This window comes from Rutidosis leptorrhynchoides, chromosome 4 (assembly GCF_046630445.1).
Source record: "Rutidosis leptorrhynchoides isolate AG116_Rl617_1_P2 chromosome 4, CSIRO_AGI_Rlap_v1, whole genome shotgun sequence".
In the NCBI taxonomy this organism is placed as follows: Eukaryota; Viridiplantae; Streptophyta; class Magnoliopsida; order Asterales; family Asteraceae; genus Rutidosis; species Rutidosis leptorrhynchoides.
In genome coordinates this window covers 470,807,687-470,879,775 of record NC_092336.1, presented here as the reverse complement: position 1 = coordinate 470,879,775, position 72,089 = coordinate 470,807,687, and the positions used below count along the sequence as shown (strand labels likewise).

Sequence of the window (72,089 nt, the reverse complement as noted above, 5' to 3'; positions counted from 1 at the left end):
AAGAATAGAAGGTGATGAAACATGACTAGGAACTTAGAAATCAACAGATTTAACTCACACAATGGCGGAATAAGTGAATCAAACCCTCTAGTGAATAGGTTAAGTTTTTTTTATTAATTTAGTCAAACCACAACTAAATCAAGTGTGATTAGATCAACACCTAGAGCTATTATTCACCACCTGGGTGATTTGGACTGTGAGAGAATCGGAGGAGCTCACTAGATCTGAGTGTGTGTAACAAATGAGAGGCTTAACCTAAAATAAAGAACATAAGACTTTATATACCCCTGCTGTTGACTCACCCATACGATTCATTCATCACACTTACGAGTTGGCTTCATCAGCCATACGGGTGATCACTCACTCGTGTCTTCTCATTTAGGTTGTAATTATGACTTAGCTCAGCATCAACCGTGCGTATGAGCCTGTCAGCTGCACTAGTGAGGCTTCACTCGTACGTCTGACTAAGTCTAACATAGTCAAACATCTAAACCTCATTCCTGCAGTTCCTGTAACCACATACAAACACGGATATGATAATAACGAGCAATCATGGAGGCCTGTAAACTATTGTACCTGCAATGGACGTGGGTAGATGTCTAGGGACTTGCATAAAATGCATCAACAGAAGGTGTGAGTTGTAAGGAAACGAAGGAGGTGAATTTATAAGAAAATCTCTGACAGAACAATTAAAATGGACGATCGCATTTAAAGCGGATCCTAATTCCCTTGATTACCGGAGAGTCAAATCTTATTAAGAAAATTTTCTTCAAATCCCTTGAAATCTGGGAATCAATCATATCTACGTTAAATGATAAGATGAATCTACACTTACTCATTTCACTCTTCTATGTTAGCTTAATTCGTACTCTTCATATAAATGGATTGTTTATCTAAATTATTCGCTGATGATAAAACTCTAATTTTCAGCCCGTATGCATCATGAAAACATACATATTATCATTCACGACCTTTCCACTCAAATTTCGGGACGAAATTTCTTTAACGGGTAGGTACTGTGACAACCCGAAAATTTCCAACCAAATTTAAACTTTAATCTTTATATGTTTCCGACACGATAAGCAATATTTGTTAAGTTAAATTGCAAGAATTTTAAACTATGTTCATACATTCATTCAACCTCGACCAAGTTCCAACGATTCACGAACCATTAAATGAATATGATTATATATGTATATGTGTATATATATTATAACTTGAAACGTAAACAAAATATTAGATTAAATACTTTATATGATTGTATCTGTTTCAAAATGTTTATCAATAGAATTAGAAGATAAGATCAAATGATTGAATTATCAGATATATTGAATTATGATTACAAGTCTCTGTTGAAAGGCCCACGTTGATTTGAGAAATATTTCCATTTTAACAATATTCGGAAAATGGTAAAGTGATTTATAAATAAGAACAAATTGTCAATCATTGAGAACTAGACAAAGGATAGTGAAAGATTGAATCTCATAAAGACTCGATTGATCTATTTAGTTTCAAACGTACAAAAACGTTTTCAGTTTAAAAAGAACTTTATTATTAAAACGTATATAACTTTTATAAATATCTAGAACCACTTTTGACAACTCATTACTTAACTAGTATGATAAAGATAACGATATTTATATTTTATTTTATTAAACATATATAACGATTTAAATTAATATTATATATATTTATACGCGTATTATACGTACATAGTTTTATACTTTTACTATACTTAAACTTTACATTTACTTTATTTTTACTTTACTTTAACTTTAATAATTCACTTTAATAATTCATACTTTAATAATTCACTTTAATAATTCATACTTTAATAATTCACTTTAATAATTCATACTTTAATAATTCACTTTAATCATACTTTAATAATTCACTTTAATAATTCATACTTTAATAATTCACTTTAATAATTCAAAAATCTATTATAAATAGAATTCAATAGGTTTCATTATTTCATAGAAACTTGAAAATATTTTTCTGTAAACTCTCTCAATCGATTTACATATATATATTTACTCCGTATTATTTCAAGATATTATTAGTATACATAAAATATTACGATGGAGTGCTGTCCGAGTGATTTCGAAATTGTTTTTCGAGTAGGATAGGATTAAGGAAATTATGGGTTATAGCTATGGAGGTGATTGAGTATGGTTCATGGGTATGCTCGTGAGGTCAATATAGTGTTTATCATTTCCGTTGCGTCTACGTACCTTTCCTGCAATATTGAATCTCAATATTGATACGTGAGTACTCATAATTTAACTTTTACATACTAATAGTGTATCCCTGACTAGTGCTCGAGTATTTAGGATTATGCATGCTTGTACTTTTGATATTGCCCTTAGACAGGTTAGGTTGAATATTGAATTAGTTACACTTGCGGTTGAGATAAGGTATAAGATATGCATATCCTTGGAAAGCTAGCGAAAAATTAAGGACTTTTCCTTTAGATATCGAATGGTTTCGATGAACGAATTAGAAATTATAATCAATTAAATTTTCGATATTTTTATTAAAAATGATTATTATTATCGTCGTTTTTATCGTCGTTCTAGTTTTATCTTATTATTATCATTATTATTATCTTTATCAATAAAAGGGATTTATCATTAAAAATTGTTATTATTACTATCGTTATTATCGTTAAAGTTATAATTAGTATTATTATTATTATCCAATTATTATTATTATTATTATTATTATTAGTGTTATTATTATTATTATTATCATTATTAATATATATATCATTATTTAAAAATGGTTATTGTTATTGTTATTATTATTATTACTATATTATCATTAAGATAATTATTAGTATTATCGTTAATAATGTTATAGTAACTATCATTATTAATATTAGTGTAATTAAAACAAATATTTGTAACACCTAATTATTTTGATTACTATTATTATCATTATTATGAACACGATATAAAATACGATTAAAAGCTATTAAACGAAACGATTATGAAATAATGAGTAAGAGTATCATGATGAAATTAAAATATTATAAGATATTGATTTAGATAAAATTATCGTTATTATTATTTTTATCATTACTATTATTATTAAAAGTATCGTTAGTATTAAAACTATCATTTTAACAAAAATTATCATTTTAATAGAAATGTCATTGTTACTATAAAATATCATTATTATTATTATTTTAAATAGAATTATTATTTTAAAGATAATATTAAAAATTATCGTAAATATTAAAGTTATCATAATTAGAATTATCGTTTTATCATAATGTCATCTTAGTAATTATAAATATTGATATTTTTATAATAATTATTATTATTACAAAATAATACAACTTTTACTTACTATCATTATAGATATTATTTTATCAAATAAATATGTGATACAAACATATTTTACTACGTGTAATAACTTACTTTAATAATACCTATCATATTATCTTTATGATATTAAATGAACCCTATAAATTTTATTACTTAATATATATAAAAGTATATTTTATTATATAAATTTAATATAAAATTTTATTTATTAATATATAAATTATATTATTTACTCTAATAAATCTTTTAAAAATATTTAAAAATATAAAACGACGATATTTAAACTATATATTAATCATGTATAGATTTTTGGAAATTATTTTGAGTCAAATTTACTTTTGTTGACTTTTGCATATTACTCTCGAGCATTAGGATTGTGGTACACTATGACTTGACATAATTTGTTAGACAGATATTGACCAACACATAAATATATATAATTAATTTAGGTTCGTGAATCCGAGGCCAACCTTGCACTTGTTCAATGACGTTATATGTATTTTTACTACGAAATACAGTATGGTGAGTTTCATTTGCCTTTTTACCCTTTATATTTTTGGGACTGAGAATACATGCGCTTTTATAAATGTTTGACGAAATAGACACAAGTAATTGAAACTACATTCTATGGTTGAATTATCGAAATCGAATATGCCCCTTTTTATTAAAGTCTGGTAATCTAAGAATTAGGGAACAGACACCCTAATTGACGCGAATCCTAAAGATAGATCTATTGGGCCTAACAAACCCCATCCAAAGTACCGGATGCTTTAGTACTTCGAAATTTATATCATGTCCGAAGGAGGATCCCGGAATGATAGGGGATATTCTTATATGTATCTAGTTAATGTCGGTTACCAGGTGTTCACCATATGAATGATTATTTTTGTCTCTATGCATGGGACGTATATTTATGAGAACTGGAAATGAAATTCTTGTGGTCTATTAAAATAATGGAAATAAATGATTATGATAAACTAATGAACTCACCAACCTTTTGGTTGACACTTTAAAGCATGTTTATTCTTAGGTGTTAAAGAAATCTTCCGCTGTGCATTTGATCATTTTAAAGATATTACTTGGAGTCTTTCATAGCATATTTCGAAGAACGTTGCATTCGAGTCATTGAGTTCATCAAAGATTATTATTAAATCAATTTATAGTTGGATAGTGGATATTATGAAATGGTATGCATGCCTGTCAATTTTCGATGTAAAGAAAGTTTTTCTTTTAAAAACGAATGCAATGTTTGTAAAATGTATCATATAGAGGTCAAATACCTCGTAATGTAATCAACTATTGTGAATCATTTATAATGTATATGAACGAGTCCTTTCAGTAACATTCAACATTTCACTGAACTCCTTCAAGGTGAGTTTATACCAGCGATTCCCTAGATGAAATTTTACTATACCATCTTCAAAACTGTAGTTGGCATAAAATTCTTTCACAAGCTCTGGATAGACCAATGCATCAAGGAAGAGAAATACCGTTAGAGACAGATGTGAGAATTTTTCAACACCATCAGGAAAGGCTTTACAATTGACCACTCTTCCTTCTATGATTTTCCTTTTGCTAATTCATTTCTTGTTGTAGGCAATTTTTGCCGTTCCATTTTTAGGTGGATCATAGATTCCTTGATCTCTTGATTGGGCATCTTTGGTTCTTGCCATTTCCTATTCAAAAACACTTCAATTTAAATCAAAGTAAACGTACAAATGACACAATTGTGTAATCAATTTTTTTCACACTTAGCGAACACAAGTATACTTAAGTACTAGTGTTAACTTTTCTTCACATTCTAACCCTCTTTTGGTTAGAATATGTTTGCAAATATATGAACATATGTTTTCTCAATATTCATACAAAACAATGATTTGCAAACTTAGTTATCATTAATACTTAGTGTTTTGATGTTAACATTCTTCACATTCTCACCCTCTTTTGGTGACAATGCGTTTGCACTTTAGATTATTAGTGGTTTTCATAATGTTCACATGGATTCGTAATTTGTAAAAGTAAGCTTCATCAATACAATTGTAAACTTGATTTACATCAACACAAGTGTTCTGATGTTACCAATTTCTACATTATTACTTCTTCCTTAGTGACAATGTGTTCGAATCATGTGAACAATTAACTTATGAAAACCTAATCTAGTTGTATGATGAACCCTAGAATTCATGATCTTGAATTGATGCAATGTTAATCATGATTTCAAAGGATTTTGATGTTTTCATGAACACAATTGATTGTTAGCATCAATTTGATTAGCAATCTCGATTTAGGGTTTCTTCAAGCAATGTTTCAAGAATTCATCATACTAACACAATTGAATGAGAAGAATTCATAGATTAATCTTACCGAGATTGAAGATTAGAGATGAGAAGGAGTAGATTCATTGATGTGCGGTCGAAGATCTTGAGCCGTGGAGGAGAGGGAAATAAAAATGATTTTTGGATGAAAATACAGAATGAGTAATGAAGGAGGTTTAAACACCCGTCTGTACCTGTGCGGTCGAATTGCGGTCGACCGTGGGGTAGACCGTGTTGATTTTCTGCAGTTTGCTCTGCGGTCTACCGTGGGTTGATCGTGCATCAGGGAATAGTGGATTCTTGTCCGTTCTTCACATCTATCGCGTTTTGACGATTTTGTCGATTTCAAAGAATACTTGAGGACAAGTTTTCTTTGCTTAACATTGTATGATCACATCCAACCGATGTTTCATCATCAATGACACGTATGTAGGCATGTATATATATATATATATATATATATATATATATATATACATACATACATACATATATTATACAAATAAGGCACATTGTCCTACAACTAGAATGCAATCCATTCAAGTAAGCATATATTACTGAGTTAAGCATAATCTTACTAAGAAATCCTTTTAACTATTTAGAGAATGTGCAATTTTGAAATTGTGACACATTGACTTAAAACATGTTATGTTTTAAATGCACAATCCTCTTTTCTTATTTTTGATTAATGATTCTCATTTATCCTAAGATTACCCAACCCTTGATTTAATCCTCCTATAGACTTGCTAGATTTGTTTACCCTTCCTATGTTTTCAACCTTTTTGATAATTGACCTTAGACTTAGAGTACATTGCTTGTGTTTACTAGAATTGTGATTATTTTTCAAAACAATTTTATCTTTAAAACCATGTTTGTAATGATGCGGAAAGTAAAGTAAAGAACATAAACACAGGGATTTATAGTGGTTCGGGTGGATGTTAACTAATCCACCTTAATCCACTCCCCGATTCACTAATTGGGATTTGTTGCTTCACTAAGCACTTTTCTCCAAATCCGGTTACAAGCCTTGTACTTCTCCTTAGACAACAAACCTAATCCCTCTATCCTTTTGAAGAATTACCTCCAACTTAGATCAACTTGTCTTCAACTTGGACAAGTATTAATCTCCAATGATATTAATCAACTCCCTAGTTCCCTTTAAGGAAGATGATAGCTAAGATAGCATATGCCTCTAATTACAAAGTACAAAGACTCTCCCTTTTTCAGTGATGACAATCCTAAGACAAATCTAAGGGTTAATGCAACACTATGTAAACTCACAAAGATAAGAATTTGAAAGTAAGTTTACAATGACCCCTTTTATAATCTATGTGATTATAAAACTTCTCTTGCTTTAATCACAAACATATGTAGAAGTATTATGTTCTTGTGATTCTCTGATGAATTTGAGTTGTAGCATGCAAGAGGTCCAAGTCTCCAAAGTTTTCCAAGTCTTGCTATTTATATGGAGAGATAAAAAGGTCAGCCCTGTCTACGGCTTAGCTCACGATCGATCGCGGGTCGATCACACGTGCTTCAGTCCAAAATATATATCCGTTGTATAACCGTTTGAATCAGTTTTGGATATCACTCTTTGGACACTTTACTTCATTTAATACCTGCAAAATATAACCAACATCCTATAGAAGTACTATATGCATTAAATGTCCATTTTCCTTGGATAGATTGCTTTGATAGTGACTTATCATGTCCAAAGTGGAAAGTCTGACATTCTTGGATACAAGACATGATAATCATTTGAGGCAATCTCAGTTTTTGTCATAATTCTTTATTTGTATTTAACACATTTGCTAAATCTCTATTGGTTGGTCAACATGTCATTGATGACACAAACCCACTTTAATCACAAAGCATGCTAGTATTCAAATTTGAACTTGTTTGTAATTAATTAAGTGTGTTAATGATGTATTGACAAATTAAGTTTGTAGTAACAATTAAGCATGTTGCAAGACATCAAGTTAATCAAGTTTAAACTTATTCATAAACTTAATTTTACACTTAAGCAAACCTATGTGTGTTAATATTTCATTGTCTTTTTAAGTTTACTAGATTATGACATTTATCCAAGTAACACATACATATATTGAAGTAGTCCAAATACTAGTTCCAACTAGTAACAAATTGCAAGACAAGTTTGATACATATGCATATTAACTTACTACTTATCATTTAGCATTTTAGCACTTAGTCAAATAGTATACATGTACTAATAACAAGTAGTCAAGTAATATTCATGTAAGGACAAGCAAGAGATTATTAAAGTTATCTTTGATTTAAGCATAACATAGCATTAAACTAAGACAAGTGAGTTTTACTTGCAAAGTGGCATTTGCAAGTTAATGTATAAGTACACATTAATATCCAACACATGTATAACGAAAGAGCAATTCTTGATTGGGACTTGGTGACCATTATAAGAATGTCTAAATATATTTTAGATGTACATGTTTTCCTATAACATTTAGTGTTTGTGACAACCCGGAAATTTCCAACCAAATTTAAACTTTAATCTTTATATGTTTCCGACACGATAAGCAATATTTGTTAAGTTAAATTTCAAGAACTTTAAACTATGTTCATACATTCATTCAACCTCGACCAAGTTCCAACGATTCACGAACCATTAAACGAATATGATTATATATGTATATGTGTATATATATTATAACTTGAAACGTAAACAAAATATTAGATTAAATACTTTATATGATTGTATCTGTTTCAAAATATTTATCAATGGAATTAGAAGATAAGATCAAATGATTGAATTATCAGATATATTGAATTATGATTACAAGTCTCTGTTGAAAGGCCCACGTTGATTTGAGAAATCTTTCCATTTTAACAATATTTGGAAAATGGTAAAGTGATTTATAAATAAGAACAAATTGTCAATCATTAAGAACTAGACAAAGGATAGTGGAAGATTGAATCTCATAAAGACTCGATTGATCTATTTAATTTTAAACGTACAAAAACGTTTTCAGTTTAAAAAGAACTTTATTATTAAAACGTATATAACTTTTATAAATATCTAGAACTACTTTTGACAACTCATTACTTAACTAGTATGATAAAGATAACGATATTTATATTTTATTTTATTAAATATATATAACGATTTAAATTAATATTATATATATTTATACGCGTATTATACGTACATAGTTTTATACTTTTAATATACTTAAACTTTACCTTTAATTTATTTTTACTTTACTTTAACTTTAATAATTCACTTTAATAATTCATACTTTAATAATTCACTTTAATAATTCATACTTTAATAATTCACTTTAATAATTCATACTTTAATAAGTCACTTTAATAATTCATACTTTAATAATTCATACTTTAATAATTCACTTTAATAATTCAAAAATCTATTGTAAATAGAATTCAATAGGTTTCATTATTTCATAGAAACTTGAAAATATTTTTCTATAAACTCTCTCAATCGATTTACATATATATATTTACTCCGTATTATTTCAAGATATTATTAGTATACATAAAATATTACGACGGAGTGGGTCCGAGTGATTTCAAAATTGTTTTTCGAGTAGGATAGGATTAAGGAAATTATGGGTTATAGCTATGGGGGTGATTGAGTATGGTTCATGGGTATGCTCGTGAGGTCAATATAGTGTTTATCATTTCCGTTGCGTCTACGTACCTTTCCTGCAATATTGAATCTCAATATTGATACGTGAGTACTCATAATTTAACTTTTACATACTAATAGTGTATCCCTGACTAGTGCTCGAGTATTTAGGATTATGCATGCTTGTACTTTTGATATTGCCCTTAGACAGGTTAGGTTGAATCTTGAATTAGTTACACTTGCGGTTGAGATAAGGTATAAGATATGCATATCCTTGGAAAGCTAGCGAAAAATTAAGAACTTTTCCTTTAGATATCGAATGGTTTCGATGAACGGATTAGAAGTTATAATCAATTGAATTTTTGATATTTTTATTAAAAATGATTATTATTATTATCGTCGTTTTTATCGTCGTTCTAGTTTTATCTTATTATTATCATTATTATTATCTTTATCAATAAAATGGATTTATCATTAAAAATTGTTATTTTTTTTATTATTACTATCGTTATTATCGTTAAAGTTATAATTAGTATTATTATTATTATTAGTATTATTATTATTATTATTATTATTATTATTATTATTAGTATTATTATTATTATTATTATTATCATTATTAATATATATATCATTATTTAAAAATGGTTATTGTTATTGTTATTATTATTATTATTACTATATTATCATTAAGATAATTATTAGTATTATCGTTAATAATGTTATAGTAACTATCATTATTAATATTAGTGTAATTAAAATAAATATTTGTAACACCTAATTATTTTGATTACTATTATTATCATTATTATGAACACGATATAAAAGACGATTAAAAGCTATTAAACGAAATGATTAGGAAATAATGAGTAAGAGTATCATGATGAAATTAAAATATTATAAGATATTGATTTAGATAAAATTATCGTTCTTATTATTTTTATCATTACTATTATTATTAAAAGTATCGTTAGTATTAAAACTATCATTTTAACAAAAATTATCATTTTAATAGAAATGTCATTATTACTATAAAATATCATTATTATTATTATTTTAAATAGAATTATTATTTTAAAGATAATATTAAAAATTATCGTAAATATTAAAGTTATCATAATTAGAATTATCGTTTTATCATAATGTCATCTTAGTAATTATAAATATTGATATTTTTATAATAATAATTATTATTACAAAATAATACAACTTTTACTTACTATCATTATAGATATTATTTTATCAAATAAATATGTGATACAAACATATTTTACTACGTGTAATAACTTACTTTAATAATACCTATCATATTATTTTTATGATATTAAATGAACCCTATAAATTTTATTACTTAATATATATAAAAGTATATTTTATTATATAAATAAAGTATATTTTATTATATAAATTTAATATAAAATTTTATTTATTAATAAATAAATTATATTATTTACTCTAATAAATCTTTTAAAAATATTTAAAAATATAAAACGACGATATTTAAACTATATATTAATCATGTATAGATTTTTGGAAATTATTTTGAGTCAAATTTACTTTTGTTGACTTTTGCATATTAGTCTCGAGCATTAGGATTGTGATACACTATGACTTGACATAATTTGTTAGACAAATATTGACCAACACATAAATATATATAATTAATTTAGGTTCGTGAATCCGAGGCCAACCTTGCACTTGTTCAATGACGTTATATGTATTTTTACTACGAAATACAGTATGGTGAGTTTCATTTGCCTTTTTACCCTTTATATTTTTGGGACTGAGAATACATGCGCTTTTATAAATGTTTGACGAAATAGACACAAGTAATTGAAACTACATTCTATGGTTGAATTATCGAAATCGAATATGCCCCTTTTTATTAAAGTCTGGTAATCTAAGAATTAGGGAACATACACCCTAATTGACGCGAATCCTAAAGATAGATCTATTGGGCCTAACAAACCCCATCCAAAGTACCGAATGCTTTAGTACTTCGAAATTTATATCATGTCCGAAGGAGGATCCCGGAATGATAGGGGATATTCTTATATGTATCTAGTTAATGTCGGTTACCAGGTGTTCACCATATGAATGATTATTTTTGTCTCTATGCATGAGACGTATATTTATGAGAACTGAAAATGAAATTCTTGTGGTCTATTAAAATGATGAAAATAAATGATTATGATAAACTAATGAACTCACCAACCTTTTGGTTGACACTTTAAAGCATGTTTATTCTCAGGTGTTAAAGAAATCTTCCGCTGTGCATTTGCTCATTTTAAAGATATTACTTGGAGTCTTTCATAACATATTTCGAAGAACGTTGCATTCGAGTCATTGATTTCATCAAAGATTATTATTAAATCAATTTATAGTTAGATAGTGGATATTATGAAATGGTATGCATGCCTGTCAATTTTCGATGTAAAGAAAGTTTTTCTTTTAAAAACGAATGCAATGTTTGTAAAATGTATCATATAGAGGTCAAATACCTCGCAATGTAATCAACTATTGTGAATCGTTTATAATGTATTTGAACGGGTCCTTTTAGTGTTATCCTTAATCTAGGCTTAATCATCATTAAGGTGTCATTAGGCGTGATTAACCAAGATTAGTGTTCTAGTGATCAAAACTCCTTTGAGAATGAAGGAGGCAACTATCCTAAGCATGTTTGAACAGGTTTTATAAATTATAGATGCCCGGAAGTGGTCAAACATTTTTCGATCAAAAATCGGACAGAAGGTTTCTGCGGTCAACCCACGGTCAGCCGTGGAGTCGACCGCGCATCCCCTGATTTCACAAATCTGGGTGCAGGTCTCCACGGTCTGACCTGCTGTCGACCGTGGTTCAGCCATGTTCCTAGTTTCTCTTTTTAGGCTTTCTTTGGTTTTTGGTCTTTTGCTAGATCAAGTGTGGATTAGTGAACTTGATGATTTATGTCAAGATGTCTACCATCACTTTTAGCTATGTGTATATGTCATCATCAAAACACTTATCGTTATGGGTTAATATTAGTAGAGTCATTAAGCATAATCCCATGTTAACCCACATTCTCCCCCAACATATGCATTATATGCGCCGCATATGGTCCTCAAGAAAGATATGCGCCGCATATATTGGCCTCATGCGCTGCATATTGTCGTCTGACTTCAAGTGACTCAAAATTACACTACATATGCGCTGCATTTGGTCAGTTTGCAACATTTCCTTTGTTTTCTATATTGGTTTACTTTTAGGCCAATCTTGGTCATTTTTACACTCTCATTGATCACATATACACATTGCAAACTCAAACGACGTCCAAAAGCCTGAGACAACGTCATATAACGTGTATCTGAAATAGAGTGTTACTACAACTTTGGGAGACACACTACACATTACACAAAACTCCTTTATCTTGTTCATCATCAACTCTGCTGCCGGGTTGGTTTATGTTAAAACAAGATAATTTCGTCGTACCGCTAGTTATACACCAAACAACACAAGTGTGGATGGTAAATTCCATTTACACTTAAGTCAAGACTATAACCATGAACTTCCTTTCATTTGTGCTTCCTATTCTATGTCATAAGAATAGCCGATGTCAACACACTTGATTACAGTGTCGTTTTCCTGAACACGAGGATAACCGTGGATGACACACCCACGTTACAACCAATGGTTCCACCCGTGTGTAGCATAACTTTATTTTTATGTTCTATGTTCATTATGGAGTTTTATTCTGGAAGACATCTGGCTGTTTGGAGATTTATTGATTATTTTTTAGTTAAGTCTTGCTTGAGGACAAGTAATGTTCATGTGTGAGGAAATTTGATATTGCTCAAATTATACACATTTTTAGTCACAATCACTATTTTCTAACAATATGATTTCGAGTGGTTTTGAAGATCTTTTGGTTCGCATTTGATTAAAGTGATGATTTGCAAGATATAATGGTTTAGTGGAGTTTTGTGGGTGACTTTAGCAAGATATCAGCTCAGAAAACGTTAAAATGAAGATCTCCGATGAGTCACGAAAAATATATCTTGAGCACAATTTTTGCAACCGCAATTATCGACATTAAGGTTGTGAACATGCCATTAGCGTCGCGAAAATGGAATTAGGGTCGCGAAAATGGAGTTAATGACGCGAAGAGGAAATAGTGAACTTGGAAGATAAGTTATAGTCACGAGAAGTGGAATTAACCTAGCGAAAAAGAACACAACTGCAATCCTCGCGCTCACGAGCTCACTAGTCTTGTCGCGAAATCAGAAAAAACATAAGCCTTGCAATCGGGAGTCCCGCTATCGCGGTTACGAAAATCAAAGTCGAACAACAACGTTTTTAAGCAACTATAAGTACTCGATGTAATCCCCTAATTAGGTTAACTCTTACTTTTACAAATTTTACCTTTTTGGGGCAGCTTATTATGAATTTGTATGGTTTTTTCATGGTTGTACTTGAGGTTTAACACTTAGCTTCTAGTTGTGGCCACTATTAATCATTCAGTAACACTTTATTTACTTTTTTGATTAATACAATGCTTTTGATTTGTTTATGTTTGTGTTTGCTTACTTCTTGCGTGATCACGAGTAACTAAAATTGCAGTATTCACTTAGATAACTGAACCCGGTGATGAATTGCTATCTTTTATTTTTATTAATTGATTAAATTGCGTATAATATGTTTAAGTGATGAACGACTGCTATCTAGGTTTATCAACTAGTTTTATAACTGAGTTTGTTGATTAGTTAACGACGGTTAATTAAATTAATGATATTTGCTAGATTATTGAACCTGAAAAAATTTAGATAATCGTTGATTATATGCGGGACATCAGTATAGTTAGACGGTTAGTGATTTGATTATAGATTTGGTGAGATAATTGTGAAGTTGTAAAGAGACACTAAAACAAATTATATTCTTGAGTGGTTGTGTATGTGGATTAATTAGTCACTAAGTTACTGACAGTTAGTCTTATCACACTAGTTAGGAAACTATGAGAATCGACAGATAACTGCAGTGTCACTACATTTATAATTGATTTAAACGAGGTTAACAAGAAATCCTAGCTAGGGGAATTGAATCTAAGTTGATACCTTTGTCTCCATTGATTTCTAGTTGGTTTTTTTTTTTTTTTTTTTTTACATGTTATTTTTAGTTTTAATCAAAATCAATTTGATAACCTCCTTTTTACTATAATAATTATTAGTTTTTATATTCTTAATACATTTGCTCCACGTGAAACGAACGGATTTACTATTAGTCTATTACTGCACAATTAAGATAACAAGTTAAGGAGCCCGCGCTTTGCAGCGGAACTCCAAAGCAAACCCTAATAGAAAATCAGTGTTTGAAAAAAAAAACAATGTGTATGAAAGGTGGCTCAACCATTTAGCGGTTATTTAAAAGGCATCCGTTTTGTGAGTAGTTAGTTGCATTGTGTTCGTAAAATTATTTTGAGTTCAACGATATTGTTGGAAAAATTTAACTCGCGGCGTTGGGGGGTTATTTTGAAAAAGTGGATGTTGGTAATATAATAATGTTGGGAATAGTGAATTCATAAAAGTCATCCGTTTTGTGAGTAGTTAGTTGCGTTGTGTTCGTAAAATTATTTCGAGTTCAAAGGTATTGTTGAAAAAATTTAACTCACGACGTTGGGAGGTTATTTTGAAAAAGTGGATGTTGGTAATATAATAATGTTGGGAATAGTGAATTCATAGTTTTGAGGGCCGATTTGTATTTTGATCAAAGTTGAGGGTTATTTTGGGAAAATAGATTTCGATAATAAAATAATATTATGAATAGTAAAATTATACTTTCTATTGAATATATTTATAATTATAATTATAATTATCTACTTGTGTTAATTATTAATATTAATATTATTCTATATAATCATATAAATCTTTAAAATAATGATGCCATCATTAAACTAATTATTATTTACTTTTTATAATGATGATATCACAATTCCAGCCTTCTAGGTAAAAAGCCCTAAAAATGAATATTGTGACGCCACGGTGGTTTACAAATTCCTTTCACAATTAGGTTTATTCTTGTTGATTAAATGAAATCAACGACAAAATTAATTGTTTGATGATACTTACCAACTGAGCTTCTGCCACTACAGACCCACTCTAAACTTGAAAAAGTTTTTTTTTTTTTTTTTTTTTTTTAATTTAGGGTTTATAAATTTTTAACATATATAAATGGGATTATTGTATATCGGAAGCATCTAGATTAAAGACCAACATAACAGAACTATTGGTTGACCGAATTAAATTAAATTATTAAACTACATACTACTTCGCGCATTTAATCCTGGGATCCTATTGATTGAAAAACCCACTTGAAAAATCCATCAGCCACTGTTTAACCGTCACTGTCTACGTTTATGCCGTACCGTTGCTATCTACCCTCTTTCTTGCTATATACCTCCAAATGTCTACATTCAGATGCTTCTACCACACCCTTCTTCCTTCCCCCTTTCTACCACCATCACCACAACTTGCTTCTACTCTCCACCTCTACTACCTCCTTCTCCATCAAATCCCACACACACCAACCTTCTCCGAAACCACCAATTTAATAAGTAAGTTCTATCGCCTTCCATTTTTCAAGATTGTTTTTTGGCAATTTATTTAGGGGTTTATCACAAAATTACACCAACAATTGAGAATGATTTTCCCAGTTTGTAACTTTTACGTCGTCTCCGTCGCTTAGCTACCAGGTATGATTCTATTTTATTATTTATTATTTAGTGTCGAGCAGCGCCGTTGTCACCATCGCCACCACTTCCACTCACCCGATTTCTCCACAAGCCGCCGTAAAACTAGATTGTCGGAACAAACGAGTTCAAATTACTGGTCCGGAACGAACGAACGAACGAACGAGAACCTACGGAATACACGAGGAATTAAGTTTTAGGGCACTCTATATATAAAGATTAGTATTTTTTTAATTTTTTTAAATTTGTTTCTGAAGTATTATTTTTTATCTTAAATTATAATTCTTGATTCGATGTACTTTTGATCTGTGGTTGTTAGTACGAAATTTCAAGGTCAACAATCGATTGCTTTCAATGTTGCTCTAGGAGAAGCTATTGAATGTAATTGATGAATCGTAATTCATAGTTGAAGTTCATATTTGATTTGAAATCTGTTTCGCATTTATGTCCATGTCTAATTTACGACAATTAAAGCTATTACTTTATGTTTTTGCTATTTTTCTTTCAATTTCAAGATACACAAACATCATGGTCTATTGACTATTTGCTCAGTGGCAGTAACATTTTTTAACAGATTTTGTATGTTTCCTTCATTGATTAATGCAATTGTAGATAGACAGATATTGATAAACACTCCCTTACAATTTCAAGTGTTTAGGAAAAATGTTTTATGCCCTTCGTTTATTTGTAGTTTGTTTGAGATTTATGAAACATGAACAAATTATCCTTACAGTTAATTGCCTTATTAACAGATATCGAGAAAATATAATTTATGGCCTCTGTTTGTTTGTAGTTTTTTTTAAATACCAATATTGAGGGCAGACTCTGAAAATAGATAAACAGCGCGTTAGGTGGTACAACACGTGCACAACTTGCAATGAAGAGTTAGAAGACATTCGAACTGGGCTTGGCTGCACCAATCACAATCTACAACCCGACAATCACAGGTTAGTTGCTTAACAAATAATTTTCGAAACTACAGATAAGAAACACTATATTAACAAACAATATTTTTCATAGACTGTTTCAGGCTCATCTTGACGACTTGACAGACAACATAACAGAGGCTTCGTTCATATTTTTTGGAGATGCAGGAAGAGAACTCATCGCTCAACCATGCTAAACACTTATTTCACAAATCAAACCCTACAATTGCAAAGAACTTCCAGAAGCCATGAAAGCCTTGCAAGGAACTACACATAATTTCCAATTCCAGTACAATTCTTCATACCCAATTAAACCACAAAAAATTCATCGCCAAACATGTCTTTGCAATATCTACAACTTCCACTGAAAACCAAGGCTCCAACAAACACTATTGATTTACACACTGAATAGTGTTCACAGTTCTTGATTATAATATTTGTTTTCAGAAATTTTGAAGGTTCTTATGGAAGCACAATCTGAGCTTTCAATGGAATTTGATCAAACAAACACTATTGCTTTACACACGGCTTCTAAACAAGCCCATATTGAGGTGGTGAAGTTTCTTTTGGAGAAAAATAGTAAATTGGGAACTATTGCAAAAAGCAACCTTATTACCCCTTTACATTCGTGCGCATGAAAGGTTCATTTGGATGTAATGAAAGCACTTTTAGAAAAAGTACCGGAAATTGCTACAAGAGCTGATAAAAAAGGTCAAACCGCTCTTCATATTGTTGCTAAGGGACAAAGAGTTGACATTATTAACGAGCTTATAGTAGCGGATAATGTGTTGTTTAATATGGTTGATAAAAAGAACATTGCATTTCATATAGCTACACGAAAGCGTCAAAAAGAGGTACTTCAAATATCGATCATACTTGCATTTATATGATATTTGACTTCGACTTTTGAGATAATTTACAAGTTTGTAGTGTTATTTTTTCCAAATACTTTGAAGTTTTGTACCAATATTTGCCCATTTCTAGATTATGCTATGTATAAAAGTAAATGAATTGATACAATTATTTCTTAAAGATTAACATAGTTGAGCTTTTAGAAAGTTAACTTTGACTTTTGAGTTCAAATAACTAATTTTAGGGTTGATGTTGAGTGCACTACAGGCATGGTTGCAAAAATCGGGAGAACTCGGCGAGAACTCGGAATTTCATTCCTGGCGAGAACTCGTTTTGAAATCGGTCAACGACCAAAAATCGGTCAAATCTCCAAAAAATCGGTCAAATCTCGGAAAAATCGGTCAATTCTCGGAAAAATCGGTCAAATCTCAAAAAAATCGGTCAAATCTCGGTAAAATCGGTCAAACCTCGAAAAAAACTTGATAAATTCCCAAAAGTCAACGAAAGTCAACCGCCGATAACTCCCCGAGTTCTCGTTTTGGAGACTCTGCCGAGAACTCCCCGAGAACCGATTTCTGCAACCTTGACTACAGGTAAGAAGTTGATGATGCCAATTGTAACAGCTTTTCTATGCACTTTTGTGTATTTGTAATACCTTTATGTAATAGTTTCATAAGTATTTTTTTAAACACATAACGAAATTGTGTTCTATAACGAAAATGTGTCCACCGCGGCAACGCGCGGTTGACCAAACGCTAGTTGTTTCTAATTTCAGCATGAAACCAATCAAGGTGTGTTTTGTCAATTATAATTAAAAATAAATAATTTTTTTGTGTTAACTTGCTTTTATCTAATTTTAGAGGAGCTATGCATTTGAGAGGTCTTATTACCACGTGAGAAAGTTATGTAATAAAAATCAGTTATCCATTTAAGGTACTATGTAAATTTTATTAAGAAGTTAACGAAGTTATACAATTATTCATTCATCTCCTTAAATATGAGAATGGAATTTTCCAAATTTAGGGTGTGTTTGGCATGCAGCTTCTTGTAGCTTATGAGAGCTTATTGGAGCTTGAGCTTATAATTTTAATAAGCTTCAAGACATAAACTTTGTTTGGTAGAAAAAAAAGTGAAGCTTATGAAAATCATAAGCTCTTAAAAAAAGCTACTTCTAGTATCTTATGAAAAAAAGTAGAGCTTATGAACTGGAAAATAAGCTCCAGCTAGTTTACCAAACACTTATAAAAAATAATAAGTTCCAGCTACCAACTTTAAAAATAAGCTCTAGCTACCAGCTTTAAAAATAAGCTCCAGTTCCAGCTATAAGCTCCAGCTCCAGCTAGTTTCATCCAAAAACACCCTTAGTACTTATTATTTGTTGACGTTGCATATTATAATATTGTAGGACCCACCACTTTCTTCAGATCTAAAAGGAGAGACCTTTTGCGCTCTGCTCGGAACACACAACATGTAAGCTTATATACACTTATAAACCAAATTTTTCATTATCTGTTATAATACATGTAACTATTTGTTACAGGGTTGCAAAAAATATCAAGTGATACACACATACATTTTTTCCTTAATTTGATGGTTGTTCAATTGATAGTAGTGGTGTAAACTAAACAAACGTTGTGATGATCAGTGTTATTATCTGACCATATTATTAGGTAATATTGAAGCTTCGAACCGCATCTTGGCGAGGCAACACTCGGATGGCATAAATTTGTGCAACTGTATGTGTTTGCAGCCATGGCAGGATTTGGATCTTCTTTTATCCCAATCCTTCTATTCCATATCTGAGCGTGGTTTTTTTGTTGTAAAATTAGAGTTTAAAATCTAATTTAAAGTCTGGGATTTTCATATAACTTTTCGATTATCCGTATATTGTATGTATTTTTTAATTGATGGATAATAAGATTTGGTTTGAGTTTCTAATTTTCGGAGCCTCTGAGTCGATAAAACTCGATATATGGTGAGATCTGATCTTCATGATATGTTATTTATATAGCTTTCTATTGATTTTATCTTACATATGTTACCCTTATGATATATGAAAGGTTGATCTATCTTATGCAGGTTGTATTTTCGTTATTTGGATCTTTTTGTTGTGACATTTATTTTAAGGTACTTTTCGTATTTGTCTTTGTTCTTCCGTTTAGATTTCTGGAATGATTGATTGTGGGGCTTCGTTATGGTATATGTATTTGTCTATTTCACTTACCAAGGTGTTTTGTTATAAGAATCTGGAATTTTATTTGTTGTATCATGACATTACGTAGGAATATGGTACCTTTTGACTTTTTTTTTTGTTCAACATATATCTAACTGTTGGTCAAGTAATTATCCCGTTGGTTGTGTATATCATATGTATTATGTGAAATGAATTAATTGATCACACAAGCAAGTCTGATTTTTGTCATTAGATTGGTAATCAGTTTTAATCTAACAATTGATGTTAACGAACTGTACCACATTATGTACCTGTTCGATATGCACATGTACATGCGTATTCAATTGACAAATTTTTTGTTTTATCTTTATTGATGAGTAAGATTAACGATTATTTTCCAATGTTAGTTGGTCTCTTGGTCTTAATATTTAGTTGTTATAAGTGGTAACTCTATAATTTTCTGCAACATTACTAATTAGTTAGTATCATTGAGTTAGATGACATTCTTTTTTGAAACTAAGTTTCTTAGGAATTTGGTTACAGTTGAAGTATCCGTTATACCATTTTACCTTCATTTTTTGAGTATTAAGTTTATACTTTGATATTGTAGGGTGGCCTTCGATCTAATGGTGGATGTGTTTATAGAATTTATTATTTATGATTCAATGTATATTTGTTTATTTTGTTTTAATTTTGTGGTTGCAGTAAGGTGGCGAGGACATCAATTGCTCAGGTACTGACTGTGATTTCACAAACTCAGAAGTTTGCTCTTAGGGAAGCATCAAGAACAAGAAGTGTCTGCCTCTTGATTTGCGCCCTAAGAAAACCAAAGCTATTCGAAGACGTCTTACAGAGCATCAAGTACCATTAATCAACATTTGCTTTAATAGTGATTTCGTGTGTTGGGTAGGTTTTTTAAATTTTCACTACGAGTCTGTAACATTTTTTTTTTTTTAAGATAGGAGATTAGGAGTTAGCTAGGGAAAGACGAGAATCAGCTTAACGTAGACTCTTCCTCTTTTGCTGCCTATTTGTACTTTGTTTGAATTGCCTTGTGAAGCATATGGCCTCCATTTCGTAGAGCTCGGGATGGAAAAACCAATAGAAATGACTATACGATTTCGGTACCTTTATCAGGTTGGGTTGTCACATCCACGTTGGCTTTTTTTTTATTTTATACAATTCTGTAATTTGGAGATTGGAATATATATCAGATTGTTCTCTACCAATGTAGGTTTCATTAAAGACCGAAAGGGAAAAGAAGGAGAAGTACTTGAGGAAGTATGTTATCACTAGGTCAACTTCTCTAGAATCATCAGTAAGTTGTATCTTATTTTTCGTGTACGTTTATTTCAAAATATTATTTGCAACTTGCTTAATTATATGCATTTTTACAGTCAAGTGTAGATATTCGTTGATAATATAAGGATTTTGGTACTAAAGGCTATTGGTCTAGGTTGAACCATGTAACCATTAGGTTGTGTGTGAAAGTTTTTCTGACTTTTTATAACCCTCCACAAGTACCTGAAGATGAGAATGATATTGATGAAGAGCAGGTAAGATCTTACCTTTAATGTATATATTTATGGTTGTCGATGATAGGTTGTAAGGTCGACTCCGTTCACTTATGAATAGCTCAGTTTGTATTATATTTTATTTTAATAGGTTGTTCGAGGGGAATTTAAACATGTTTTTTTTTTTTTTTTTTTACGTGGAACCCCTACTACTAACGGGCACATTGGCCCCCCCGCAGAGGGTAAACCCCGGGTAAACGGCAAGCCCTCCACCGCTATCAGGTAAAGCATTCTCAGGCTATTGGTCTCTTAAGTTCGCCCCAAGCGTTTGAAGTGCCTTGAAGGGAATCGAACCCGTGACCTCACCTTCATTGAAAGTGTTGGTGGCCATCCAAGCTATGCCTGGATGGTTGAATTTAAACATGTTGAAAGATGCTCAAAACGTAAAAAAGCATGAAACTTTCTAAAATATTTTATTTAATATCATGCCTCAGTGTGGAAGGGCCCGTGATTAGTTGCCAAGCAACCAGGGTTCAATTCCTGAGGGCGGAAGGTTTTCTCTCCAATTTCCTGCGATTAGTTGCCAAGTAACCCAGGTCCCGCGATTAGTTGCCAAGCAATCGGGGTAGGAGTTTCCTTTTAGCGTGTGTGGGTGCAAATGATGATGGTCGTTGAAATAAATGATCCACTGATGCAAATTCGCCATTAAAAAAAAATAAAAATAAAAATCAATAGTTTTTTGATTATATATATATATATATATATTTAACACACTGTTTGTTTATAAACTTTTAAGACAAAAGGTGTTTCAAGTCCAAATGGACCCTGTTTATTTGCAACTGATAGAAAAGAATGTGTTGTGTTGACTCATTACTCAACTAGGTCAATTCTTGATCGATATATGTATGCTAAATTACCCTTATATTTATATATACATTTATCATTTCAGGCTGAAGAACTTCAGAGTCAAACGGAGCAAGACTATGACATTGGGTAGGTAATACAACATCATTTATATTTTGTACTAAGATAACATTTGCATCTAAATCATCACGCCTGATATGATCATTTTACTGGTGAGTTCGTCGAAGAGGATGGGTTTGATGGTATTAAAGAAGACGACGAAGATGAACGACGACCTGAATACAAGCAACGGTAACTTTGGTGAACGAATTTTGGCCCATCTCATTTAAGTTTGTTTTCTTTGTATATGAGGAGTCCTATTTAATTGTTATAATGTCAACTTTGTATGTTAAGTTATCATCTTGATTTTTAACTTTATCATTTACATATATCTTATAACACCCTGATATGGCTGAAACGGACTAGGTTGCAGGACGTCAGATTCAGTTGATCAGAGTAGCAAACGGGGGTTTATTTTATTTATATTGTGCGGGGCCTAAATTTACTTTTAACTTTCTAATGTAGAAGGTGTAAGTTAACGTAGGATCGTGTTTTTGAATGGTTTAACGAATTGAAAATCAAGTAGATAATTGACTTTTGTTTAAATTACCTGGATAGAAGGATAGTAGTTGTTTTAAGCTAAAGGTCCTAATTGCAAAAAAGTAAATAAAGTGAGGATGTCCGGAGTATGCAGATCAGGGAAATGTTGACTAAGATATTAGTTTGGGCTAGGTAAAGGTAATTATGTTGATATTTAAGCTATGATTGGAATGGTGTAGATCTGGTTGGATGAGCCAATTACACTGACCTACTTATTTCTAGACTCTGAGAGTTCTCGTTGAGTAGTGTAAAGTACGTCACGTGGTTGTATAATTGAAACGTGACTATACCTCGGAGGTTATCCTTAGTAAAGCACTAGGTTTATTAGTGAGTTGAGTTCTAATCCTAACCCTCGTTATCAGTTTAGTTAATTGAATAACATCATGCCGTGTTGATTGAATACTGATCACAAATGGAAGGAGTCCGTCGAGTTAAGTTGACAAAACCTTAAATGAAAACTAAAAACCATTTCATCATACTAATGGGATCAAACCTTATACAGCATGTTGATACACTGAAAGTAAAGCAGATAGAAACCTAACAGATATCTAAATAGTTTGATATGAATTAATCCTAAGGCAACAATCAAACAAGAACATGCGATAGGTTTAGGTCATACAGTTAAGGCACTAGCTAGATCTTAACAGCTCCTAAGAGGTCTCCTTGGAACAGTCAATAGGCATACTAGGTCATTCATGTCTCAATTCCTAAGTTCCGTGTCCTAAAAGCGCATTAGATGCCTTTCGAGAACTCTGGCCATACCGAGTTCATAGAATCTTCAGATACAGTATAACCAGGGGTCTTAATCCTATGAAGTAGCCAAGTTCATATAGGTGGACAAGTCCTGATCACAACCTAGGTTGGTCAATCATTAAGATGCTAGCATACAAATCTATCAGACTCACAAGTTCAGCATAATAACAGTAACCGTACTAATTTAACATAACTACGGTAACTCAAACTTCTATCATGACAACATACAGATTAATTAAGTTAACATGGTAATATCGGAACGCATTATTAAACATAAAAGGTAAGAACACATGTTTAATACAAAAGACGAGCATTTCGGATAAAACCCTGAAAAGGCTGAAGAAATCTGCCCGAGATCGCCGGGACTCGCCGGGATATCTTTCGAAAAATAAAAGCTAAGCTAGCTACTACTAAAAACTAACTAAAACTTGAAAATATAAAATGAATTGTAAATTGAGTGTGTGTTGAAATGGATGGAGAGAGCCCTTTAAATAGACTTGATTTTTTCCTACAAACGACTGGCGGGCCGTTTGGCAAGCTGTTTGGCAAGCCATTTGCAGGGGCCGTTTGGCAAGCCTGGCCGTTTGCTGAGGTCATTTGCTGAGGGCGTGTGGCAGGCCGTTTGCAAGCCAGGCAAGCCGTTTGGCAGGCCGTTTGCTTGCCTGGTCAGCTGCAATTCACTGGATCGTAACTTGATTTCTGTCTTCCACCGTTTTCGCTCTAGATTCTTCGTTTTAGCTCCGTTTTGCTTGATTCTTTTTGCATCGCCTTCGTAATTACTTAATCTACAAAATCAACCGACAAAGCGATTATTTTTACGATAAAGTTTGGAACTTTATGGATTTTAGGGCCCAATATCGGGGGTAAAAAGTGACTTTTTGGCCAATATCAAATACCCTACACTTAACTTTGCTTGTCCTCAAGCAAAAAGCGGGAATATAAGGATTTTTCTAATAGATTCTTCCTCGCCCACCCTTGGATCTTTTATTATGCCTTCATCAGAAGTTTTTACATCCTTCGAAAGTATTAGAAAAAGTTTCGAACTTCGATGATTTTAATCGCTAGATTTCAACTGCGTTCATAGTGAAAAAGGCGCACTTCCCAACTCTCAGATGTAGAGTATACATGACCAGGCTTCTCACTAGCGGATCACTCATATCACTCAAGTGTTTAGGGTGCCCTAATCTAGTTGTATTGTCGCTCAGAAGCCAGTCGTGTAACAGTTCTCATCATAGGCTTGGTAAAGCATCGATATCTCCACCGGTTAAGTAAGGATGACACTGATCTTCTTCCTAGGCATTCTTTCAAGAGGAAGACGGGTTATAGAGTTGGTTGAGGAGTTTATGAAAAGAGTGAAAGGTGTCTAGATCTTTTTGATTTTCAGAGAGATTTGATAAATTTCGATTCTTCAGAGTATCCTTTCTGGATAGAGAACGGCTTAAATTCCATAAGAATTTTCTTCGGAAGATGCGAATTTTACTAAGACTTTGTCTAGAATTTCCTCGGCTTTTCCGGTAATTCTTCTTTGGGCAACTTCTCGGGTTTTTCTTGCCTTTATTAGAGACTTTGCTCTTTCATCAATTTTTTTTTAGCATACCCCTTATTCATAACTTTTGTTATTTGTTCCTGGTGCCCAGAGAGGAAGTGATAATTCACCGAAAATAAGTCTTTGACCTATCAAAAATAGTCAGGGGTTTGGACTCTTTTAACAAGTGCTTTTGAAGCGAATTTGATCGATCTATCTCTTCATCAATCTCTGGATCTTTTGGTAAGCGAAAAGGGAATGAAGGTGAATGGGTAATATATTTTGGGAGTGAATATTTCTGATTCATCAACTCTTTGTGAGTTGGTCGGGTTTAAATTGCGTGGAGTGGAAACGGAAACGGATGGCTTTTTGTCTTCTCTATTCAGAATGATTTCGGAAGGAGTATCGCACCAGCACCACGTATGGCGCTTACTAACCATTGGCTTTGAAACGTATGTCAAAATCAAGTTCTAACTTGAACCGTACACCGGCACGCTCATCAATTGAATTTACAAAGTACTGTAGATTTGATGGGTCATACAGATACTTTGGGTCCAAAAGTCCTCACCTTTTAGGAGTCGGGGTCGTGCTTGGTCATGCGTAGCCTTTAACATATTTTATCGAAAGAAATCTTTTGACGTAAATCATGAGTTTTAGCGTAATCGTTCCGTTCTAGTAAATGTTTCGAAACTGATTTCTGGCAATTTTATAGAATCTTTTGGGTAAGACGAGGTAAGAATTTTTCGAAATTACCTAAATATTTTTTGCTAGTTACTTTTAGACAAAAGAATTTTTTCAAAACTTTGGCATTTTTACGGTTACTTGTCCTTAAACCTTTACCCAATACCCACACTTAGAAGAACATTGTCCCTAATGTTCTCTGAAATAGAATATTTTAATATTTAATAAATTAAGGACAGTTCTTCTAGAATCTCTGAGTTTGGTGCGGGGTTAACCCTACACTTAGATATTTTAGTGTGTGAAAAGAGATTTGAGGAAAGATTACTTCCCTACGGTTTGGTTACTCTCGTAGTGCTGTGCTTTCCTACGGTCAGGTTCTCCTAGTGCTGGAAAGGACCAGTCTCTTTGATAAAATTTTGCATGAAGAACAAAAAGAGAAAGACAGCATTTCCACTATATATAATTTTTATACAATGCTTCAAAAAGATAAACTAAAACTAAATAAAGTAAAATAGTCTACGGAATACTATCCTGGCCAATGTGCTGAGTGGTGTCTGCGAAGTATCCATTAGGTCCGAAGAGATCCTCAAGGGTCGGCAAATACTCGAGCGGCTGTCCTACATTCAATTCGGGACTCAAAAGTGTGGCTAGACAAAGGTCCGATGGCAACTCCAGGTGTGATAGGCTCGGAAATGGCTCCTCATCAGGGATGTTTCCGGTAATCTCAAAAACCTGGGCCATGGGTGGCTCTACTGAGATAGGCACTGTCACTAGGTGGCAGCCCTCAGGTAGCTCACGAACAGGGACCGTCTCCATGACTGGGGCAGGCGAAACAGCTAGTACAGGCGGCGTGATGGGAGCATCGTGAGTCGGAATGGCGGCCGAGGCGACTAAACGGACTGAGACTGGAGGGGAACGCCTGGGGGTAGCTTGTCGTGTCGGAGGGACACGGCGTGCTAGCCTGAACGATGAAGGGCCTAGAGTACTCTTGGGCATTCCTTCACGATGAAGGTATGCTTTGAAAGTACGGTAAAGTCTCTGCTGGTCTCTAAGTACTGCCCATGTAACGTCTGGATCGTTCAAGGTGGCTCCATAATGAATCATAGTCTGCGGCTCACGTGTCTCTGGTAGTTGTGAAAACTCAGCTGGTCTCGAAGCTAAACGTCGGGAGCGTCGCACTGGAGGGGCTGGTGGTGCCGTACTAATATCCTCCTCAACACTTTCAAGGATCATACGCCTTGGACCTAACTGTCCTGTGGATGGCCTAAACTGATATGTGCTGCTCTCCGATAGGTAAACTCGGGGAGTCCTCTTCCTGCTAACTGGAATGCAATAAGAAGCTCCTGAACTTGGCATTTTACCTGAATACATTTAACAAACTTGTAAGTACTAAGCTCAAATATGGCGCTTAGGGTTAGTGCACAGGGATAATATATTTGTAGACTGAAAAATAATTTGAAATAATAAAAAGGATAAGCAAGGGGTGTCTCCCAAGAGCGCTTTGTTTATCAAGTCGTTAGAGCTCGACTTTTCCTTGAAAGATCTTCCGAATGGATCGAAGGAGAAGAGGTGCTCCTCCTTATTGTGGTCTTCTAGATAAGCTTTCAACCGGTGACCATTGACCTTGAAGTTGCCAGTGGGTCCTTCTAATTCCACGGCTCCGTGTGGAAAAACATGTATAACTTTGTATGGCCCACTCCATCTTGATCTGAATTTTCCAACGAACTTCTTGAATCGGGAATTAAAGAGTAGAACTTTATCTCTAGGAGCGAACTTTGTAGGTATCATTTTTGCATCGTGAGTCAGCTTTGTTCTTTCCTTGTAGATATATGACGTCTCGTAAGCTTGGTCTCTTAATTCAGAGAGTTCGTTCATCTGCATCTACGATGTCTAGCGGTTACTGAAGGGTTGAGGTTACAGGTTTTCAGTGCCTAGAGAGCTTTATACTATAGTTCTAGCGGAAGATGACAAGCTTTTCCATAGATCATTTGGTAGGTTGTAGTTCCTAGACGATTCTTGTAAGCAGTTCGGAATACCCACAGAGCATCGTCTAGTTTATCGGCTCATTTATTCCCATGATGGCCGACGGTGCGCTGTAAGATTCTCTTCAGTGCTCTGTTAGTGACCTCTGCTTGTCCGTTAGTCTGCGGATGATATGCAGTGGACATTTTGTGGGTAACTCCGTATTGTTGCATCACCTTCATAAATCGAGTGTTACAGAAGTGTGTGCCTCTATCACTTATTATAGCGCGGGGAGCTCCGAATCGGCAGAAGAGTCTCTTCAGGAAGTTGGTGACGACCTTGGCATCATTGGTTGAAAATGCTTGGGCATCGACCCATCTGGAGACGTAATCTACTGCTACGAGGACATATTCTTTCCCATTAGACTTAGGGAATGGCCCCATAAAGTCTAATCCCCATATATCGAATATCTCGCAAGCTTGAATATTAGTCCGAGGCATCTCATTCTTCATAGAGATAATACCTTGCCTTTGGCATGCGTCGCAACGCTTTACAAGCTCTTGCGCATCTCGGAATATAGACGGCCAATAAAATCCTGATTCGTAGACTTTTCTTGCAGTTAAGTTTGCTCCATGATGACCTCCAGTTGGTCCGTGGTGACATTGGTGAAGAATCCCTGCTGCTTGTTTCTCATCTACGCACTTCCTGATTATCTGATCAGGGCAAATTCTAAACAGGTACGGATCTTCCCAGTAGTAGTACATGGCGTCCCTGAAGAACTTCCTTCGTCGGGATGTGCTCATTCCTTTTTGTACTACTTCAGCTACCAGGTAGTTGGCTATGTCAGCGTACCAAGGGGTATCAGTAAATTGCGATCCTATGTTTGCTTCTCCTAACCTCATAAGCTGTTCTTCCGAAAAATTGTCTCTGATATCTTGTTCAGCAAGTTGTTCCATCGCTGGGTTCTCCAAATGACTAAGATAGTCTGCTGCGACGTTCTCTGCTCCTTTCTTATCTTTGATCTCGATATCGAATTCTTGAAAGAGTAAGATCCATAGTAGGAGTCTTGGTTTAGCATCTTGCTTAGTGAATAGATATTTAAGGGCTGAGTGATCTGTATAGACCGTAGTTTTGGACAGGATGGGATAGGAACGGAATTTGTCGAAGGCGAAAACTACAGCTAGCAGCTCCTTTTCCATGGTTGTATAATTCTCTTGAGCTCCGGTCAAAGTTTTGCTGGCGTAATAGATTGGATGAAAATGTTTATCTTTCCGTTGACCGAGTACAGCTCAAACTGCGAAGTCGCTCGCATCACACATGATTTCGAATGTAGACTCTAAGCAGGAGCAATCATGATGGGCGCATGTGTAAGCTGCTCCTTCAGATAGTTGAATGCTAGCACACATTCTTCATTAAAGAGGAACGGAACTTCCTTTCCGAGGAGATGAGTAATAGGTCGAGTGACCTTTGAAAAATCTTTGATGAAGCATCGGTAGAAACCGGCGTGCCCAAGGGTACTCCTTACCGCTTTTACTGTGGTAGGCTCTGGAAGTTTAGCTATGGTCTCAATCTTAGCTTTGTCGACTTCTATTCCTGACTTTGAAATCTTATGTCCTAAAACTATAGCTTCTTTTACCATGAAGTGACATTTTTCCCAATTTAGAACTAAATTCGAATCTTCACACTGGGTAAGCATCTTGTCAAGATTATAAAGGCACGAATCAAAGGTACTATCAAAGACTGAGAAGTCATCCATGAAGACTTCCATACAACGTTCAATCATGTCGTGGAATATTGCTACCATGCATCGCTGAAATGTAGCTGGTGCATTGCATAACCCAAAGGGCATGCGTCGATAGGCAAATGTTCCATATGGACAGGTGAATGTTGTCTTTTCTTGGTCCTTTAGATCGAGAGGAATTTTAAAGTAGCCGGAAAAACCGTCAAGGAAACAATAGAATTCACTTCCTGATAGACGTTCCAACATTTGATCGATGAAAGGTAATGAAAAATGATCCTTCCGAGTTGCATTGTTAAGTTTACGATAACCTATGCAAACCCTCCAACCGGTGACCTCCCGTGTTGGAATAAGTTCATTATTTTCATTTTGGATTACGGTCATTCCTCCTTTCTTGGGTACGACTTGAACATGACTGACCCATGGCGAATCGGAAATAGGATAGATCAGACCGGCGTCCAGAAGTTTGATTACTTCTTTCTTGACGACTTCTTGAATCATAGGGTTGACCCTTCTTTGCCTTTGAACTGATGGTGTGAAATCATCTTCCATGAAGATCATGTGGGTGCAATAGTTGGGACCGATTCCTTTTATGTCGGAAATCTTCCAAGCAATTGCTTTCTTATGTGATTTCAGAACCTTAATCAGTTTCGCCTTCTCCTGTGGTGTGAGGTCTTTCGAAATGATTACAGGGAGTTGCGATTCTTCTTCTAAGAATGCATACTCCTGATGTTCGGGTAACTTCTTCAACTCCAATTCCGGAGGCTCCTCGATAGATGGCTTCATTCTAGCTATTTCTGCTCTGTCTAACGAGTCATACCTCTTCTGGAATTCTGATTCTTCATTCTTAATAACGGCCATTGATGCTATTTGGTTCTGGAAATTTCCTTCTTAACGCTTCTTCTTCAGAAACGTATTCCTTAGTTTCGAAGATTGGTTCAGGAATCTCCACACAGTCCTTTTCTGACTGGGGTTCCTGAAATATCGGAATGAAATCTGTTTCTTCATTTGGTCTTCTCCTTAACAGAGGTAGGGGAATGCCTTGACCTAGCGGTGCTATTTGAATAGTTTTGCCAAGAAAGTTACTTTCAGAGAGGGGAGATTTATTTTGACCAGGATCTATGGCTGAATGGGTGTTGAGATTTTCTTCAGGAGATGTAAAGAACAGATCCTTAGAAATTTGCTCTTGACTGCATATACTCATGGTATCCTCCAGATATTCATTGACGAGTTCTTGAAAAGAATCATTAACATCTTCCTTGCGGGGGTGGCTCATGAGTCGGTCGACATTGAATGTGACTTCTTCACTTCCAACTCTTAATTTCAACGATTTTTCGTGAACATCGATTACGGCCTTGGCAGTATTTAAGAATGGTCTGCCAAGTATGAGTGGGACCTTCGTGTCCTCCTCAATATCATAATGACGAAATCGACGGGGAACGCAAACTTATCCGCTCTATCTAGGACATCCTTAGCTATTCCTCGAGGATTCTTAACTGATCTGTTCGCGAGTTGGATAGTCATTCTGGTTGGTCGTAAGTCTTTTAATCCTAGCTTTTTGAATAACGATTAGGGCATTAGGTTTACACTGGCTCCTAAGTCTGCTAACGCATTGCTAATTTAGACATCTTTGAGGTAGCAAGGTACCGTAAATCTTCCTGTATCTCCTAACTTAGGGGGAATACCATTTTGTAATACTAACGAGCATTCTTCACTTAAGGGTAAGATAACTATCTCTCTTAATCTCTCTTTGTTTGAAAGTAGTTCTTTGAAAAATTTAGCGCAGTTTGGCATTTCAACTAAAACATCTACTAGTCGTACATTCAAATGTAAATTCTTAATAATATCCCAATACTTAGCGAATTGCGCTTCTTGTTTTTCCTTCCTAAATCTACTTGGGAAAGGTATGCGGGAGCGCGGAATGATTTCCGGAGCCTTAGGAAAGATAGGTTCCGGTGGATTGACAACTGGCTCAATTGGCACAGGTTCCTTATCGGAAAAATCTTGTATGGGTATGTTAACAGTTGTTTCCTTCCCACCTCTAGTTGCTACTAGGGCATCAAACTCACTACACTCTAATTCAACTTTAGTGGTTAAACGTTCGAGCGTAAGTTGAAAATTCATTATTAATTCTTCAAAAGTTTTTGTCAAGATATCAAACTTGTTTGGCATTCTATGACTTGAAGATTTATCGTGTATTGCTTTTTCATGAATTCAACTAAAGTTTCCTTAGAGAGGGTAGCAGGTTGGTGTTGTGGGAGGAGTATATTAAAGTCTGAGCTATTCTGCTGTTTATATGCCCATCTAGGATAAGGATACCTTAGGTTGGTTCTAGTAGCATCGGTACTTTCAGGGATTGATAAACTTTGAAGAGTGAGGGTGATATCTTGTAACCCGGTTTTCAGCATTTGTACCGTATGAGCGAAGATTTCATCCTTCTCACCAGCTTCATTGTTCCAATCTTCTGGCTGTGCAGCTATTGTGTCCAAAAGATCTCATGCTTCGTCTGTTGTTCGTGACATGAAATTGTCTCGCGAGGCCATGTCTAGGAGAGACTTATCATCCTTGGTCAAACCATTGTAAAGCGTGCAGATTATGTCTGCCCGACTTAACGAATGATTCGGACATCTTTTAAGCATCACTTTTACTCTATTCCATGCTAGACACAATGACTCGTTTTCTTTTTGAGAAAAGTTGGTGATGTCATTTCTTAAACATGTTTGCAAGGAAGGTGGATAAAAATTTGTTTAAAAACTTAGTGGCTAATTCTTTCCATGAATGTATTGAATTCGGGTTAAGCTCATCAAACCATGTTAAAGCGCGTGTAGACAGAGAATATTGTAAAAGATGATGTTTCAAAAGGTTTTTCTCGTTTTCTTCCTTCTTAAATGAGTCAACCAGACTGATAAATTTGTTCAAGTGAAAGTTTGGATCATCAGTTGGTAATCCTTGAAATTTACAGGTCATACTGACCAGCTTGATCATATGTGAACTGATTTCAGGAGTTCCTTCGGTTCCTAAGGTGATTGGTTCTCCTCTTTCCTCTAAGCAAAATTTTTTTGCATAGAAGCAAGGGTGTTTTGTTGTTCCATTTTTTTTTTTATGATTTTCTGTTTAAAAGGACTCAAAAGTAACTTTTAGAAAATATTAATTGACTAAAAGGATCGATAATTTTATAAAAACAATTATTCTTAAAATTCGGTCGCTAACCTTATCGATATTTCAATTGATAGGATTTCTTACAGATTACTGAGTAGGTGGCCAAGCCGACTACGGATAGGCAGGATCCTTTTGGTTCCAATATAATTGGAGACTATTCGAAAAATCCAACAACCAAGTCCGTGTATAAATGTCTTTCTTAGACACCACCAAACAATACTTTTGTCTGTTTAAAATCTTTCTCAATCAAAATATTCGATCCCCGTCAGCGGCGCAAGAAAACTTGTTACTACAATGATATGGCTGAAACGGTCGGTTTTATTCTTGCGGTGTCGTTAGGTCGCAGGACGTCAGATTCAGTTGATCAGAATAGCAAACAGGGTTTTATTTTATTTATATTGTGTGGGGCCTAAATTTACTTTTAACTTTCTAATGTAGAAGGTGTAAGTTAACCTAAGGTCGTGTTTTTAAATTGTTTAACGAATTGAAGATCAAGTAGATAATTGCCTTTTGTTTAAATTACCTGGATAGAAGGATAGTAGTTGTTTTAAGCTAAAAGTCCTAATTGCGGAAAAGTAAATAAAGTGGGAGGATGTCCGGAGTATGCAGATCAGGTAAATGTTGACCAAGATATTAGTTTGGGCTAGGTAAAGGTAATTATGTTGATATTTAAGCTATGATTGGAATGGTGTAGATCTGGTTGGATGAGCCAATTACACAGACCTACTTATCTCTAGACTCTCAGAGTTCTCGTTGAGTGGTGAAAAGTATGTCACGTGGTTGTATAATTGAAACGTGACTATACCTCGGAGGTTATCCTTAGTAAAGCACTAGGTTTATTAGTGAGTTGAGTTCTAATCCTAACCCTCGTTATCAGTTTAGTTAACTGAATAACAACGTGCCGTGTTGATTGAACACTGATCACAAACGGAAGGAGTCCGTCGAGTTAAGTTGACAAAACCTTAAATGAAAACTAAAACCTATTTCATCATACTAATGAGATCAAACCAAATCAAACCTTATACAGCATTACAGTTGATATACTGAAAGTAAAGCAGATAAAAACCTAACAGATACCTAAACAGTTGATATGACTTAATCCTTGGGCAACAATCAAACAAGAACATGCGATAGGTTTGGGTCATACAGTTAAGGCACTAGATAGATCTTAACAGCTACTAAGAGGTCTCCTTGGAACAGTCAATAGGCATACTAGGTCATTCATGTCTCAATTCCTAAGTTCTGTGTCCTAAAAGTGCATTAGATGCCTCTCGGAAACTCAGGCCATACCGAGTTCATAGAATCTTCAGATACAGTATAACCAGGGGTCTTAATCCTATGAAGTAGCTAAGTTCATATAGGTAGACAAGTCCTGATCACAACCTAGGTTGATCAATCCTTAAGATGCTAGCATACAAATCTATCAGACTCACAAGTTCAGCATAATAACAGTAACCGTACTAATTTAACATAACTACGCTAACCCAAACTTCTATCATGGCAACATACAGATTAATTAAGCTAACATGGTAGTATGGGAACGCATTATTAAACATAAAAGGTAAGAACACATATTTAATACAAAATACGAGCGTTTTGTATAAAAACCTGAAAAGGCTGAAGAAATTTGCCCAAGATCACAGGGACTCTCCGGAAAATAAAAGCTAAGCTAGCTACTACTAAAAACTAACTAAAACTTGAAAATATAAAATAAATTGTGAATTGAGTGTGTGTTGAAATGGATGGAGAGCCCTTTACATAGACTTGATTTTTGCCTGCAAACGGCTGGCAGGCCGTTTGGAAAGCCGTTTGCAGGGGCCGTTTGGCAAGCCTGGTCGTTTGTTGAGGCCGTTTGCTGAGGGCGTTTGGCAGGCTGTTTGAAAGCCAGGCAAGCCGTTTGGCAGGCCGTTTGCTTGCCTGGTCAGCTGCAATTCCCTGGATCGTAACTTGATTTCTTGTCTTCCACCGTTTTCGCTCTAGATTCTTCGTTTTAGCTCCGTTTTGGTTGATTCTTTTTGCATCGCCTTCGTAATTACTTAATCTACAAAATCAACCGACAAAGTGATTATTTTTGCGATAAAGTTTGGAACTTTATGGATTTTAGGGCCCAATATCGGGGTTAAAAAGTGACTTTTTGGCCGATATCACACCCCGTCAGAACACACTAACGGAATGTTAACTCTGGTCCCAGTGCTTGGCTTGACTTCTATATAACAGCAATGTTCTACAGCGGAAGCAATTAATACCTGAGATAAAACATGCAAAACGGGTCAACATAAAGTTGAGTGAATCTACATGTTTAAATAAATAGTTCATCGTATGTTTCATAAAACAGTTTCCAAAGTTTGTTTATCGAAAAATCAGTTATCAGAATCGCTTATCAGTAATCGATATCCGAAAAATCAGTATTTAGAATCAGTAAACATTTATCAGTATAAACCACCAAGGTTTAATGTCAAAAGTTTGCATACAACAAATGTCAAGTGTTAAACTGTTTGTAATCAGCGATGTCATGTTTCAACGGAGTGTGACATCAAAAGGTTAGTTTCAAATGTTTGTAGACAATACCATGTCTAGTTTTAAGTTTGTAAATCCCAAGTTTAAGTAGCAAAATGTAAAGTCTGAAAAAACAGTATTCAGAAAAATGATTATTTGTTTGTAGACAACGAGATTTCATAACGTACAACCCAAGTGTTGTAAAAAGTACATACATCCATGAGCACTTGAATACTAGCTAAAAACCTGCATACAGTTTATAACTACACTTATCATTTACCCCGTATATCGTAGACACTTGTTCGAGTGTACTTATAGTTCAAATTAAATGCACCACATTTATAGTAGGGTAAGGTTTGTCTAACCTAACGGATCCGTCCATCTAATTTGCGCTTACCCGAAGGTAATTAAAGTATTCAAGCTAGGGCTTTGTGAACATTAACTCAACATGTATAATAGTACTCGTGTCTAATGCGTAAAACAGTTTAAAATAGTTTAAGAAATAGTTCAAAAGTAGCATGTATCTCATCCCAAAAATGTTAATGAAAATGGGACTGTAGACTCACCTTGAGTGCACTTGACAATTCACAAGCAAAGAGTAGTCGAACACTATGACTGAGTAATGTAACCAAATTGTACCAATATGCAGTTACACACACGGTTCATGAGATCCATGAAGAGACTGCCAGTGCTTTCATTAAACCAAACGGCATTACTGCAAATTCACAATGTTCGTAGCGTGTCCTGAGCGCCGTCTTCAGTATATCAGTCTCTTTTACTCTCATCTGATGATACCCTGACCTCAGGACAATCTTAGAGTAACATCCAGATCCTTGCAACTGATCAAACAGATCATCGACTCTCGGTAACGGATATCTATTCTTGATAGTCAGCTTATTCATTTCTCTGTAATCAATACAAAGTCTCATAGATCCATCCTTCTTCTTTATAAAAAGAACCGGAGCTCAAACCCTGAACTCTTCAGCTTGGTATTCATAGCCAACAACTATTTTAGCTCTCGGGGTGAAGGTCTAAACGGTGCGCGAGCCACAGGCGCCGCTCCCGGCATTAAGTCAATCTGAAATTCTACGTCTCTATCCGGTGGAAGACATGGTAATTCTCCCGTAAGGACACTAAGGAAAATTTCTAACGGTTGGGAAATCTTCAGGTCTCTTAACTACTGATTCAACTTTACTCACATGTGCCAGAATTGCGAGACATTGTTATCTCATGTACCTCTGGACCTTCGAGTAATTAATGTAACATAACAGTGTGCTGATCTTCTCCCCGTACACCATCATTGATTTGCTGTCGGTAAAAGGAATTCGAATAGCCTTCTGGATGCAAAAACTTCGGTTTTGTCGTCAGATAACCAGTCCATTCCAACCACAAAGTCAAAACTTCCTAGTTGATAGTTCTATAGAGTACATGTTGTCTAAGGAAGATATTGGATTCTAAATGTTGTGACAAAATTCTCTAGCGAAAAAGTTTCTATCAGCAACGGTGTTGACAGTATATAAACATTCTGATTGATGAGTAAGAACAAACTCGTGACGAACTTCATTGAAGTTGATGTTGAAAGCAGAGTGAGTTATCAGACTTGTCCCACATCGGTGGGGGAAGGAGAACGAAGTACCCTTTATGAGGGAGGGTGTGGATACCTTTTTTGGTAGACGCATATTGGAAAGCAAAAATGTGAAACTGCGGGTGGCTGAATGATAGGTAAGTCGGAAGTCAAATAGACAATATCTACAACATATTGTGCGGGCTGTTACCAGGAATTCATCCTCTAAAAATGTATCAGAAATGAGTTGTGATGCATAGTAGCTAGTAGTAAATTGCGGAGGTGCTAGTAGTGATGAGTAGTATCTAGTAGTAGTAAGTAGCAATAGGTAGCATTAAGTAGTAACTAGTAATGACAAGCAGTGAGAAGTAGTGATCGGTCGAGACTAGCAGTGAGGGGCGGAGTTCAGTAGTAGTTAGCAACGATAAGTAGTAAGGAGTAGTGGTATGAGATGACGAGTATGTTTCAAGCAGTGTCTTCGTAGTGCCAAGTGATGATCGGTGGTGAAGGACAGTGTCGAGTAGTGACGAGTTGTGACGTGATTACACGTTTCTTATAGGTTATAATAACCATTAATTCGCACAATGTAAATTTCTACTCATATTTGAGATTATACGGTTTATGTTCTAAACGTTATTTATCCATGTAACCTACTTGACTCACTCCCAATTCCTTATTTTGCGATGTCGAAACTTCTATATGAGTTACCGTAATGTAATCCCGGTCATTACATTACGCTATCTCATATTTTCATTCGACATTACTCCATAAGTTCAAGATAGCATAGTTAACTTAATTCAATTAAGTCTCGCGTCGTGTGTACGTATGCGATTCGTGATATAGTATATTTAGTCCATGTCCATATCAATATGGGTATAGGTGTGTATGTATGTGATGTAATGTGTAGCCCTACATGTAGCATAGTAAAGCAAATAGTGCAAGCATGGTGTATAATAGTCATTCAGGGTATACGCCTATAGACTAGACCCACAAATGCGCCATATGGTTAGACACACTAATGCATCCTAGAACCCTATAGCCAAAGCTCTAATACCAACTATAACACCCCGTCAGAACACACTAACGGAATGTTAACTCTGGTCCTAGTGCTTGGCTTGACTTCTATGTAACAGCAATGTTCTACAGCGGAAGCAATTAATACCTGAGATAAAACATGCAAAACGGGTCAACATAAAGTTGAGTGAATCTACAGGTTTAAATAAATAGTTCATCGTATGTTTCATAAAACAGTTTCCAAAGTTCGTTTATTGAAAAATCAGTTATCAGAATCGCTTATCAGTAATCGGTATCCGAAAAATCAGTATTCAGAATCAGTAAACATTTATCAGTATAAACCACCAAGGTTTAATGTCAAAAGTTTGCATACAGCAAATGTTAAGTGTTAAACTTTTTGTAATCAGCGATGTCATGTTTCAACTGAGTGTGACATCAAAAGGTTTATTTCAAATGTTTGTAGACAATACCATGTCTAGTTTTAAGTTTGTAAATCCCAAGTTTAAGTAGCAAAATGCAAAGTCTGAAAAAACAGTATTCAGAAAAATGATTATTTGTTTGTAGACAATGAGATTTCATAACGTACTACCCAAGTGTTGTAAAAAGTACATACATCCATGAGCACTTGAATACTAGCTAAAGACCTGCGTATAGTTTATAACTACACTTATCCTTTACCCCGTATATCGTATATGCTTGTTCGAGTGTACTTATAGTTCAAAGTAAATGCACCACGGTTATAGTAGGGTGAGGTTTGTATAACCTAACGGATCCGTCCATTTAATTTGCGCTTACCCAAAGGTAATTAAAGTATTCAAGCTAGGGGCTTTGTGAACATTAACTTAACATGTATAATAGTACTCGTGTCTGATGCGTAAAATAGTTTAAAATAGTTTAAGAAACAGTTCAAAAGTAGCATGTATCTCATCCCAAAAATGTTAATGAAAATGGGACTATAGACTCACCTTGAGTGCACTTGACAATTCACAAACAAAAAGTAGTCGAACACTATGAACGAGTAATGCAACCTAATTGTACCAATATGCAGTTACATAAGTTTGTTTCAAAAGACTGACTCATAGTACAGTTGTCCTATTGCTCAGACCGACGCAATCGTATAGTAAAAGTCAACACAAAGTCAACTAATTCATGCAAGTCAAACAAAAGTCAACCAAGGTCAAACAAGGTCAAAGTAGTCAACACATCAGTAGTGTACATGTCATGTTGGTCAAATATCCAAACTTTGTTCAAATGACCTCTTATAGTTTTCAGTTTCATTGTTTCATAGTTTACCGCCTTATAGTCACTTATTGTGTTAAGTAGTGTGCAACTAAAGTCACATATGAACATATGATAATCAAGTTTCACTTATGACATGTTAATGATTAGTATTCAATCTACATCCATTCACAAGTTCAAAGTTATGTCCTTAGCATGAAGCACATAATCGCATTCACAATACACATTGCACGAAATCAGTTTCAATCTGCGCGTTAGTTTTAGAATGAGCATAACCGGAGTTAGAAGCATGCAAATCAAGCAAGGTCAGTGTGTAAATTTCAATAACAAGCTAAACTAAAACATATCAAAATACGAGGTGATTTGGTTTAGCCAATTTGTGCAGTTTATTCCGGCAAGTAAGGCGTTATGTTTCAGTCTAATTCAGTGGTTATCAAATCTTGGGCTTTATAGTGCATAATGTAGCAGGTTACAAGGTTTGACATACATTAGACATTTGTTCTACAACATATAAAGAATAAATATCCAGAAGCTCAAGTCTTTAAACTATCCACAACTCAACCTATAGGGCCAAAGGTGCATGCTTAGCAGATTCGGACAGATTCCAGGTAGTCGTTTTCGCACGCACATTACGCAAGCTATACATGTCCAATTCTCACAAGGTATAGATGAAAAGTTATCTACAATATATGAATTTTACATAAATGTAAAGACTTTGTTCAACAACACATTTCAAAATACCTTTAGAACCTGTTTTAAGTTACCATTTAACAAGTTTCACCAAGAACGATCATTTAAGCATAAAACGAGTTTTACAACTCCAAATAGCATAATATCCTAGTCCAAATTGAGTGTTTTTAAATTATCTATCTGATGTTATACAATTCATGCAGAAATTCGCAAAATACTTTGCCCAGAATTCTGGTTTCCACTCAAAAACGAATTAAACTTCAACTAGTCATATCATGAGCATAACATAACGAAAATTAGTGATTCAAAAGCCCAAAATTAATATGTTTTCATGAATTTTCCAGATATGCAATAATATTTAACAAATTCCAAGTTTAAGTTTCTGTTACATCAATTTTCAAATTCGGGATTTCATATAAACATGTCAAACGAGCAATATAACGCATACAATCAAGTATAATCATATAGACTTGAGCAATAGACATCAACTAACTATGTAATCATAATAAATTTCAGTTTTAATGAATTAGGGTTAGGAATTTATACCTCAAAAATACAATCAATTGGTACTAGATTGAAGAGAACGATCAAAGCAATCAATTCCGTGTTGAAGGTTTTATCGATTGAGCAATTTTGATGATGATTTAGGGTTGTTGATGGTCGATGTGAAAAACAGATGGGGAAGAAGCTCCATTCGACTGCTAATTAGGTTATGAGGCATCCAGTGTTTTATTTTTACCTAATATAATTAGTTTTAGGGCCTTAATGCATGTAACTAGTGACCCACAAGCCCAAAACACAAATTAAAAGTGGGTAAGGCATGGGGTTTGGCCATGGGGTCTAAGGGGGAGTCCATGGGCTCAAAAATGTTGCTAGAAAAGTTTCCTAAGTGTACCTATTAAGTTTCGTTAGCCGAAAACGCAAACCGAATCGATAAACGTTAATTTCTCGCGTTTTTAATCTATAAAAATTCTAATAAATTGAAAGTGTCTTATTATATAATATAATTATTAAAAGTGAATTACATTATGTTTTGGCTTGCTAGTACGCTAAGTGTGGTTCGTTTTCAGTTGCCGTTAACCGTACCGAGTTCCCGGAACGTTAACCGATCGTTAAAACGCATCCCACCAAGTTTAATTCATTAAATATATAATAAATTAAATACATATTTCTTAAAGTTAATAATGATTGAAAATAATTATTTTATTAAAAATCCAATCGTTTCAGAGTCGCGTGAGACCTTTGTTGCAGTTTTTAAAACCGTATCGTTTCTTTTGTATTTCAAAACATGAAATAAGTTTTCTAGCTAATATAACCATATATTAAGTATAGTAGTTCATCATGAACCCAAGTATGCATTTAATTAACTTAAATACACAAAATTCAAGTAAGTTCCGTCAAATAACTTAACGGACAGTTAACGAAGCTTAACGGAAATAACAGGGTTGTTACATATCTAAATTTGGTCACTGTTATATGTTTTGGGTCATTAGGGCCATGTTGTTTGTATTTCTAATGTATTTGCTAGCTGCTCTTTGTGATCCTAAATGGGTCAAGATGTTCATCAAAGCGTCCCCTTTGTTGCATCTTGGTTTTATATATAATTAAAGTATTGCTTTTCTAAAACACAATATTAGCTATCATGTGATAATAACTATAAGTTTAGTTTTTTGCACTAATTGATATAATTAAGAAAAATAATAATTGAATGAAAGTCAGGTGGATATAGCCAGCGACATAATCGCAGGCAATTTTCAGCAACGAAGCGCGCAACTCTTCGTCTTGGTTTCTTTATATTTGATGTCATTTAATATGTGTGAGGTTCTGGATTTGTTAACGCTATTACTAAAAGGCACCCGTTCAGGTTTAATGCTGTTTTAGGAGTTCGCAGCCCGACTATCGTACGTGAACAGGGTAGTGACTTCGTTGCTAAATGATTAGGTTATGATACACTGATGACGTGTTCTTCTTATGATGGTAATTCATGGTCATCATGGAATGCTTTGTCATGTAATTTAACTTTGTCAAATGGTCGTCGACGAATGATGGTATTTTTTGTACCGTACAATGCTTTACCGTGTCAATTGGATGCACAATGAATATGTATTGAAACACTTGCAAGTGTTTCTTAGCAGCGAAGCGCGTGACTCTACGTCTTGTTCTCAATCATAAAGTAACCCGGTTATAGCTTATATAAAGTAGGGAGTAGGAACTAATTCATATGGAGATCCACATGTGGGAATGTTTGGGTTAATTAATTGGTAAATTATACGTTAAAAAATATTATCATATGTTTATACTAAAAATATTTTTTTAATCAGTTGATCATAAATAAATTAATACGTTCACATGCATAACTACAATGAGAGGTTGAAATATAAAAGGCATACAGTAAATGGTATGCAATATGCTTTAACTGGCACACAGAACATAATTATTCCTGTATGGTTATAGCTCTAATAGTAGAGAAGTTAAGATAACATGTGAAACAAAACTGCAAAAACCCATTTTTAACTAAGCATTTGATGAGTTGTATATTTGCTGACCAACCACAATATATGCATGAAAGGTCAATTACGCTCTGACATTAAATTATCAATCAGCGAGCTGTTGTAAAATTATTTTATATAGTAGATGATAAATTAATACTTCGTACTTGTTAATTAGCAGTTAGACATAGTTGCTTGTTTCATATAATGATCACAACAAGCATTGCGGGTTCGTGCGTTGCTACGGATCCGTGGTCCATGCATTGTTACAGATCCGTTTGTAATATTTGGTATTAGTTTTTGACACATTTTGTACACAATAAATTTAACATTTTATAATAAATACATTAGACTTACCCTCCAACGATAGTAAGTTAAATATTGTAAATTTGATGACTATAGCCTATTTATAACTTTTGTGTAAAAAGAGAAATAAAAGAACAATTAAGTTTATATTCTTAGTGGAAAACTGAATTTGCCGAAACTACCTTTAATACGGTATAAACCTAAAAATTTACTCCGTATAATAAAACTTCAAATTTGCACTATATAAGGAATTCATTTTTAATAAAAAGTATTAATAATTTCATCTGCCATCATAGATGCTTGTTAATAGTTTATGTCCACGGCAACTTCTTCACAACTCTCTTTCTACCTCCTCCTTCTTCTTTTTTTTTTTTTTTTTTTTAAGATTGTCAGACTCGAACTTGGGTCACTCTCGAATCCATGAAACATGGATACCAATGAAGCAAGGCCTCATTGGCATTCTCTTCTCTTCTCTCTCCTTCTACTCTAAATCTAATAATCTTCTACTCCACCCTCCACTTCCTGCCGCCGACCTCCTTGAATCCGGCACCGCCTTAAGCCGGCCACCCAACTCCGACGCCATCACCACTCCAAAACCACCACTTTCTGCCGCTGGTTTTACTTCTTCCACAACAACAAAACCGCCGGCCACCTCTTCCCTCGTCTTCTCCGATCACCATTTCCACCCAAACAGACGCCGGTAACTTTTTCGGGTCACCTTTTCTCTCAAGAGAGACGGAGGTAGATTCAACCGCAATGTTTTCTGTTCAATTTACCACGATTTCGATTTTATAGCATTAATAACTATGAATCCATCGCTGTTCCGATTTCTTGACATCGTTTAGTAGCCAGATTTATTGCCGTCATGAACATTTCGGCAAGCTACATCACCCATAGAGTCTCTGAGAAAGTTCAAAAGGTGCAGGAAGCTTTATTAAGTATAGCTAATAAATATCTATATGGTAAAAAGACAAAAATACTCTTTAAAATATAATAATGTCGTGAATAGTAAATTTATACTTTCTATTGATATATATATATAATAATATATATATATATATATATATATATATATATATAATTACCTTCAAACTTTATTCAATAAATTTGTTGTGGGTTGCAGGATTGCATACAAGGTTGCCTCTTTACCCTTGAATTTTACCCAAGAGTGTCTTTTGAACATCGCGTTGTGGGGGCAGTGGGAGATGGGGGATTTTACCGTCCATGCCCTCGGATTGAAACGGGTTTCCTCCTGGCAGAAGTTGGGGGCGGCGGGAGATGAAAGAGTGGGTAGTTAAGTCTCCCCTGAGTATATTTGTACTGATGTTAACAAAATTAAATAAAATTTGTTGAGTTTGCTTAGACCTTTTCTAATGCAGCGTGATCATGGGTTTTAAGAGCATCACCCCCCTGATCACGCCACAATGCAGCGACATCCATCAAAAAAATTGTAGGCGTGATGCTTGCTTCACGGGAATAAAATTGGCGTGTTTGATTTTGTCTCCAATCAGAACATAACACATCACTTATCTTGTTTCTTTTTTCTTTTCTAATTATATAATTCTTAATTCTAACTAGAAATGGGTGTGTGTGAGAGAGTGAGACGAGAGAGAGTGAGAGTGGAAAACGGGCGACAAGGCGGGCAATGGTTCGATTCGAGATCCATACAACGGGCGACTACAAGGTAATCTTATGAAACTATTCGGAATTGAACTGACTTCGTTCATGTTTTTCAACTTTCCTGTCGATTGGAAGGTCAAAGATCTTTGGAAAACTTTTAAGACATATCACATATAGTGTGTTGAAGGATATCTACATGGCGGGCAAACAGTTGAAAAGTGGACAGAAATTTCCGTTTGTCAGATTTAGTAATGTTAACAATGTCGACAGACTATTAGCATCACTTGAATCTATCACTTTCAACGGGAACCCTATTAGTTTTCAAGGCTCGTGAAAGAGAATGAGAGAAAGGGGTAAAGCCACAACAAGATACAAGACAGGGTATGATGAACAATCAATACAAGAGTACATTTAGAGATGAAAGAAAGTTTAGTGAAGTTGCTGGTTCTCCAAAATTCAATTTAAAGAACAAACTAAATAGTTCTAAGGAAGATCTTAGGAGCAAATTGAACAATACAAAGAAATTCGGGGAAAATAAAGGGTTCAAGGTTGAAAGAGTGGTTGATGTCAAAAACTCAGAAGATAAGAGCGACATATTTGACAGATTGATTGTTGCTGAACTAAACGAGATGGATCTACTAAATCAGTTTGAAGAATTATGTAAGGCGGAAGGGTTGAACGGGTTCCAGATAAAGTATTTAGGCGGTGAAGACATATTGATAACGTGTGAATCATAATCAGATGCAGATCATATCCTACCACATGATGGTCACTTTATCAGGATATGGTGCTCAAATATTCATCGTTTGGATAATCGTGACATTACGAATGGTAGAATGGTGTGGCTAGATATTCGTAGTGTCCCGGTAACTTGTTGGAATGAAACAACATTCGCAGCAATTGCTAGGTGGTGAGGTGTGGTCCATGATTTTGAAAACGTAATATTAAAGACAAGAACCAAAATCTTGTTACTGGTCAGGTTCTGGTCCAAGAAAAGGATATGACTCATATTGATGGTAGTGTCATGCTAATGTATGAAAATCTTTGTATAGTGGTCATGGTAAAAGAAGATATGAATCGATCAGTTTTATTAGAAATAGAATTACCGATGATTGGATTGACAATGATAAAATAGAAGTTGGAGAAGATGAGACAGAAGATGAGGAGGAAGATGATTTTATTGATGATACTTATGATATAACTGATGATGAGATTGGCATGTCTGATGCAGGAGTGCCTGATGATAACAATATGGAAAAAGGTTTCGGAAATCATGGCATCTCTGTTGAAAATAACCCAAAAAAACACTAACTCTAAATCCAGTAACCAAAAGCACTCGGTTAAGATTAAAGGGTTGAAAAAACCTAAGCATCGAGTAACGAAGGGTGAACACTAAAAGGCAGGGATAAAAACGACTGTTGCTGGACAAAAATCCGTTCGTAGAAATCTTCCTCGCGTATGATGAATATTAAAAATGCTGCAAGAAGAGATCACATAACTACAGATGGGATTCGATCCACCTGTTCATCATGTGCAGTTGCAAAAAATTCCAAAAAGTTTACATTAAATTCGAAGAAACATGGTGTACATTCATCTAATGATACCAGCAATTCGTCCTACTCTAAAAGCAACTCGGACATCCATGAATTTGGATGCAGACTGGGGATGAAATGGAAGGACAAAACTGTCAAGTAAGTCTCCTCTGTGATGTCTTTCGATTTACAAAGTTTTCAATATTAAAATTATGTCTCTACATATTAGGAAAACCGGATTTCTTTTACTCCAAGAAATCAAAATCGAGCTAACTGACTTTAAATGGATTATCTCCCTTTGGGGTAATGATAATTGTAATTTTATTCAAAAAGCTAAGGTCGGAAAATCGGGTGGGCAAATCATAATTTGGGATACAAGTAAGTTCGATGCTAATGATATGATATGTTTGTGTCCTATTTTTGTATTGGTGTGCGAGGTAATTGGAAGATCTCGGGTCTCCCTTTCAATCTTATTAATGTATATGGTCCACATAGTGATGGTAATAAACAAAAATGTTGGTATTTCATGGCAAGTGTGTTGAATCGAGTTGATGAACCGTGGATAATTGGGGGTGATTTCAATGAGGTACGTGATGCAGATAAGAGATTCCGTTGTGTTCATGGAAAATAGGGCAAGACGGATTAACAAGTTCATTGATGATTGTAATCTAATTGATATTCCTCTTGGTGGTAGAAAATTTACTCAAATAAGCGACGATGGTACCAAGTTTAGTAAGATTGATCGGATCCTTGTGAAGGAGAAATTCGCTTTGAGTTGGGACTATATGACTTCGGTTGCACTAGATCGTGATCACTCGAATCATTGTCCAACTATTCTTAAGGACGATGATAAAAACTTTGGTCCAAAACCATTAAAAGTATTTGACGTTTGGTTAGAAATGGAAGATGCTGAAAATCTGATTCGTGAGACTTGGGCCGAGAATGTAAGTGGTGGATGGCGAAAAGATTATGTTATTAGAAATAAATTAAAGAAAACCAAGATTGCGTTGAAGGCTAAGAGGGTGTTTGGGAATGCGATTTGAAAGAGATTATTTGATTATCACGTTTTGAAGTTGTAAATAATTACATAATGGTGTTTGGCAAAGCGAATTTCAAAATCAATTATTTGCGATATGTTAACTTGAAAACGCAATTTTGGAGAAGTGAGCCATGAGTTACTGCACCAAAACGCAGTATTGAATTTACTAGTATGAGCTCATGATATTACCGAACTGCCCTTAAATCTCGTTCACATACGTAAATACAAATAATGCCTCCTTAATTCAACGTGTGCTATTTATATTATATTGTTATTGTTATATTCATGTTCATCTATTATTTACTATAATTTATATTAATTTATTTACTATATATTATATCATTAAACATCCTAATTTTTTCGGTAAAGTTTGAGTTTGAGTTTTTAGTTTTAACCGATTAATCATCGTAACTTTTTGATTAAATTATTACACCTTCTATTATAGTTCTAGTATATATCATATGCTAAATAAAAATACAAGTCGTAAAACATACACACTAATTTTATGATAACCTAATTTTAACAATAAAATTAAATGTCCATTTTAGTCATTTTACCAAATATATTTGGGATAATCTAATTTTCCAAACACTTGTAGACTGATTATCTGATTATTGCGATATCAAACTGCATAATCTAATCCAAACACCACTCATCTACACCACGTTTTACTAACGCAGATTATTTGATTATAATTATCTAAAACGCATAATCAATTTTCAAAACGCAAATCCAAACACCCCCTAAAGTCTACAAATATTCGAGGCATTAGATGAAGAGATTGAAAAGTCAAAAAAGGTAGCTTGTGATTTTGAATTAAAAGCAGAATCCATGGTCTTAAATGAACAAGAATTGAATTCATGGAAAATGGCAAGGAATGAATGGATACAAAAAGAGAGAATCAAGTCGAATATGATAGGTCAGATCATAGTGAGAATTGAAGATGTGATTGATAGAATGAGACTCGGTTTAAAGAAGAACAGATTCGGTATTAGAGAGTTTCGGTAAATTTAAATTTTATAGCTTCATACACTCAGTTACAATGCAATGGCTATCTAATTAGGACTACTAAGGTTCCTTATATAGCCCTCTTCTAAGGAACCATCTATTTAGCTTATTTCACATTAACACTATATACTTTCATGGGTCCTAACAATCTCCCCCTTAGTGTTAAATGTGAAAATTACAATGTAATCCTATTTGAACACCTAAAAAAACTTTGTTCCTCTAAAATGAATCTTTGTTTTGAATCCTTTGAGTCTCTCATATTTCCTTGTATTCATTCTTGTGTTGAGATGACTCTTCAACCTTTTAATAAGAACTTTAACTATCTCACCATCTTCTGTTGAATAACAATTGTTATTCAATCTCCATCTTAAATATTTAAGAGCATACATTAGCATTCCGTCTGAGTATTTCCTGAAATCTGAGAGTCTGATGAAGATCTTTGTGTTGTGAGAATTGACAAACACGAATCCATATGGACAGTCACTCACTTCAAGTAAGGACATGTATTGTAATCCATCAATCACTTGATTCTGTAGTTTGATTCCAATCTTCTTATGCCCGGATTCTAATCCCATCTGAAAGTCGTGAACGGACATCCATCTCATTGAGTATAGAATAAACCTGTAGACCGCCTTTAATGTAGTAGCATGATAGATTGTTGCATATTCATTCAGATCGGTCAAGTAGTTGTAGATGAAGATAATGTCGTTCATCTTTAGCTTGTCAAAATCGGCCTCTGAGAACTGATAGTCCTCATCATCCATTCTTGTCACATAGAAAAGTGGCATCTTCACTCCATCCTTGTTGATCATCAAGATTTTATTAATACTTTTGATCTCCGAACTTTGTTGATTTTGAAGATTCTCTTCATTCTTTAGCTTAAACTTGTTACGAACATTCAGATAAGCATTGAGGTATTCTGGTATCTTATGATATTTTCAAGCACCAAGAACTCACATAGAGGGTGCAAGGATGAGATCAGATTCACCATAAATCTTGTAAGCTTGTTGTTCAATGAACGGTGAACGAAGAATCAACTTTTCTTCATCATCATCTAATTGATAATCAACACCATATTCAAGAACAATCTCTGAGATTTGAAAAAGAACATCAGGATTAGGAGGTGTCGTAGTATCTACTTCGCCATTCAAGAAAACATCCCTTTCAAAATGTATTCCAAATTCCTCGATTGGAGCAGTAATGTTGATAAATTGATGTTCATTGAATTCATTTACTATACTCTTCCCCTTTAGAATGTCCTCGATATCATCAAAACTACCATTATCCACAGGTGCTGGTGTATCCTCCTCCGTTTGATCTTTCGAATCCAAAATCATTAGAATTCTTGAGTCACCTTCTCTCTGAGTAACTGACTCATCTAGAAAACTGTCATGATGAATCTCCTCAACCTTATCACTTTCAGAATCAGAAATATGAACTACATCGTCATTTCCCCAATGTTAATAGAAGAACCAGCTTCATACGTTGAGCGTTGATAAACACCAGACCCATAACCATATCTAATCTCCCCCTCATGAAGATTGTCGGGATCGAAATCGTCATGGTCAGGCATGTGAATTGGTCCAGGTGACTTGCACGGTGAAAGAGGAAACACTACCTGTGACGATCGCTCCAAATCCATATGGACGAACACGTCATTCATTGATTTCATTGCGAGGTATTTGACCTCTATATGATACGTTTTGTAAACATTGCATTCTTTTGAAAAGGCAAACCATAAATGAATATTTAAATCAAAGGTTTTCGACATCTGATGATTTCTACATATAGACAATCACCGTATATAATGGTTTACAATAATACATTCGTTGACAATGCAGTCAAAATAGGTACATGATGATGGTTTTGTGAATGCAACGTTTCCTTGAAAAATATGCCATGTAAGACTCCATGCACATAGCTTGTCTATCATATAAGCAAACAGCGGAAGACTTCTAGGGAACCTGAGAATAAACATGCTAACAAGTGTCAACACAAAGGTTGGTGAGTTCATAGTTTTAGTGTTTCGCATAAACTGTATATAAAAGTGAATCACAAGTTTTCAATTGTTTCATCCAGAAACGTTTATCAAAATATTCTACGAAATTAAGCATCCTGGTAACTAAACTTAACGTATATATATTTTATACCCTTTGTATAATCATCTTAATAATACACGCAACCAACGTGTACGCTTCTCAAATAGCATACGTCCGTTAAAAGGCTAGCGCTCTAGCTCGGACGGAGATATCAAGCCATATGGATCCATATACTACTACTCGCGCCCACCAGTTCTTATAACTGGCAGTTAACAGTTACCAAAGCTAAGGGATTTTTGGTTCAAACTCAGTGTAGAATTTAGTATGTACTTGTATTCATTGCGTTTAAAATAAAGTGCATGTATTCTCAGCCCAAAAATATATATTGCAAAAGCAATTAAAAAGGGATCAATGAAACTCACGCATATAAATCTAGTATTTTCAGTATTTATAAACAGTCGCATGTATTCTCAGCCCAAAAATATATTGAGTAAAAGGGATCATATGAAACTCACCTTAGCAGCACATAAGGTCATTCACCAAAAAGTGACCGAAACTCGAAATGCAAAATTAACCGTAGATCTCAACATATCAATATTGTGATTCAATATTGTAGGAAAGTACGTAGACGCAACGGAGATGATAAACACTAGTTTGACTCACGAGCAATACCCTCGAACAATACTCATAACCTCCTTAGTAATAAGCCATAGTTTCCTTAGCTCTATCCCACTTGAAAACCCATTTTGAAAGTGACACGCTCATGACCTCGTTGTAGTATTTTAAGTGATATAATTAATAATAATAATACTACTACTAATAATAATAAAATAAATAATAATAATCTTAATAATAATAATAATAATAATAATAATAATAATAATAATAATAATAATAATAATAATAATAATAATAATAATAATAATAATGATAATAATAATAAATAATAAATAATAAATAATAAATAACTTACGGAGTAATATAGGTGTAAAAACAACTTGAGCAGAAACCTGGTATTTATAGGCATAATTCCTGATTCTGATGCCCATGCGATCGCATGGGTTTTATGCCTATTTCTCATGCGATCGCATGGCCGTCAGATCCAGCTCATATATTTTTTTGTTTTCTTGTTTGTCGACATAATTAAATATAATATATATAATATATATAATTTAAATAATTAATTATATATTATATTAAATTCATGTGCATAGTTGACTTGTAATTTTCGTTCCGATGACTCGTGCGTTGTCACTCGACTTATGTCCCAGTTCCGGTTTCTCGAACGCATTTTCGTACGCTTAGAAAACTCGCAATTTACATTTTATGACTCGTACTTTTGTCAAAATATAGTCTTAAATTATCAATAAACTATATCATTCAAAGTGTATCTTAAACTTTCGAGTGTTTTGGTCATTTACTTCTATAAATCATTGTCTCGCTATTTGTTAATATATATATATATATATATATATAATAACAAATCGTTTTATGACCAAGTTAATATATATTTTCAACATTCATAAACACGTTTTAAATATAAATCGTAAGTTATTCATACAATTAATATTCCAACTTATCATATATATTCAAATAAATATTTAAACCAATAAGTTTAATGTACGGTATCAAAAAAATTAATACATTGTTACGTTTTCAAGTTATAGTATATATATATGTATCTATATACATATAATTGTTCGCGAATCGTCGAGAACAACCGAAAGGTATTTGAATATATGAAAATAGTTCAATAATTTTGAGATTCAGTTTTACAGACTTTGTTTATCGTGTCGAAAATGTTAATCATACAAAGATTAAGTTTAAATTTGGTCAGAAATTTCCGGGTCATCACAGTACCTACCCGTTAAAGAAATTTCGTCCCGAAATTTGAGTGAGGTCGTCATGACTAACAATAAAAATGTTTACATGCCGCATATGTGTTGATAAATAGAGTTTTATCACCGTTGAATAATATGGATAAAACAATCCGATTATTCGAAGCGTATGAGAGAAGTTATCGTAAAAGAGTGAAATGAAGAATAGAGATTCGTCTTAACTCTTGACGTATTAACTATTGATTTCCGTAATTTAAGGAATAGAAAATCTTCCATAATCTAAATAAGATTTGATTCTTCAGAATTTAAGGAAATTAAGATTTCTTTTGATTAAATGCGTAATTTGCCTCGATTGCTATGTTTGATATTTCGCTATAAATTGACCTCTTCCGTTTCATTATTTTCATCACTCTTACATCTTCTTCCTCATTTTCTATTTTCAAAAGATTGTGAAAAATGCTTCATCCAGTTCTGATTCTTGATATACTCTTAACTTTCATATCTGTCATTCTTCTTTTTCATCTACCACCGGAGGAATCTGCTTACTTCTACTTTGCCCTTGGGGTTATAGTGCTTTTAATTCTCCCGTGTCTTTATGTTGCGATAAATATTGATATACACGGTTTGTAATTTATGTGTTGTTATCGGGCTTTATATTCTCTCTTATATTTCAAAGTTCCTGCTTCTGTCTTCTATAATTATTGCCATCCCCAGTTAATACTTTCTTTTATTTGCTCCGATTTATACCCTCATTTCTATTTTGGAGTTTTGTCCCTTCGTTTCTTCTTCTTGTGACTAAGCATTTCTTGTAATGGTCCAGAATTCGTAGATATGAATTTCGGAATGAACATTGTTAATGTTCTAAGAAGAAAATGGTAATGGCACGATCTTGATTTGTTAAATTACCAGAATACCCTGGAAAAGAAAGAATCATCAAGAAATATTTTCTTGATATTTTAGAGATTAACTAGAATACAAGAGTCGTATGACATAGCACATGATGACGTTATGATCTGTGAATCATCACGTTCCATTTAGAAACTCAGCATGACTTAATGTAATATAATCACGTTGATCAAGTGTCATTATATTATACTAACTCATGCTTCAGTTCCCAACACCACTTCAAAAATATTCATATTTTAAACTCGAAGGTTTCAGAATTTAGAAACTAAAATAGTTTCTTTTATGATGTTACACAGATATCGCAAGGAGAAAATTGATTTCCGATGAGAATGATTATGGAATTATCTCCAGAAATATGGAGGATATTTATAATGAAAGATATGATGATATCTTAGAATTTCTAATATCAGAGGATGATGAAGAATATAGTCCGCAAGGGTTTAGATTCGGAAGCAAGGTATTCATTAATGGCTTCAGCAGATACTGAATAATTTGGATTCTTTGAAGGCAGGTTTAGTCTTTGTGATTTATCCACAGCCTCCTTCATACTTTGCTCAATCCGTTTTCCAGTTCCAAACCTTCTTTTTTTCTGAGCTTTGCCAACACACTATTCTTTATCATCAAACTTTTGGCTGTTAAGGTCGTTTACAGTTTTTGCTGCTTCATCAGCATTCAAAGTTATCATAACCGAATTGTTGGTTATCAATCCGAGGTGTTTTCAAAAGTTTGAAGGGTTTGCATGAAGATTGTAATTGTCAAGATACATATGATGTTCTAGAATTTTGAACGATACAAATTTTTTTTTCTTTTTTTTTTTCTGGGTTTATGAATAGAAGTGATGTTTTAGCACAGTTTTGAAGTCAAAGTATAGCATTTGAAAGATGTAAGAATCTAAGAGTGATGTTTTCTATTAAATCTTGGCTTGGATTCTGATTTTTCAAAATCAGAATATGTAATTGAATTTGTATGGAAACGATTGTATATCGCTGTGAGCATAGTTAATAATTTTTGAATCAAAGTTGAAGAATGTACAGTATAACATATTAATTGTGAACTTATATATTTTCCGAGTATTACCTACCCATTAAAGATTTCACAATTAATACTTTGTAAAAAAGATTTTTTTTTATTACCGTCTTTATGAAAATATATGTATGTATATTTTCTTCAGATGTAATACAGATTTGATGAGTTAATATCATATTAAGCTCATTTAATTTTTGAATTGAATGAATAATCTCTAAAACATTAAGGATTACATAATCTTCGCGGAGTATTTCACTAATGAAATCAATACTTCATTATTTATTCTTATTCCTCGGTGAAGGATGTTGATGCTCGTGGAATTCTTATGAACTTCATAAGATATAAATGATGTTTTCTAGAAAGTTTCGAGTACATCGAAGATAAAAGTGTAAAATCAAACATGTAATTGATTAATACACTAAGTTCATTATGAAATGGAATTCATTGAGTTGAAACAGATATTTGTAGTTAACGATGATTAAGTTGTTAACGAAGGATGTACATCATAGCATATTAGTAATATGAATTAACCGAGTAGTATCAACCCCTTAAAATTCACACGTAATAGCTTAGTACGAAAAGATTCATGATGGTTTTAAAATTTATATATATAAGATATACATATAAATTCTTTAGATGAATTGAGTTATTACTTCATAACTCATTGATACAATATACTCGTTGTTGACTCGTAATGATGTCCACGGTGCTTTCTTGAACTGACGGAGCTTGTGATGTTAGAGGTGCTGCTGATTCTTGAAATGTCCCGTTCTTATTGATTAAAAACGTTCCATATTAATTGATTTCGTTGAGAGGTTTTGACCTCTATATGAGACGTTTTTCAAAGACTGCATTCATTTTAAAACAAACCATAACCTTTATTTCATAAATAAAGGTTTAAAAAGCTTTATGTAGATTATCAAATAATGATAATCTAAAATATCCTGTTTACACACGACCATTACATAATGGTTTACAATACAAATATGTTACATCGTAATCAGTTTTTTGAATGCATTTTTTACACAATATCATACAAACATGAACTCCAAATCTTGTCCTTATCTTAGTATGCAACAGCGGAAGCTCTTAGTATTCACCTGAGAATAAACATGCCTTAAACATCAACAAAAATGTTGGTGAGTTATAGGTTTAACCTATATATATCAAATCGTAACAATAGACCACAAGATTTCATATTTCAATACACATCCCATACATAGAAATAAAAATCATTCATATAGTGAACACCTGGTAACCGACATTAACAAGATGCATATATAAGAATATCCCCATCATTCCGGGACACCCTTCAGATATGATATAAATTTCGAAGTACTAAAGCATCCGGTACTTTGGATGGGGTTTGTTAGGCCCAATATATCTATCTTTAGGATTCGCGTCAATTAGGGTGTCTGTTCCCTAATTCTTAGATTACCAGACTTTATAAAAGGGGCATATTCGATTTCGATAATTCAACCATAGAATGTAGTTTCACGTACATGTGTCTATTTTGTAAATCATTTATAAAACCTGCATGTATTCTCATCCCAAAAATATTAGATTTTAAAAGTGGGACTATAACTCACTTTCACAGATTTTTACTTCGTCGGGAAGTAAGACTAGGCCACTGGTTGATTCACGAACCTATAACAATATATACATATATATCAAAGTATGTTCAAAATATATTTACAACACTTTTAATATATTTTGGTGTTTTAAGTTTATTAAGTCAGCTGTCCTCGTTAGTAACCTACAACTAGTTGTCCACAGTTAGATGTACAGAAATAAATCGATAAATATTATCTTGAATCAATCCATGACCCAGTGTATAAGTATCTCAGTATTAATCACAACTCAAACTATATATATTTTGGAATCAACCTCAACCCTGTATAGCTAACTCCAACATTCACATATAGAGTGTCTATGGTTGTTCCGAAATATATATAGATGTGTCGACATGATAGGTCGAAACATTGTATACGTGTCTATGGTATCTCAAGATTACATAATATACAATACAAGTTGATTAAGTTATGGTTGGAATAGATTTTTTACCAATTTTCACGTAGCTAAAATGAGAAAAATTATCCAATCTTGTTTTACCCATAACTTCTTCATTTTAAATCCGTTTTGAGTGAATCAAATTGCTATGGTTTCATATTGAACTCTATTTTATGAATATAAACAGAAAAAGTATAGGTTTATAGTCGGAAAAATAAGTTACAAGTCGTTTTTGTAAAGGTAGTCATTTCAGTCGAAAGAACGACGTCTAGATGACCATTTTAGAAAACATACTTCCACTTTGAGTTTAACCATAATTTTTGGATATAGTTTCATGTTCATAATAAAAATCATTTTCTCAGAATAACAACTTTTAAATCAAAGTTTATCACAGTTTTTAATTAACTAACCCAAAACAGCCCGCGGTGTTACTACGACGGCTTAAATCCGGTTTTACGGTGTTTTTCGTGTTTCCAGGTTTTAAATCATTAAGTTAGCATATCATATAGATATAGAACATGTGTTTAGTTGATTTTAAAAGTCAAGTTAGAAGGATTAACTTTTGTTTGCGAACAAGTTTAGAATTAACTAAACTATGTTCTAGTGATTACAAGTTTAAACCTTCGAATAAGATAGCTTTATATGTATGAATCGAATGATGTTATGAACATCATTACTATCTTAAGTTCCTTGGATAAACCTACTGGAAAAGAGAAAAATGGATCTAGCTTCAACGGATCCTTGGATGGCTCGAAGTTCTTGAAGCAGAATCATGACACGAAAACAAGTTCAAGTAAGATCATCACTTGAAATAAGATTGTTATAGTTATAGAAATTGAACCAAAGTTTGAATATGATTATTACCTTTTATAATAATGATAACCTACTGTAAGAAACAAAGATTTCTTGAGGTTGGATGATCACCTTACAAGATTGGAAGTGAGCTAGCAAACTTGAAAGTATTCTTGATTTTATGTAACTAGAACTTGTAGAATTTATGAAGAACACTTAGAACTTGAAGATAGAACTTGAGAGAGATAAATTAGATGAATAAAATTGAAGAATGAAAGTGTTTGTAGGTGTTTTTGGTCGTTGGTGTATGGATTAGATATAAAGGATATGTAATTTTGTTTTCATGTAAATAAGTCATGAATGATTACTCATATTTTTGTAATTTTATGAGATATTTCATGCTAGTTGCCAAATGATGGTTCCCACATGTGTTAGGTGACTCACATGGGCTGCTAAGAGCTGATCATTGGAGTGTATATACCAATAGTACATACATATAAAAGCTGTGTATTGTACGAGTACGAATACGGGTGCATACGAGTAGAATTGTTGATGAAACTGAACGAGGATGTAATTGTAAGCATTTTTGTTAAGTAGAAGTATTTTGATAAGTGTATTGAAGTCTTTCAAAAGTGTATAAATACATATTAAAACACTACATGTATATACATTTTAACTGAGTCGTTAAGTCATCGTTAGTCGTTACATGTAAGTGTTGTTTTGAAACCTTTAGGTTAACGATCTTGTTAAATGTTGTTAACCCAATGTTTATAATATCAAATGAGATTTTAAATTATTATATTATCATGATATTATCATGTATGAATATCTCTTAATATGATATATATACATTAAATGTCTTTACAATGATAATCGTTACATATATGTCTCGTTTAAAAATCATTAAGTTAGTAGTCTTGTTTTTACATATGTAGTTCATTGTTAATATACTTAATGATATGTTTACTTATCATAGTATCATGTTAACTATATATATATATATATCCATATATATGTCATCATATAGTTTTTACAAGTTTTAACGTTCGTGAATCACCGGTCAACTTGGGTGGTCAATTGTCTATATGAAACATATTTCAATTAATCAAGTCTTAACAAGTTTGATTGCTTAACATGTTGGAAACATTTAATCATGTAAATATCAATATCAATTAATATATATAAACATGAAAAAGTTCGGGTCACTACAGTACCTACCCGTTAAATAAATTTCGTCCCGAAATTTTAAGCTGTTGAAGGTGTTGACGAATCTTCTGGAAATAGATGCGGGTATTTCTTCTTCATCTGATCTTCATGCTCCCAGGTGAACTCGAGTCCTCTACGAGCATTCCATCGAACCTTAACAATTGGTATCTTGTTTTGCTTAAGTCTTTTAACCTCACGATCCATTATTTTGACGGGTTCTTCGATGAATTGGAGTTTTTCGTTGATTTGGATTTCATCTAACGGAATAGTGAGATCTTCTTTAGCAAAACATTTCTTCAAATTCGAGACGTGGAAAGTGTTATGTACAGCCACGAGTTGTTGAGGTAACTCAAGTCGGTAAGCTACTGGTCCGACACGATCAATAATCTTGAATGGTCCAATATACCTTGGATTTAATTTCCCTCGTTTACCAAATCGAACAACGCCTTTCCAAGGTGCAACTTTAAGCATGACCATCTCTCCAATTTCAAATTCTATATCTTTTCTTTTAATGTCAGCGTAGCTCTTTTGTCGACTTTGGGCGGTTTTCAACCGTTGTTGAATTTGGATGATCTTCTCGGTAGTTTCTTGTATAATCTCCGGACCCGTAATCTGTCTATCCCCCACTTCACTCCAACAAATCGGAGACCTGCACTTTCTACCATAAAGTGCTTCAAACGGCGCCATCTCAATGCTTGAATGGTAGCTGTTGTTGTAGTAAAATTCTGCTAACGGTAGATGTCGATCCCAACTGTTTCCGAAATCAATAACACATGCTCGTAGTATGTCTTCAAGCGTTTGTATCGTCCTTTCGCTCTGCCCATCAGTTTGTGGATGATAGGCAGTACTCATGTCTAGACGAGTTCCTAATGCTTGCTGTAATGTCTGCCAGAATCTTGAAATAAATCTGCCATCCCTAGCAGAGATAATAGAGATTGGTATTCCATGTATGGAGACGACTTCCTTCAAATACAGTCGTGCTAACTTCTCCATCTTGTCATCTTCTCTTATTGGCAGGAAGTGTGCTGATTTGGTGAGACGATCAACTATTACCCAAATAGTATCAAAACCACTTGCAGTCCTTGGCAATTTAGTAATGAAATCCATGGTAATGTTTTCCCATTTCCATTCCGGGATTTCGGGTTGTTGAAGTAGACCTGATGGTTTCTGAATGCTCAGCTTTGACCTTAGAACACGTCAAACATTCTCCTACGTATTTAGCAACATCGGCTTTCATACCCGGCCACCAAAAATGTTTCTTGAGATCCTTGTACATCTTCCCCGTTCCAGGATGTATTGAGTATCTAGTTTTATGAGCTTCTCTAAGTACCATTTCTCTCATATCTCCAAATTTTGGTACCCAAATCCTTTCAGCCCTATACCGGGTTCTGTCTTCCCGAATATTAAGATGCTTCTCCGATCCTTTGGGTATTTCATCCTTTAAATTTCCCTCTTTTAAAACTCCTTGTTGCGCCTCCTTTATTTGAGTAGTAAGGTTATTATGAATCATTATATTCATAGATTTTACTCGAATGGGTTCTCTGTCCTTCCTGCTCAAGGCATCGGCTACCACATTTGCCTTCCCCGGGTGGTAACGAATCTCAAAGTCGTAATCATTCAACAATTTAATCCACCTACGCTACCTCATATTCAGTTGTTTCTGATTAAATATGTTTTGAAGACTTTTGTGGTCGGTATATATAATACTTTTGACCCTATATAAGTAGTGCCTCCAAGTCTTTAATGCAAAAACAACCGCACCTAATTCCAAATCATGCGTCGTATAATTTTGTTCGTGAATCTTCAATTGTCTAGACGCATAAGCAATCACCTTCGTTCGTTGCATTAATACACAACTTAGACCTTGCTTTGATGCGTCACAATAAATCACAAAATCATCATTCCCTTCAGGCAATGACAATATAGGTGCCGTAGTTAGCTTTTTCTTCAATAACTGAAATGCTTTCTCTTGTTCATCATTCCATTCAAATTTCTTCCCTTTATGCGTTAATGCAGCCAAGGATTTTGCTATTCTGGAAAAGTCTTGGATGAACCTTCTGTAGTAACCAGCTAGTCCTAAAAACTGGCATATGTGTTTCAGAGTTTTCGGGGTTTCCCACTTTTCAACAGTTTCTATCTTTGCCGGATCCACCTTAATACCTTCTTTGTTCACTATGTGACCAAGGAATTGAACTTCTTCCAAACAAAATGCACACTTTGAAAACTTAGCGTACAATTCTTCCTTCCTCAATACTTCTAACACCTTTCTCAAATGTTCACCGTGTTCTTGGTCATTCTTTAAGTAAATAAGTATGTCATCAATGAAGACAATGACAAACTTGTCAAGGTATGGTCCACACACTCGGTTCATAAGGTCCATGAACACAGCTGGTGCATTAGTTAAACCAAACGGCATGACCATAAACTCGTAATGACCGTAACGTGTTCTGAAAGCAGTCTTTGGAATATCATCTTCTTTCACCCGCATTTGATGATACCTGGAACGTAAGTCAATCTTTGAATAAACAGACGAGCCTTGTAGTTGATCAAATAAGTCATCGATTCTCGGTAGTGGGTAGCAGTTCTTGATGGTAAGTTTGTTCAACTCTCGGTAGTCGATACACAACCTGAATGTACCATCTTTCTTCTTGACAAACAAAACAGGAGCTCCCCACGGTGATGTGCTTGGTCGAATGAAACCACGCTCTAAAAGTTCTTGTAATTGGCTTTGCAGTTCTTTCATCTCGCTGGGTGCGAGTCTGTAAGGAGCACGAGCTATTGGTGTAGCTCCTGGTACAAGATCTATTTGAAATTCAACGGATCGATGTGGGGGTAATCCCGGTAATTCTTTCGGAAATACATCAGGAAATTCTTTTGCAATGGGAACATCATTGATGCTCTTTTTTTCAGTTTGTACTTTCTCGACGTGTGCTAGAATAGCATAGCAACCTTTTCTTATTAGTTTTTGTGCCTTCAAATTACTAATAAGATGTAGCTTCATGTTGCCCTTTTCTCCGTACACCATTAAGGGTTCTCCTTCTTCTCGTACAATGCGAATTGCATTTTTATAACATACGATCTCTGCTTGCACCTTCTTCAGCCAGTCCATGCCAACTATTACAGCAAAACTCCCTAACTCTACTGGTATCAAATCAATCTTAAATATTTCGCTAACCAGTTTAATTTCTCGATTTTGACATATATTATCTGCTGAAATTAATTTACCATTTGCTAATTCGAGTAAAAATTTACTATTCAATGGCGTCAATGGACAACTTAATTTAGCACAAAAATCTCTACTCATATAGCTTCTATCCGCACCCGAATCAAATAAAACGTAAGCAGATTTATTGTCAATAAGAAACGTACCCGTAACAAGCTCCGGGTCTTCCTGTGCCTCTGCCGCATTAATATTGAAAACTCTTCCGCGGCCTTGTCCATTCGTGTTCTCCTGGTTCGGGCAATTTCTAATAATGTGGCCCGGTTTTCCATATTTATAACAAACTACATTGGCATAACTTGCTCCGACACTACTTGCTCCGCCATTACTCGTTCCGACACCATTTGTTCCTTTCGTTCTGTTAACCCCTGGTCCGTAGACCTCACACTTCGCCGCGCTATGACCATTTCTTTTACACTTGTTGCAAAATTTGGTGCAGAATCCCGAGTGATACTTTTCACACCTTTGGCATAGCTGCTTCTGATTGTTGTTGTTGTTGCGGTTGTTATTGTTATTGGGATGATTGTTATAGTTGCTGTTGTTGTTGTTGTTGTTGTTGTTGGGCCGTTTGTTGTAGTTGCGATTGATGTTGCGATTGTTGGGATAATTGTTGCGATTATTGTTGTAATTGCTGTTGTTGTTGTATTGGTGATTCTTATCACCGTTTTCCTCCCACTTTCTTTTGACTTGCTTCACATTGGCCTCTTCAGCAGTCTGTTCTTTAATTCTTTCTTCAATCTGGTTCACTAGTTTGTGAGCCATTCTACATGCCTGTTATATGGAGGCGGGCTCGTGTGAACTTATATCTTCTTGGATTCTTTCTGGTAATCCTTTCACAAACGCGTCGATCTTCTCTTCCTCATCTTCGAACGCTCCCGGACACAATAGGCATAATTCTGTGAATCATCTTTCGTACGTGGTAATATCAAATCCTTGGGTTCGTAACCCTCTAAGTTCTGTCTTGAGCTTATTGACCTCGATTCTGGGACGGTACTTCTCGTTCATCAAGTGCTTGAATGCTGACCACGGTAGTGCGTAAGCATCATCTTGTCCCACTTGCTCTAGATAGGTATTCCACCATGTTAACGCAGAACCTGTGAAGGTATGCGTAGCGTAATTCACTTTGTCCTCTTCAGTACACTTACTTATGGCAAACACCGATTCGACCTTCTCGGTCTACCGTTTCAATCCGATCGGTCCTTCGGTTCCATCAAATTTTAAAGGTTTGCAGGCAGTGAATTCTTTGTAGGTGCATCCTACACGATTTCCTGTACTGCTAGATCCAAGGTTATTGTTGGTATGTAGCGCAGCCTGTACTGCGGCTATGTTTGAAGCTAGAAAAGTACGGAATTCCTCTTCATTCATATTCACGGTGTGTCGAGTAGTCAGTGCCATTTCCTTCAAAATAGTCAAATGGAACAAGTTAATCATACAGAATATTAAGAGTAATTAATAGTATTTCGTAGCATAATATGAACTCATTTATAAAAAGCTTTTTCTTCATATTAGCGTTTTATAAGTTTAAATTCGGGTAGTACCTACCCGTTAAGTTCATACTTAATAGCTAATATACAATTCAACTACTACAATTCTATATGAAAAACTGATTATAATAATATTTCGCGTTCAAACTTTTACACAATATTTTACAAACTTACAATACCGCTTATTTTACATATAGCATGAAATATAGCACACAATAAATTTGATACAAGATGGTTGTGAAGATAATTCTAGCTAGTACACAAGTCGTTCAGCAAAGGCAATAAAGACACGTAATTCATACGTCCAGAAACAAGTCATGCATTCTGGTTTTACTAGGATTACTTCCCATCCTTGGTCTTGTGGAACATAATCGTGATGGCCGTTGATAAGACAGCGTGTTGTAACGTCGTTAAAGGGACGAGGGTTACGTAATGTCCAACAGTCCCGTAACAATCTAAAAACCTCATTTCTTACCCCAATTACCGACTCCTTCACTTGTGGGAACGTTTTGTTTAATAGTTGTAGCCCGATGTTCTTGTTCTCACTTTGGTGAGAAGCGAACATTACTAATCCGTAAGCATAACATGCTTCTTTATGTTGCATGTTAGCCGCTTTTTCTAAATCACGAAGTCCAATATTCGGATATATTGAGTCAAAATAATTTCTTAACCCATTGCGTAAAATAGCATTTGGGTTCCCCGCAATATATGCGTCAAAGTAAACACATCGTAACTTATGGATTTCCCAATGTGATATCCCCCATCTTTCAAACGAAAGCCTTTTATAAACCAAGGCATTCTTGGAACGTTCTTCGAATGTCTTACAAACTGATCTCGCCTTAAATAGTTGTGCCGAAGAATTCTGACCGACTCTAGACAAGATTTCATCAATCATGTCTCCGGGTAGGTCTCTTAAAATATTGGGTTGTCTATCCATTTTGTGTTTTTATACTGTAAAATAGACAAGAGTTAGATTCATAAAAAAAATACTTATTAATACAAGCAATTTTTACATATATCATAAAGCATAAGCACACTATATTACATATATTGCACGACACGAATACAACTATCTTATTCCGACTCGCTTGTTTCTTCTTCTTCGGTTTTGGTTCGTTTTGCCAAGTTTCTAGGGATATATGATGTTACCCTAATACGAGCCGTCATTTTCCACATTGGTTTAGAAAAACCTGGTGGTTTAGAGGTTCCCGGGTCATTGTTACAACTTAAGGACTTCGGGGGTTGACGATACATATAAAGTTCATCGGGGTTGGAATTAGATTTCTCTATTTTTATGCCCTTTCCTTTATTATTTTCTTTTGCCTTTTTAAATTCAGTTGGGGTAATTTCTATAACATCATCGGAATTCTCGTCGGAATCCGATTCATCGGAGAATTGGTAATCCTCCCAATATTTTGCTTCCTTGGCGGAAACACCATTGACCATAATTAACCTTGGTCGGTTGGTTGAGGATTTTCTTTTACTTAACCGTTTTATTATTTCCCCCACCGGTTCTATTTCTTCATCCGGTTTCGATTCTTCTTCCGGTTCCGACTCTTCTTCCGGTTCCGACTCTTCTTCCGATTCCTCTTCGGGAACTTGTGAATCAGTCCACGAATCATTCCAATTTACATTTGACTCTTCATTATTATTAGGTGAGTCAATGGGACTTGTTCTAAAGAAAGACATCTATCACATAATATCAAACGCGTTAAGAGATTAATATATCACATAATATTCACATGTTAAAAATATATAGTTTCCAACAAAATTTGTTAAGCAATCATTTTTCAAGTAAACACGGTCGAAGTCCAGACTCACTAATGCATCCTAACAAACTTGATAAGATACACTAATGCAAAATTCTGGTTCTCTAAGACCAACGCTCGGATACCAACTGAAATGTCCCGTTCTTATTGATTAAAAACGTTCCATATTAATTGATTTCGTTGCGAGGTTTTGACCTCTATATGAGACGTTTTTCAAAGACTGCATTCATTTTAAAATAAACCATAACCTTTATTTCATAAATAAAGGTTTAAAAAGCTTTATGTAGATTATCAAATAATGATAATCTAAAATATCCTGTTTACACACGACCATTATATAATGGTTTACAATACAAATATGTTACATCGAAATCAGTTTCTTGAATGCAATTTTTACACAATATCATACAAACATGAACTCCAAATCTTGTCCTTATTTTAGTATGCAACAGCGGAAGCTCTTAGTATTCACCTGAGAATAAACATGCTTTAAACGTCAACAAAAATGTTGGTGAGTTATAGGTTTAACCTATATATATCAAATCGTAATAATAGACTACAAGATTTCATATTTCAATACACATCCCATACATAGAGATAAAAATCATTCATATGGTGAACACCTGGTAACCGACATTAACAAGATGCATATATAAGAATATCCCCATCATTCCGGGACACCCTTCGGATATGATATAAATTTCGAAGTACTAAAGCATCCGGTACTTTGGATGGGGTTTGTTAGGCCCAATAGATCTATCTTTAGGATTCGCGTCAATTAGGGTGTCTGTTCCCTAATTCTTAGATTACCAGACTTTATAAAAGGGGCATATTCGATTTTGATAATTCAACCATAGAATGTAGTTTCACGTACTTGTGTCTATTTTGTAAATCATTTATAAAACCTGCATGTATTCTCATCCCAAAAATATTAGATTTTAAAAGTGGGACTATAACTCACTTTCACAGATTTTTACTTCGTCGGGAAGTAAGACTTGGCCACTGGTTGATTCACTAACCTATAACAATATATACATATATATCAAAGTATGTTCAAAATATATTTACAACACTTTTAATATATTTTGATGTTTTAAGTTTATTAAGTCAGCTGTCCTCGTTAGTAACCTACAACTAGTTGTCCACAGTTAGATGTACAGAAATAAATCGATAAATATTATCTTGAATCAATCCATCACCCAGTGTATACGTATCTCAGTATTGATCACAACTCAAACTATATATATTTTGGAATCAACCTCAACCCTGTATAGCTAACTCCAACATTCACATATAGAGTGTCTATGGTTGTTCCGAAATATATATAGATGTGTCGACATGATAGGTTGAAACATTGTATACGTGTCTATGGTATCTCAAGATTACATAATATACAATACAAGTTGATTAAGTTATGGTTGGAATAGATTTGTTACCAATTTTCACGTAGCTAAAATGAGAAAAATTATCCAATCTTGTTTTACCCATAACTTCTTCATTTTAAATCCGTTTTGAGTGAATCAAATTGATATGGTTTCATATTGAACTCTATTTTATGAATCTAAACAGAAAAAGTATAGGTTTATAGTCGGAAAAATAAGTTACAAGTCATTTTTGTAAAGGTAGTCATTTCAGTCGAAAGAACGACGTCTAGATGACCATTTTAGAAAACATACTTCCACTTTGAGTTTAACCATAATTTTTGGATATAGTTTCATGTTCATAATAAAATTCATTTTCTCAGAATAACAACTTTTAAATCAAAGTTTATCACAGTTTTTAATTAACTAACCCAAAACAGCCCGCGGTGTTACTACGACGGCGTAAATCCGGTTTTACGGTGTTTTTCGTGTTTCCAGGTTTTAAATTATTAAGTTAGCATATCATATAGATATAGAACATGTGTTTAGTTGATTTTAAAAGTCAAGTTAGAAGGATTAACTTTTGTTTGCGAACAAGTTTAGAATTAACTAAACTATGTTCTAGTGATTACAAGTTTAAACCTTCGAATAAGATAGCTTTATATGTATGAATCGAATGATGTTATGAACATCATTACTACCTTAAGTTCCTTGGATAAACCAAATGGAAAAGAGAAAAATGGATCTAGCTTCAACGGATCCTTGGATGGCTCGAAGTTCTTGAAGCAGAATCATGATACGAAAACAAGTTCAAGTAAGATCATCACTTGAAATAAGATTGTTATAGTTATAGAAATTGAACCAAAGTTTGAATATGATTATTACCTTGTGTTAGAATGATAACCTACTGTAAGAAACAAAGATTTCTTGAGGTTGGATGATCACCTTACAAGATTGGAAGTGAGCTAGCAAACTTGAAAGTATTCTTGATTTTATGTAACTAGAACATGTAGAATTTATGAAGAACACTTAGAACTTGAAGATAGAACTTGAGAGAGATCAATTAGATGAAGAAAATTGAAGAATGAAAGTGTTTGTAGGTGTTTTTGGTCATTGGTGTATGGATTAGATATAAAGGATATGTAATTTTATTTTCATGTAAATAAGTCATGAATGATTACTCATATTTTTATAATTTTATGAGATATTTCATGCTAGTTGCCAAATGATGGTTCCCACATGTGTTAGGTGACTCACATGGGCTGCTAAGAGCTGATCATTGGAGTGTATATACTAATAGTACATACATCTAAAAGCTGTGTATTGTACGAGTACGAATACAGGTGCATACGAGTAGAATTGTTGATGAAACTGAACGAGGATGTAATTGTAAGCATTTTTGTTAAGTAGAAGTATTTTGATAAGTGTATTGAAGTCTTTCAAAAGTGTATAAATACATATTAAAACACTACATGTATATACATTTTAACTGAGTCGTTAAGTCATCGTTAGTCGTTACATGTAAGTGTTGTTTTGAAACCTTTAGGTTAATGATCTTGTTAAATGTTGTTAACCCAATGTTTATAATATCAAATGAGATTTTAAATTATTATATTATCATGATATTATCATGATATTATCATGTATGAATATCTCTTAATATGATATATATACATTAAATGTCTTTACAACGATAATCGTTACATATATGTCTCGTTTAAAAATCATTAAGTTAGTAGTCTTGTTTTTACATATGTAGCTCATTGTTAATATACTTAATGATATGTTTACTTATCATAGTATCATGTTAACTATATATATATCCATATATATGTCATCATATAGTTTTTATAAGTTTTAACGTTCGTGAATCACCGGTCAACTTGGGTGGTCAATTGTCTATATGAAACATATTTCAATTAATCAAGTCTTAACAAGTTTGATTGCTTAACATGTTGGAAACATTTAATCATGTAAATATCAATCTCAATTAATATATATATAAACATGGAAAAGTTCGGGTCACTACAATTCTGACGATGTTGACAGCACTGACTGTGCTGGTGAGGCTAAGGGTACTGTTGATGCTGTTGGTAAAACAAGTCTAGCTTGTATCTTACACCATTCGGATAAGGGTTTCTACTCTATCTGATTTAGGGTTAAGGCTAGAATAGATAATCTCTAAACTTTAGAAATTACATAATCGCCGTAGAATGTTTCTCCGATGAAGTTATGAATCCATACTTCATCATTTGTCGTTGCTGGTACTTCTTGGTACCTATGGTGCATATGATGTTGATATCCAAGGTACAAATTGTGATGTTGAGGCGTGTGATGCGTATGTAGTTGTTGGTGGTGGTAATGATCCTGTTGGTGTGGATGATGGAGGTACCGGTTATGCTGCGGGTGCTGCTGCTGGTGTTCGTAACCCTTGCACCATATTCTCCCAAGCCACTACCCGAGCACGAAGCTCGTTGACTTCTTCTATTATACCGGGATGATCGGTGGTTCGGACGAGCGGACGAATAAGATTTAGAATGTGAGATAGTATATAATCATGACTAGATACTCTGGAAATGAGAAAGAAAATGGTATTACGAACAGGTTCGCCGGTAAGTGCTTCAGGTTCTTCGCCAAGAGGGCAATGTGGTGGATGGAAGGGATCACCTTCTTCTTGTCTCCAATGATTGAGGAGGCTACGAACCCATCCCCAATTCATCCAGAATAGATGATGGCTGATTGGTTGATCCATTCCGGTTACACTGTCTTCAGAGTTCAGGTGAATATCCATATCGGAATAGCTGTCGGAGTTTAAGGAATTTGAACTAGATACGGGATCCATCTTGTATAATTAGAGAGATGATTTTTGATATGAAATAGATTATAGAATTTAGATTGGTAGTCTTCAATATATAATTTACATATGTATATATAATACCAAAATTCCATAAATCACGGAGGAATTTTCAGAAGATGTCAAGTAAAGTTTACAGTAACAGATACGCTAAGATATGAATTTTGTCGATACACTATCTGTGCAGTAAATGCAGGAAAACGTGTCTAAATAAGCATGTAATTTCTGACAAGAATTGATAAGCAAAACTCGGTAAAAATAGATACGGTCATAGTCCAGACTCACTAATGCATCCTAACAATTACCAGTTAAACACACTAATGCAAATTCTGGTTCCCTATGACCTCAAGCTCTGATACCAACTGTGACGATCGCTCCAAAACCATATGGACGAACACGTCATTCATTGATTTCATTGCGAGGTATTTGACCTCTATATGATACGTTTTGTAAACATTGCATTCTTTTGAAAAGGCACACCATAAATGAATATTTAAATCAAAGGTTTTCGACATCTGATGATTTCTACATATAGACAATCACCGTATATAATGGTTTACAATAATACATTCGTTGACAATGCAGTCAAAATAGGTACATGATGATGGTTTTGTGAATGCAACGTTTCCTTGAAAAATATGCCATGTAAGACTCCATGCACATAGCTTATCTATCATATAAGCAAACAGCGGAAGACTTCTAGGGAACCTGAGAATAAACATGCTAACAAGTGTCAACACAAAGGTTGGTGAGTTCATAGTTTTAGTGTTTCGCATAAACTGTATATAAAAGTGAATCACAAGTTTTCAGTTGTTTCATCCAGAAACGTTTATCAAAATATTCTACGAAATTGAGCACCCTGGTAACTAAACTTAACGTATATATATTTTATACCCTTTGTATAATCATCTTAATAATACACGCAACCAACGTGTACGCTTCTCAAATAGCATACGTCCGTTAAAAGGCTAGCGCTCTAGCATCAAGCCCTATGGATCCATATACTACTACTCGCGCCCACCAGTTCTTATAACTGGCAGTTAACAGTTACCAAAGCTAAGGGATTTTTGGTTCAAACTCAGTGTAGAATTTAGTATGTACTTGTATTCATTGCGTTTAAAATAAAGTGCATGTATTCTCAGCCCAAAAATATATATTGCAAAAGCAATTAAAAAGGGATCAATGAAACTCACTCATATAAATCTAGTATTTTCAGTATTTATAAACAGTCGCATGTATTCTCAGCCCAAAAATATATTGAGTAAAAGGGATCATATGAAACTCACCTTAGCAGCACATAAGGTCATTCACCAAAAAGTGACCGAAACTCGAAATGCAAAATTAACCGTAGATCTCAACATATCAATATTGTGATTCAATATTGTAGGAAAGTACATAGACGCAACGGAGATGATAAACACTAGTTTGACTCACGAGCAATACCCTCGAACAATACTCATAACCTCCTTAGTAATAACCCATAGTTTCCTTAGCTCTATCCCGCTTGAAAACCCATTTTGAAAGTGACACGCTCATGACCTTGTTGTAGTATTTTAAGTGATATAATTAATAATAATAATAATAATACTACTAATAATAATAAAATAAATAATAATAATCTTAATAATAATAATAATAATAATAATAATAATAATAATAATAATAATAATAATAATAATAATAATAATAATAATAATAATAATAATAAATAGTAATAAATAATAAATAACTTACGGAGTAATATAGGTGTAAAAACAACTTGAGTAGAAACCTGGTATTTATAGGCATAATTCCTGATTCTGATGCCCATGCGATCGCATGGGTTTTATGCCTATTTCTCATGCGATCGCATGGCCGTCAGATCCAGCTCACATATTTTTTTTGTTTTCTTGTTTGTCGACATAATTAAATATAATATATATAATATATATAATTTAAATAATTAATTATATATTATATTAAATTCATGTGCATAGTTGACTTGTAATTTTCGTTCCGATGACTCGTACGTTGTCACTCGACTTATGTCCCAGTTCCGGTTTCTCGAACGCATTTTCGTACGCTTAGAAAACTCGCAATTTACATTTTGTGACTCGTACTTTTGTCAAAATATAGTCTTAAATTATCAATAAACTATATCATTCAAAGTGTATCTTAAACTTTCGAGTGTTTTGGTCATTTACTTCTATAAATCATTGTCTCGCTATTTGTTAATATATATATATATAATAACAAATCGTTTTATGACCAAGTTAATATATATTTTCAACAATCATAAACACGTTTTAAATATAAATCGTAAGTTATTCATACAATTAATATTCCAACTTATCATATATATTCAAATAAATATTTAAACCAATAAGTTTAATGTACGGTATCAAAAAAATTAATACATTGTTACGTTTTCAAGTTATAGTATATATATATGTATCTATATACATATAATTGTTCGCGAATCGTCGAGAACAACCGAAAGGTATTTGAATATATGAAAATAGTTCAATAATTTTGAGATTCAGTTTTACAGACTTTGTTTATCGTGTCGAAAATGTTAATCATACAAAGATTAAGTTTAAATTTGGTCAGAAATTTCTGGGTCATCACACTACCCTTGCTTGTTCAAGATAAATCATCATCGTCTCACGAACTTCATCAAGATCAGTTCGTTTAAAAAATTCAGCAAGGTAGAGTGCCTCCAGCTCATTATCAGAGAGATATTGAAATCCATATGTGTTTGAAATGCAAGAAGGTGACCCAAGTGGTGAAACAATAGGGTAGCTATGTGGAGCCGTCGCAGATGATGTCGGTGTTGTCGATGAAAGTGTTTGATTTTTCGTGAGGGCAGGTGAGGATAAGAGTGTGGAATTATTCTTATATTTAGGTTGATACGTGCTACTAGTCAGATTATCCCCTTCTGATAGAGTTTGGTTATCAACCGGAGTTGTAACCGGCGATGACTCTTTCGGGTCAATCGCCTCTATCGTATATGTCTCATGACAGAGTAGAAGAACTACCTGTCTTTAAAGTTCTCGCGGGCTCATTAAGATACCCGACTCTCGAAGTCATCTATGTACCATGAGGTGGCACATCTCTTTCAATTATGGACTTATCACCCAGATCCTGAGTTTCAAGATCCGGATGAGAAGTGGTTTGAACCAAAGGATCAATTTCTTGAACCAAAGGAATAGTCTGCTGTCTGATAAATTTCCCGAAGGAATGTCATGTTGACTCGTTTGCATGGGACGCGGCAGATCTCCTTCATCAAGATAAGCCGAACCTCCAGGCCCTGTTGTACGTTGTGGCACTACGACATCACTAGGATGACATATATCAAGAGGATTTTCGGCCGATACACAGGGTGCCTTTTCAAGGTTTTTCGGCTCCCCTTCGGCCATTCTGGACTTCAATGACTGAGTTTCATCAATCGATTGAGTCAACGCAGACTTTACTGCAGAGGAAGACTATACTTCCTTTTGAGATGCCGAAGCACCTTTGCCAGTGGGATTTATTCTTAAATCGTATTTAGATTAGATGGGCTGATTGGTCTTTTTACCATTCATGCATTTAGATCTCTTGCCTACCGAAGCTTGCGCTTCATTTAATGTAGGGCTTACTATTATTCTTGGATGTGATACAGAGATGGGTGAAGATGACCTACTTGGCTCTAAGTCTTGGTCCATATCACCAATGGTGTTAGTAACTGTTGGGTGAAAGATAGGAGTCGAAGTCCTAGATCTAGTTACGCGTTGTGTAGGCGGAGTCTGAATCATATCATCAGGTATGTATCGTGTCCTCTTCTTCGTTTTTT

The 72,089-nt window shown here is 34.1% G+C and overlaps 1 protein-coding gene and 1 long non-coding RNA gene across 11 annotated transcripts; one reads left to right on the top strand and one right to left on the bottom strand.

Moving 5' to 3' along the window:
• Positions 1 to 15,667: 15,667 nt before the first annotated feature.
• LOC139839486 (uncharacterized) lies at positions 15,668 to 22,749 on the top strand. 10 transcript variants are annotated; one of them, XM_071829558.1, is made up of 8 exons: positions 15,670 to 16,937; positions 17,011 to 17,770; positions 18,629 to 18,701; positions 19,174 to 19,238; positions 19,439 to 19,743; positions 19,848 to 19,895; positions 20,647 to 21,078; positions 21,176 to 21,627. In XM_071829558.1, the coding sequence occupies exons 5-7, from the start codon at positions 19,676 to 19,678 to the stop codon at positions 20,810 to 20,812; spliced, it is 282 nt and encodes a 93-aa protein (XP_071685659.1). In that variant the 5' UTR covers positions 15,670 to 16,937; positions 17,011 to 17,770; positions 18,629 to 18,701; positions 19,174 to 19,238; positions 19,439 to 19,675; the 3' UTR covers positions 20,813 to 21,078; positions 21,176 to 21,627. The 10 variants fall into 10 exon arrangements, with proteins under 10 accessions (XP_071685656.1, XP_071685659.1, XP_071685653.1 ...); XM_071829555.1 differs by lacking the exons at positions 18,629 to 18,701; positions 19,439 to 19,743 and having other exon boundaries at positions 15,668 to 16,937; positions 17,011 to 17,205; positions 17,364 to 17,770; XM_071829552.1 differs by lacking the exons at positions 18,629 to 18,701; positions 19,439 to 19,743 and adding an exon at positions 22,405 to 22,749 and having other exon boundaries at positions 15,671 to 16,937; positions 21,176 to 21,259.
• Positions 22,750 to 34,348: 11,599 nt separating this feature from the next.
• LOC139844762 (uncharacterized) lies at positions 34,349 to 40,472 on the bottom strand. The gene is made up of 3 exons (XR_011758087.1): positions 40,326 to 40,472; positions 38,816 to 38,878; positions 34,349 to 35,022 (listed from the first exon to the last, which is right to left on the bottom strand). It is a non-coding gene; the product is annotated as an uncharacterized lncRNA (long non-coding RNA).
• Positions 40,473 to 72,089: the final 31,617 nt, after the last annotated feature.

Excerpts from the sequence above, each read along its gene's own strand:
- LOC139839486 (XM_071829552.1), top strand. The coding sequence starts at position 17,573 with ATGAAAGCACTTTTAGAAAAAGTACCGGAAATTGCTACAAGAGCTGAT. Across the intron at positions 17,771-19,173 it reads CACGAAAGCGTCAAAAAGAG|GACCCACCACTTTCTTCAGA; the intron begins GTACTTCAAATA and ends ATAATATTGTAG. Across the intron at positions 19,239-19,847 it reads CTGCTCGGAACACACAACAT|GTTGTATTTTCGTTATTTGG; the intron begins GTAAGCTTATAT and ends TATCTTATGCAG.